Below are 60,948 nucleotides of genomic sequence, written 5' to 3'. Positions count from 1 at the left end.
TGTTACCAAGGTCCTGTGTGGTAAGGGAATTTATTTTATTATGAACAAGTTGCCCATAGAGGGTGATGTCCTTCAATCATGACTAACTCACTCTGGCAAGTCTCTTCAAAGCTTTAATCCAAAAGCTTTGTATCTCAAAGGCACGCTGCTGTGACCATATTTTGCAAGTCTATGTGGGAATTGACCAAGACAGCTATTGAGCAGCAGTTCTTCCATACCTCAGAACAGAAGAGACTGACTGAAAAGTGGTCACTGTTTCATAGAAGACATTAGGGAAGTGGATAATGTGACTCTTTTTGTTTGCTTGTTTGTTTGGGTTCTTTTCCCCCTCCTTTTTCCTCCAATACACTTCTGTGCTCTCCTGATTTGATGGATCACAGACCAGGACATGAGAGAGTAAAGCCAGCAGATACATTGCCATAAAGTTTTCAGCCCCTCAACTGGCTGTTACTCGCCTCTTCGAAGGAAGTAGCATAAAAAGGAAAGAGCAATAAAGCTACAGTCTTGAAATCCAGGAACCTTTACTGTGTTTGGACAATCCCATTAAGTTAGAATACTTGACCTTGAGTAAGCAATATCACAGTTGAATGTTAAAGTTGTGTGTCCATTGTCTTCGCTGTCATCATAATAGGCACTTCCTGTCTGCCAGGTAAAGCACGCAATGCAATATTCCTGAAGGTCTCACGATGGTCTTATAAGGTAGACACAGTTATTATACCCATATTCAATGAGTGAGCTGTGGCACAGGAATGTTGAGTAACTTTCCCAATGTCACAGAGTGGTAGAATAAGAAGAATTCTCACCATCCCAGTGGCTAGATTCCAACCCTGGCACTTTCTCAAAGTTTCTGATTGCCTCTGGCAGACAGCCATAGACACAATATGTGCCAGTAAATAAGAATCGCTTAAACAAATAATTTTCATGGATCTCCCTGACCCGTTTAAGCAGTCCTGTATTAATCAGCTGCTGTGATGGAAGCAGACCGAGGGACTGGGGCACACAGAGTGACTTCAAGGACAGTTGCGGGCTGGTGGGTCACAGACCACACAGGTGGAGCTGCGCCACCGACCTAACAAGATGCATGTGTTTAGGGGAGTAAGTTTCACTGTGAGGATACAAGTGTCTGACTGTGAAGTGTGTTGCTATTAAAAAGGAAAGGTGGGAAAACTACTAGCCTAAGCAATGACTCTTACCAATTTATCTCAGGGGCTAGAGTTCACAGATCTGCCCTCCTCTTGACGCCATGGAGTTCTTTCTTCTTCCTGAGCATTCCTCCTCTGCAAGCCAAGGACTGATAAGAAATGAGAACAGAAAAGCAGGAGCCTTAGTGTCTCAAGTGGCTTATTGGCATCCCTGAGATTTTCGCACAGGGTGGCACCCAGTTGAGCTGGTTTATGTCCTTCAAAGCAATAAAAAATTTCTTGTATCTCTCTTCCCTATTGGGTGGGGTGAGGCAGGGAACATGCCAGAAAGATTTTAAAATAAATATCCCCCTCTCTGTCCATCCGTCTGTCTGTCTGTCTGTCTGTCTCTCTCTCTCTCTCTCTCTCTCTCTCTCTCTCTCTCTCTCTCTCTCTCTCTCGTGCCATTTTCTCCTCCTTTAACTTCCTCTCCATTCTCTTTTCTCCCCCCACCTCTCCAGCCCATAAGGAGGCCCATTACTGGAGCTGATTAAATATGAGTACATCATTGGACTGGAAGACATAGTGGGAAGAAAGATAAGGGAGCTGAGGAGCTCACCTGGGCAGTTAACGCTGCTGTTACAAGCATCTGCCAAGGAGACACATCCCTGAGAGGGAAGTCAGGATCCAAACATTGCTCTTCCATCATCTTGGGCAAAGCTCCTTTGGGATTAGGGTCCCAGTGGGCCTGTTACAGGGTTAGAGCCCCAGGATGAACAGGAGGAATGGATGAGATCACACTCAGGAGACCTCCTGTCATGGCACTCTGGGGCTGTGGTAAAGCAGGCCGTGTGTTCTCTGAGGTTTGTTCTTGCCTCTTACTAACCGGGGAGCTGCCCTTGATCTTTGGACCTCTTCCCAGGCCCAGGAGAGGTAAAAATCTGATATTGCCTTGGGTGTGACACCAGCCAGCCTTGTTAATAAACATTCCTTCCTGTTTCTCCACAGTGACAAAGGAGGGGGAAGCAAGATCCGAGGACAACAGCAGAGGTCATGCCAGGAACAGACCTCAGCAGGGGAAGCAGCCCTGGCTAGAGCTGAGTCAGTCCCTGGTTTTTCCCTACTTGTGTGGTTCACTCTCTGAGGCCAATCAGCCCGAGGTGGGTTGGACTCTACTTGGAACTTGCAAATGGGTTGGCACGCTCCCATTTCCCTTCTCTCCCCATGGCACAAAGAAGTGAGTCTTCATTTTCAAGGTGCAGTCCCCACCCCCTTTTAATTCCCACATCAAAGGAGCACTGTGCTGGTACATTTGAGTTTGGGTCTAATTAAATGCCATTTTAATGGGCTGTTCAAACTCTGTTCAAACATACTTCCCTACGTTTTAGACTAAAGTAGATTAAAGTATAAATGAACAGAATGTCATTGTATATAACACCAGCAAAGTCTGAGCTCCACATGTGATTAACATGCATGATTTATATATGTTATACATAAATCGTATTCAATATATGTGCATAGATAAAAATCAGGCTCTGTGTGTGTCTAAAAGGGCTTACCATTATAATACACCCAAGACCCCTTTTCAATTCTTTTGACTGAAATTCCATTATATGTGTAACATTTTCCTCCTAATAAAATGTAGCCTCTTATTTAAATAAAAGACCTAGAGCCAGGCAGTGGTGGCACACACTTTTAATCCCAGCACTCAGGAGGCAGAGCCAGGCGGATCTCTGTGAGTTCGAGGCCAGCCTGGTCTACAGAGTGAGTTCCAGGAAAGGCACAAAGCTACACAGAGAAACCCTGTCTTGAAAATAAATAAATAAATAAATAAATAAATAAATAAATAAATAAATAGATAGATAGATAGATAGATAGATAGATAAATAGATAAATAATAAATTTTAAAAAGATCTTTCCTCATATACTTCAAATACCCCCAGCCCCAATTCTGCCTTCCCCTTCTTTAAATAAGATTAATTTTAATAGAACCCATTTGTCCGTGTTGTGCTTTATGTTTATGCATATCCATTGTCATTATATAGTTTTTAACTCAGTTGTTCAAGAAGAGGCAGTCTTGCTCTTCAGTATGGTTATGATACTCTAGTTTAAGACTCTCCAGGAACTTCCCTTGTTGCTGGAATAGTTCTTCCCAGGACCACTGGGCCGTCTATGGCCTCTCCTCTGCCTATCTCACCAACAAGGCTCCTCTCATCCATCCTGGGCCCACATTGCCTTTCTCTCTGTCCCTCTAAAAGCTTGAATTGTTTCATATTCTTTGGACTGGTTGCTGTTTTTCTTATTTTCAGGACAACTTCTTTCTCACAGATGGAATGTCCTCTTAGAGAGGCCACTGTTCCTTGTCACACCAAGCAGGCTGTCATCTTTTCATGCTCCACATCTATCCTAGCTGTCTGAATATCATACTATTTTGAAGGTTTTGCTTGTTTTCTTATTTATTAGTTTTGTCTATATTCTCTCTTCCTTCTTGTAACACTTTTTTTTCTGTTTCATACACATTTTAAAAAAGCATTGTGCTGGGCATGGTGGTGCACGCCTTTAAGCCTAGAATTCAGGAGTCAAAGACAGGTGGATCTCTGTGAGTGAGAGGCCATCCTGGCCTACACAGTGAGTTCCAGGCCAGCCAGTGCTACATAGTAAGACCCTATCTCAGAAAGGAAGAAATTAAAGAATACATTGTTTTCAAATTCTTCCTCTCTCTCACCCTCTTACCCTCTTCCATCTCCTGATGACCCAGAAGAGAATTTTCTCTTCACCACTACATTACAGCTTTCAGAACAACATCTACTACATAGCGGACACTCAATAAACAGTGTTCAAGAAGCAGTCTTGGCTCATCGCCACACCAAGTGAAGGTCTTCCACTTGAGGAACTCTGGTTATCTTGAGTTTTACTTTGCATTGGGTATTCTCATTAATACAATTATCTGGTTTCGTGATATCCTCAGACAGCTGTCAAAACATTCAGAAGTTGACAGTCTCCAATGTTGTCCTGTCCAGTTTTAGACCAAAAACGTAAGAGAATGTGATACACATTCTAACACTTTAGATAATCCTTTTCAAACTTTTTGCAGTAAGGCATAACTGAAAACTGAATGGAAGCATGTAGTGCGGACTCTGAACAGGAATCTAAAGTGCCTGTATCTTTGAAGTCTTGTCCTTTATTTTTAAAATTCAGATGAATTTTGCATTGCGGTGCATGAAGCATCTTGGTTTGGTTCCATTTACAAGAACTTTTCTTTCAGATTGTTGAAGAAATAAATGACCCCTCCAAGAAGATGTGCCCTGTTTACCTTGGAAAATCACCAAGAATTCTAAGTGCATGTGGCATGATGATAACCATCTAGAAATGGCTCTGGAGGGACCTTACAGAGGGCAGCCCCTCCCACTTCTGGATATGCTCATGTGCCTTCGCCCTCACCACAGAAAATAAGACCCTGCAATGTGGCAACCTAAGTAAGCTCAGGAGTCAGGGGTGTGAGGTTTTGAGGAAAAACCTAAAAGTTCTATCTTTCTGCACCATTCTCTCTTCAGACTACTCTCGCTTTTTAAGATTATTGCTTTTTTCTGTCAGTGTGCTTGATGTAAAAAAAAAAAAATTGTAAATCCCTCTCAACTGGCAAGATAACCCAGAGAGTGACTGCAGGATCCAGGCTTCCAGGGCCGTTCTATCTCTTGCTATATTGTAGCACAAATGTTTCAGAGTATTCTTCTCATCTGGACAATCTGTGGCTATTCTAAGGAATGTGTTCTCCATACCCCTCCCTTTAAATGGACTAGCAGGAACCAACCCAAACAAGTCACAAGCAATTAATATAAGTCTTCTAGCTTAGCTCCAAGCTGCCAGGGAAAAAGAATCCTTGTGACTCAGAATAGTTAGTGTCCAATTCATCTATTAGGAAATAACTAACTCCGAAGCATCCTAATGAGGTCATTTGTCCACTGTATTTCTACAGTCTGGAACTAGCAGTCACCATTTGTTGGGCATTGAGAATTAGAGGTTCAGGACCCAGATACATATTTATTTGTGTGTGTATGTATATATATGTGTGTGTGTGTGTGTGTATGTGTGTGTGTACATGTATGTATGTATATATAGATTCTGATTGCCATTCTGATTTCCTCTTCTGTTCTCTCCCTGTAAGCACCATTGCTATGTCAGTGTGTGTGTGAGTATGTGTGTGTATGTATGTATTGTATATAATGTAAATATATATAGCACAATGTGTTTGCTGGAAGAAGACAGAAGAGTCAATCAGAATGGCAAGGGTGAATTTGTTTAACTAAACATTTTAAATAAAGTGTGAGAAGTGAGAATCATCCCTTTAGGGATGCAGAAATTTGCATAATCATCTCTTTCAATAACCCACAACTTGAAGATCATTATTTCATGACTATCTGTGATAGCAAATATGGTCACCACTTCATGGAGTACAGTGGACTGATGCTCCCTTATCCTGTTCTCTGAAATCTAACAATGTTGGTTATAAGGCTACACTTTCCATGGATACAACCATCTAATGTAAACACCACAAAAAAAAAAAACTAAGGCAGGCCCACTCCTGAATGAAGGATTTTCTGGGAGGTCACTTTGTCTTAAAGAGTTCAGTCATCATTGCCAAACTTTCTTAGGATTTAAATATTAGGCTCTTCTTTTTTAGCTTTTCTCCCATCTCCTTCACAGGTCTCAGTCTTGCAGGAATATTTTAAGGGACAAGAAAAATTAGACTAAAAAATATTTAAAAAGAAGAATTAAACTATTTAATATACCTAAGATAATTGGCCCAAGAAGGAAATTCATGGTGATCATAAGGGAATGTTTGACCTAAGTATGAGGGAAATTTATTATAACAATTAGGTCATGTCAGAAATGGTGGTGATTGTGCAGATGAAGGGGACAGTAATCAGTGTCTGAAGTTGTTTATTTCATATCCAATGCTACATTCACTCCAAAGGTTGTTTAGAGAATGAAAGCATTCCTTCGGGGTGGCACAGCAGTGATATTCTTCCTTTCCAGTATTTATTTACCCAGAAGTATAGCAATAGTTAAGGTGCCCTTCATCCCATCCCAAGCCACAGTAAACATTTTTGAAGGTTGTAAGTTATTTAGAAACTCCCATTCGATGTGCAGATGGAATCAACCTCTTCCTCCATCCATCACCACCTACCTCCCTTTAGTACTGTGGGCCCTGCTCTATATTTTCTTAGGTTCCGGTGATGAAGGTATTTAACTAATTATACAACCTCCTGGTCTAGCAGAAGAATTTCAACAAATTGTATCCCATTCTGACAGACCTTCCAAGAAAGACTGTGTGGTATAGAGCAAAGGGCACTGAAGTGGAAGTACAGAAGGCAATGTGCTTGCTTGTCTTAGCGCATGTGCTGCCACATTGTCATGCATGGATGTCCTTCCTCATGAATTTTCAGGATCTTTTTCAGGGGACTTTATTTTTATTTGGACTAAACAGACCAAGTGAAAAAAAAAAATTGTATCAATGTTAATTTTTTTCAACCAATAGAAATGCACTCATTATAAAAAGCAATAATTTAGATTTGACTAGTCCTTCAGCATCCTCAAGTGTGTGAAATATTGTAACCCCAAAGAGATAAGTAATGTTTGTGTGAATGAATTGAATATTAGTATATTGTTACATTTCAATTTAAACATAGACCCAGTGAAGTAAGAATGGCAGATGCTACATACCACAGCTGACCTTTAAACAAACTATCCCCATGGATGTATCCTAGTCACATAATCTCTTTACAAACCTCTTTTACTGTGAGAAGTCAGAGACATATTTGGTACCAAGGAGAGTCAGAAGGGTTTGAAGGCTGCTTCTGTCTTATAGAGACAGTGGAGGCATGAGGAAGAAATGAAGAATGTTGCCAACCTGAAAGCTTTGAACAGGAACCAAGGTCAAGTTCAGAAAAACATCGACAGCTCCTAACTATACATACTCTGTGCCCAAACTTCTAGCCCAAAGATAGGACAGGTGGGTAAGGTAAGATAGGTAAGATAACAGGTGGGTAAGGTAAGATAGGTAAGATAACAGGTGGGTGGATATTTTAGGCCACTAAGTTTGTGATTGTTACACAGCACCAGAAAACAAACGCATCAATTTTCTGATTCTAACACTATTATCACCACAGCTTTGTTACTCAGACTTAATAGACAGAAATACACAGCAGCAAAATGACAAAGGAAAGTACTTACCTTCTGATTTTTCTTATGCATTTTTGATCAAAATTTTCATTTTCTTGAAGTGGTTACTCTAGGCTTAAACCAGATTTCTCATTTCCTGGTGTTTGCTGTTGATTCTAAAGGATTTCAGGTGAATTATAAAGTATTGTAAGGTTAATTTTGCTATAACAGTTAAGGAATGTTTTTAAAACATGTAAATTATGAGCTGACACTTCTTGGGGATTATTTAAGTGAGACAGAGAACAGCTGTTGTTTATCTAGCTCCTTTTCCATCTCTTGCAGACTGCATACTTTTTCTTTTGAGAATTCTTTTTTCCCTGGAAATTCAAATGCTTCCACGAAAACTGTCATGTCCCAGGATCCTTAGGGAATCTTAGATTGGTCCAGAGACTGGTGACTTATTCAGTCTGAGAGAATCCAATCCTCCACTGGAAAACTTTAACTCTTCTCCCAAGAAAGCATCAATTAACTCATCAGTCGTGTTCAAGGATACCGTAGGGTGTAGAATTCAGGAACTGTGAGGAGTAACATTCCTTGTCATTCATAAGGAGACAATCTACAATGAAAGAGAAAGGAGGTAAGCCAGGAGGAAACACAGGAATGAGAGTTGGAAGGAAAATGTTGTGCTTTGCCATGCAGCTGCCCCTTACCCAGTCTACAACTTCATTTCTTGTCCTTCCTGACATTCCATAGACCAGCATAGACCAGCATGTTTCTCCTTTGCCCTAGACAAGGGGGATTCAGTCTTTTGCAGAGACATGACTCACACAGTAGAATTTTTTTTTATTTTATTTTATCTTGAAAATATCATGTGGTGGGAAAATTTTCTAGCCAAGAAACTTATCCAAGATTTTCCAGGACACTGGTAATCCATCAGGCTTCCTTTTTTTTTTTTTTCAGGTCAAAACATGGGCTGTAAGAGCAAATGTGCTCAAGGACTGCTTTTTGCTCACAACCATACAAAACACTTTTCCCCATTTTGGACATAGACACATGAAGTCATTAAAGATATCTTGAATTTAGTAGCCTATAAAATTCCAGTTGTACGCACTATCTGTTTCACATCTAGTGTTCAATATTTAATTAGTACTGAAATTAAATGAGTCTACAGATGTTGCATATTACTAACCATATTTTGCAGGCTTAAAAAAAATAGCAAGACAGAGAAAGATCTACTCTTCTGTAAAATCCATTGTTTTTTCCATTTCTATTCATAGCCTTAGAGGAAAAAATACTACAAATTTAAATCAAGTATAGATGAAAAGCAAAAACTGAAACTTCAATTTTTACATTTTGACAGCTGATAACTTGTAAGAGTAGCATCAGGTATGAACTCACTCTTCTACGATTAATATTTCACAAATAGAACTCTAAGATATTTAGCTTGTAAAACTGAGTAAATAAATGGCATTAGTCAACCTGACCTTTGTTGAATCTTTGCTCTTTGGGCAAGTGACTTTAAAATTCTCTAAGACCCCATCTTTAAAATGAGGGTGCATTGAGTACTGTGGTTAAGAATGCCACCAGAGCCGGGCGTTGGTGGCACACGCCTTTAATCCCAGCATTCGGGAGGCAGAGCCAGGCAGATCTCTGTGAGTTTGAGGCCAGCCTGGGCTACCAAGTGAGCTCCAGGAAAGGCGCAAAGCTACACAGAGAAACCCTGTCTAGAAAAACCAAAAAAAAAAAAAAAAAAAAAAAAAGAAAGAAAAAGAAAAAGAAAGAAAGAATGCCACCAGATCACTCTGAGTTTAAACAAGTTGTTCATAAAATTGATCCTTAATTTTCTGGTGCATCCTAAGCTAGAAAGACAGACAGACATACACACACACACACACACACACACACACACACACACACACACCACAAACACACAGAAAGAGAAAGAGAGAGAGAGAGAGAGAGAGAGAGAGAGAGAGAGAGAGAGAGAGAGAGATACAAATGAACCTAGACCATGAATCATTGTTTAGGTAGGAAGGATGTTTCCAAAATCTCATGTGTTAAAGCCATGGTCCCCAGATGATGGATCCAATCATCAAAATGAGAATTCTAGCAAAAATCAGTGGCTAATCCACTGGTGGGTTTGAAAGGACCAAGCAGACGCCATAACAGGCTGTCAGTCTTCTCTCAGAGATTAGGCCTCAATTTCAGTTTCCTGAGACTTGAGAAGGCAGTTTTTGGGAGAGCCATGAACGAAAGACATAGTCCTTGGAGTAGCTCCCTTTCTGCACATACTTTGAGTGCTCAAGGTTCAGCCAGTTTTTACTGTCTGGAACCGCTCACCAACTTAGAGCTACGTGCATGGGTCAATGTGAACGTGCGAGGCCAGCCAGCCTCCATGGCAGCTCAAGGACAGAGCCTGGGCCATGAGTCAGCCCCCACAGTCAGTATGTGCAAGGCCAGCCAGCCCCCATGGCACCTCAAGGACAAAGCCTGAGACTTGTCCAGGCCTGCCCAAAAATGATAACTGTAACCCCCAACCAGTAAATTCAAAAGTTACATACCCTCACCCAATCATATGATTCCAAGGCTTGTACCAGCCTGCTTGCAGTTTTTCACTTTAAAAACCCTGGGCGTCCTCCTGCTGTGTGGAGTGTTAGACACAGACCAAGACTGGGCTTGCTTGTTATCAACAAACCCCTGTGTGTTTTGCATTGGCTATTGGCTCTGTGGTGGTCTTGCTCGGGGGTCTTGCGATGCGGGCACAACAGGTTCTAATTTGACGACAATATTTCAAGGTGGAGAAACTTTCAGAGATGGTGCCTACTTGGAGGTAGGTCATTGAGGACCTTGCCCAATGTGCTTTCTCCTTCTCCCTCAACCTCCCCTTCTTCTTCCCGCTCCCCCTCTCATTTCTCTTCCAATATCCTCTTTCCAGCAGGTAAGCTTCTCTGCTGGACCACTTTGTCCCTGCTATGACACTCTGCCTCACAGCTGCTACAGAAGCAGAGGTGCCAGGCTGTGCACCACCTGAACTTCTAAGATTGTAAACCAAAGACTAAATCTTCCCTTCTTTAAACCTTCGTTCTTGGGTCTTTGTCATTATGATGAGAAACCTGACTAACACACCACTATGCTCAGGGCTGTTTGGGTCACATGCCACATAACAGCAAAATACAAAATGCAATGGGAACAAACCCATTAGTACAATAAGCTGCTGTCTAATCACCCAACTTGATATTATTCAGTGATAACCATGGATAAACTGCAGTTGTACTTGTAAAAACTGGTGAGTCTCGGAATAAACTTTCAATACACTAAGTTCGAGAAGAATTTTCACTATAGAATTGCGCTTACATCAACTTCAAAAACAAGTACAGTTGAAGAGGTTGCCCTGGAACTCATACACAGATGGAAACCTAGGGCTAACAAGGTCACAGTCTGGACAAAATTCAAGGCAAAAGTTGGTTCCAGAGCTAGGAAGGGAAACAAGACCATGTGGAAAACACAGAGGCACTGAAGGACTGATAAAAATGTTTTCTTTAAATTAGAGCTATGAGTAAGGTGTTTATTTTCTGTTTTTCCTATTAGATAGATAGATAAATAGATAGATATAAAGTGACTTCAAAACAGAATTAATATTTATAGTAACTAAATGCCATATTTGAGAAAGTAAGGTTGACGACAGTATCTGGCATAATCTAAGTTCTTGATTAAATATGGGAGGCATAGCATGGGCCTGGGAGAGCTGACTTCACCCCTCACCTGAGAGGAGTAGTCCCAGTGCCCGGAGCTACCGACTCAGCTGCCACTCAGGCTCACAGACAGGACTTGAAGTCAGCACACCCCAACATCTACCCCATCTATGATTGCTGGGGTGTTTGAAGGGACTGATCCTATGGAATCATAGTCACAGGATTTCCATGATTCAGAACAACAGCAGGATATCTGAAAGGAATGTTGTTGGGGGGTCCAGTTTGGTGGTGTACCAAGAGTCCTTGAACCTGACCAAGAACTCATCATACATTGAATGTTTGCAAGTAAAGCTGCTTTGACAAATGGGTATACTGCACGATACACAGCAGCTCCCAGTGCCACTATGATGAAGGAAGGAAGGGCCGATGGAGATGCAGGAAAGACAGAGAAACAAAGTGTTTTTTTTTTCCTTGTTTTAAATTATTGGTTTTTTTTAACCTTATTGTTTTTTTAGCTTTCCTTTGTGGGGGACACTACAAGAATGAAGGGCAGATAAAGAGGGACTGGGAGATGAGTGGGATTGGGGTGCATGGTGTGAAATTCTAAAAGAATCAATAAAAATAGGTAATTAAATAAAATTTTAAAAAAAAGAGCTATGGAGATTAAAAAAAAAAAAAGCCACTGTATATACTGCAGCCTCCCGAGGATGACCAAAGCTCTCCTTTCTCTGATCACAGGAGGATCATTTCATTTCTTCCATTATAGTTAAGCTCCAATTTCTCCCTTCATTATTTATGGTTTTGGTTTTGGTTTTATTTTATTTTATTTTGAAACAGGGTTTCTCTGTATAACCTTGGTTGTCCTGGAACTCACTCTGCAGGCCAGGCTAGCTGGAACTCACAGAGATCTGCCTGCGTCTGCCTCACAAATGCTGGGATCAAAGGCGTGTGCCACCATCCCTGGATCTCCATTTGTTCTTCTCTGATCACTTGGGCTAGTACTTCTAGCAGTGTTTTGTTAAGTAGAGATGGCAAGTATGAACAACTTCACTATGTACAAGACCTTACTGAGAGAAAAACGAACAAACACTTGGGCTTTGTTTTGTTTTGCTTTGCTTTGCAAAAGAGATGGGAGACATAATGATAACATCATGGCATGCAGACATTAGAAAAAAATACAAAGCACATCTCCGTCTGTTTATACTGTTGTTTTCTGAGACTTCTGGGATCACGCATAAAATCCACACTTCTTTTACAGAATCCATCTTGGTAAGTATCAAGCTTCACTCATTCAAGGGATAGTACAAGAAAGGATACTTGGAATCCTCAGTCACTGCTAAGATTCTACTTGGTCAAACATCAGGCACCACTGGAGAGCTACACCAAAGACTATAATGTGTTCCACTGTATGATACCAGATGATTAAAACCACCCTCTAAGGAAAAGATTGGTCAATTTGCAGCTATATCTCAATAAATAAAGTAACAGAACAGATCAAATGCCTATTTCAACATTCCTGAAAATACAAGCATATAGAATTCATAGAGTACCTTAACATCCCCTCACTTGATGCTTTACTTAGAATGAAGGAAGCAAGATTTGTAGAAGTCAGTTTACTTATCATAAGAAAGGAGGGAGTTGGCAGAGTCCGCAGTGAATTGAAGGTTTAGATACAGAAGCTATCAACTATTCAGCAATTGACAATGACCAGATAGAGCAGAAGGGACGATGGACGGGAGTGGAAGGGAATGTGGGGGAGATAAGCCATGGGAACTCCCTCATTAGATTATCCTTCCAGGACAGCCACAGTTACAACCCAGTAGAGCTCTCCAGTAACAAAGGCCTAGCAGACCACTTCTGAGTAAGACATTAAATGGACACATTGGGGCCAAGCTCCTGGGAAGAATAGAAGCCTGGCTAATGCTGAAAAAAAAAATGATAATCCTACTCTCACCTCAACCTAATATATTTCATGGGCATATATTTCTTGCTCTTACTTAATTATTCTGTTCTTGTATCATATTATCCCTAGACAATCTAGGGCTGAGTATACAATATCTCTCAGTAAGTACTCAGAGAAAACTTGTTAGGCATAAAGGAGCTGGTAAATCAATGGAAATCATGTCAATAAATTCTATTTACCCTGCTGAACCAAGAGAGACAATTATTTATTCAAAAGAAAAATGGACCAACCAGAAACGTCTCTGTGCGTCCTAATCTCCACAAGCCTTATGTTACAAGGACAATTGAATAAAATCTTGGAAAGAACCTTCATTTCAGGCTCTTATCAGCTTGAGCCAGCTGATAGAGAAAGTGGGTCTCAGGGGTGAACTCTTGAACCAGGAAAGAATCCCTACAAAATTTCTGTCAGGTGATGTGACCTGAAAAAGTGTTTCCATTCCTTGGCTTATCTTTATGACTGACAAATGACTGCCTTTTATTTGCTCTGTATGCTTGCAAACTAGTTATATTGTTGAGACTGTAACAAATATGAGATTTCCTTCTGAAGAAAAAAAAAGTTGATCTCCTAGGTACAAGGTTTAATTAAAGGAAGAGAAAATGACATTATCCAGCTGTGGTTTTCCTGTTTCCCCCTTTTGCCTAACTTCCAAAGAGTTTAGGGTCCTCTTTAGCAAGTAGAAGGTCTTGTGAGGGCCACATGGTGGTGCACGCCTTTAATCCCAGCACTTGGGAGGCAGAGTCAGGTGGATCTCCGTGAGTTTAGCTCAAGCCTGATCTACAGCTCAGCCAGGGCTACATAGTGAGACCCTGTTAAAGAGAGTGAATGAGGAAGAGGAGGAAGAAAAGGAAAAGGAGAGGAAAAGGAGAGGAAGAGGACGAGGACGAGGAAGGAGGATGAAGAGAAAGAAGAGGAAGTGGGAGGAGGAGCAAACAGAGGAGGGAGGGGTTGTTCTGAATAAAATCTAGACTTTCCACTAACATTTGTATCCTAATCTGTTGCTTCTCCACAGTATCGATGGTAGCCATGACAAGAAGGTGTAACCTCATAAGTCAGCCTCTTGTCAACATTCACTTATTAAGTGGGTCTCATTAGAAATGTCCAGTTAAATATAATCCCTTTGTGAATTTCTAAATCTTAAATCTGTTCAGTATTTTTTCCCTTTGTACATGAAAGAGTTGAATTGTAATTGAGACACAGTGTATTATTTCTCTAAAAGAATAATTTAAGGTGCAAAGCCAAGTTCAAGTTTCTGAAGGTTTGAGTCCCACAGGCCTGTGACCAAGCTTTCTGGTATGCCTTGCTGTAGCTTGACTAGATTGTGGTTGCAGAGATTGTCACTGCAAAAGGCTGACTCAGTACCTGTAAATTAGAAAGCACTGTGCATGAACAAATGATCAAACAATTAGAATAAAGCTCCCTGCCCAAATGACTTATTATCTGAAATACTGGACTAGGCAAGGCACCCACTACACTTAGAGGAAATATTTAACAAGCAAAAACACACATCTCCACAGCATAATGGGGCAGGCAGGGATTTATTCAAAACACGGTATCAGAACAAAGCAAAGGTGTCTTTCAGATTAATCACAACTTAAAGAAAATGGGCTAAAGAGAAAGGGCAGAACCATATAACAGGGACCATGTCTCTCAGTTACAGCAGTTTTTTTTAACATTTGAAATTACCTTAGTTCAGGTAATTTGAAAATATAGATCATCATAGTCAGAAAAATCTAGATACTCCTGGGTTTGGGTTGGATTCTTTGCTTGTTTTAAACTTCCTCATGGATGGCTGTTTTGTTTCTTGGACCATTGATCTGCCAATAAATAAATTCCTCCATCTGAGATATGGAATGCCTTACTGAACAGCACACATTCCTGCTCTGTCCTACCAAGTGCATATTCTAGTCCAAAAGAAGTTCACCATGGAACTAAATGACATCTTCAACAAGGATTCCATGTGGAGCTCACCCCAGATGCCAGAAGCCCATTTCGAGGTTCCAATCTCCGGCAGTATTTGGAGACTAGAATCCCCAGTCAGTCATCTGCAGGTGCAGGAGGAGAACCGGGTGGAGGATGTCAGAGCGGGGGAAAGCGGTGTTAGGTCATCCTCCCAAGGCCCTTGATGTGGAAGGAACAATCATCTCACACACACACACACACACACACACACACACACACACACACACACACACACACACACACACGATCATTGTAATCCCCACCACAGGGACCTGGGGTGTGGGAAAGGAAGTCCAGCATGAATTTGAAGGCTAGATTTACAAGGTAAGAGATCTGAGAGCTTCAAGTGGGGAGGGTTTCCAGCATTTCAGAGAAATCTGTTTTGTTTGTTTTCAGTCTAGACTGAGAGTACAAATGCCTAGGAAATATGCTTGAGGCCAGAAGATATCCCGGAGTTGTTTTCTTCTTCCACGGGGAGCCCTGGGTTATGTGTCTATGGCAGTGCTTACACTCAAGAGTTTACCTGTGCCGGTGATGGCGCCTCTCATGCTCTCTATGTCCAATCAGCAGTCTAGGTGATTGCCACTACTCTCCGGGAATGTCCTTCTCATGCCCCACTCTATTGATTTCTTGCTATTTAGATGTTTATCATTTACATCAGCACGGTTGCTGCTCAGCTGCTGGCAGTCTCTGAGCTATATCCAGTATCACTTTCTGGAGAGCAAGTTTGACCACAGGCTTTCGCTGTTGAAATTTTTTAGCGGCTTCTGATAAATGTTCAGTTTAAATCCAGGCTCTTTCTTGTATGGGTTCTGACATTTTAAAAATCATTATCTTGATTCAGATCCTGCCTTTGAAGAACAAATCATGTAATTTACGGGGAAATAGGCAGAATTGGAAGCCATCATATTACTGAAATCATCCAGATACGGGAACACAAATATCACATTTTCTCTTGTATGTAGAACATAGATTTTGCACGCATTTTTAAACTATCCTGTCTTTGCTACCTATCGACTTGGGAAATTTTCTTAACCTCTTTGATCCTGAAGTTGCTCATCTAACAGAAAGAATAACAATAATCCTTCATTGTTATTCCTTCATTGTTAAGATTCTGTGACACTATTTAAATAATTGAGAACTATGGCTAGGTCACAGTAACTTTGGGGTATTATTGTTTGACCAATTTATTATCATTAGCTACAAAAGTATACCACAGTCTACCCTTCACCTTCTCCAGCTGTTTATCTTGCTTCTGGTTCATCAGTAACCTGAATCTTATATATGAGTTTAGATTTGTGCCAGCCCCATATAACAAGAGATTCTCATACTTTAATCTTTAACAACTCTAAAATATCAGTCCCGATATCCTCATTTTCTAGATGGGAAAACTGAGACTCAAAAAAAGTGTAGCAACCTGGTGTAAGTGACAGAGTACAGAGCTGAAATCAGTGCCCAATACTCCAAATATATTTTCATGACAATATGTTACCTTTACGCCAGCCAATTTCCTAAATATTTTCATTAAAGTATTTTTAGTCGCACATGCTTTTTCTGGACCTTGGAACCTCCACATTCAGAATCTATGCCCCTCATAAACCTAGAAATGACTTTACAACCACCTTAGCTAACTAATTCTAGCACAAGCAAGGCTGTACAACTTCCAGATCTAGGTCATAAGTGGTAATACAGCTCTGTCTGGCTCACTCTTTTTAAACTGCACTCTAGCTGGCCAAATTGCCATATAATAAGCAATGCTACCTAAAATTGCCATGCTTGGGGGGAGGGCAGTAAAAAAATCATATCAAGATAGGAAGGCATGAAGAGGCCCAGCTGCTCAGATGTCCTTTATGCAATCCCAACAGGCACTTCATGGAAGAGAGAGGCACTATCTCAACCAAACCCTGCCCACACTGTAAAATTCATGAGGTATGTATATGATCCCTGTTACTTAAGTCAGGAAATGTTAGACTGGTTTTTTTTCCTCAGTAGCGAAACCCAGAAAGGCTGTAGAAACCTCTAATATCAATGAATCACTTTCATTTCCCCTGAGACAGATCTTCCATAGTATTCATATGTACAGCCATCGCCAGCTAGCATACACAGACCCTCACTTAAAGAACTATGAGCTGACCTAAATCACTGGAGATGTCCCAGAGCCAATCATCTTCCCTTAAATATGTAACTAGGTACTTAAAAGCTCAGATATGAAGTCTGGTTTTCTAGGTTTATTCTTTGTTTCCTATTAAGTTCTGCTACTGTGTCTGACTAGACCTCTGTTTCCTCCAAACAGGAGTTACAGTGAAACTTCCATTTCAACCACAATGCAGAAATTTACATATAAATCCTATCAAAGCCCTTAGTTTTTGTACTAATTGCTTTCACATCAATGTGATGAAATAATAGGAGTAACATGAATGAGAAGAATTTGTTTCAGCTCAATGATTTCAGAGAATTTAGTCTATCATAGCAGCCACTCAGCTCATGTCTCAGCACACAGACAGAGAGCAACAGGAGACCACCAGGGAGAATCTCCCAAAGCCTACAGAAACTCCCAAAATAATGCCACCAGTTTGCTGTGGATATCACTCTATATAAATAAAACACTGATGGCCAGTGACCAGGCAGGAAGTATAGGCGGGACAAGGAGAGAGGAGAATTGGGGAAACAGGAAGAAGGAGGGAGAGACATGGCCAGCCACTGCCAGGATAAGCAACATGTAAAGACGCCGGTAAGCCACAAGCCACGTGGCAAGGTATAGATTTATAGAAATGGATTAATTTAAGATATAAGAACAGTTAGCAAGAAGCCTGCCACGGCCATACAGTTTATAAGTAATATAAGCATCTGAGTGATTATTTTATACGTGGATTGTGGGACTGCAGGGCTTGGTGGAACCTGGAGAGAAGCCCTCCAGCAACACCAGTTGGAGTTCAAAACATGAGCCTGAGGGTACATTCAAATTATAAGAGGATTTAACAGAGGTTTTTGGTTGTGTTGTGGTATATATTGGAAGACTACTTATATCACATAGCAAATATTTATTTCTGTTTCCTCATGGGAACTATTAGTCTATTTGAAGAAGAATAGCAACAGACCCCCCTAATGCTTCATGCTTTCAATGTGAAGAAATATTGTTTTGAATAAATAAACAAATAGGTGAGGGGTGCTGACTAAACAATTCATACTTGTAGGAGACATCAGATGGAAGAGATCTCAGGTTCATGAGGAACTTGGTGTTGGCTATATGCTGTTGTCCACATCCTATCCAATTCTTGTCTCCTTATCAATGTTGCTACCATACCACAGTAGCATAGTTTTGAAGCTGCTTCAACCACAAAGCCACACAGCCCAAGCTTCACTTGGGCAAATGACAGTCCAAATCAGATGGCAGAATTGTAAGGAAAGGCACTGCTAAAACTCTCATATAGATCCCTTTTCTCCGTCTAACCATTTTACAGCATGTCATCTAGATGCCTGACCTTGCCAAGCAAAATCTAGTTAATCTTTACAGTGCCATTCCCCTTTATGGACTGTATGATATGGACGTGCCATATGGTGAAAGTATTATTGAAAGGACTCTGCTCTTACCTGATGAGCTGGTTTGTGTTGCACTAAGCAAATAATTTGCCTCTTGCATCATCCATTATATTTCCCCAGTGATTTCTGCTCAAAGGAAAACACATCTAAAGAAATTACTAGATAGCAATATCACATCTATTAATGAGATGAGAAAAGAAGCTCTCCAATTAATTTTTACTTCAATGTAGAATGTAGACATGTGCACATGTATGCATGAATTCTCATGCTAAGAGCTGACAGTCTCTGGGTAGTCCTGAGGAGTTGCCAATAACCATCTCTGGAGACCACTGCTATTGCAGGACAGCAGCATCACTCGAGGACCTCTTGATCTCAACATACGGAAAATCCCAGGACACCAATCAATCCTTCAGTGTGCTCTCTTGCTTCGGCTGATCAAAATGCAGCAGGTTGACCTTAGAGGGAAATGTGGAAGTTATCTCATTGTTGCTGTGATTACAGGTTGTGTGTTTATTATAGCCTTAATCATGTCTACATTCTTTCTCAGAAGGAGCTGTTTGAAGCCTGCAGAATGCTGAGGTTTAGACACATTTCTGAGGTATGCCACCACAGCTTCTGATTGGGCAGCCACTCTCAGACCATGTAGGCCTGTTGCTGTTGACTCACCAGAGGGCAGCAACTTGGAAGCTTGATGTCAGCATGCAAGAATGTCAGGCTGCTCTCTCTGGCAACCACCCTCCAGCCCCCCTCAACTCCTTGCTCAACCCAAAGCTCTGCAAGGCTGCCTAGGTTTGCACCCTGGCCAGCCTCTGGCCTGGGGTTTTCACTGGTTATCATGCTCCAGAAAAACAGAAACAAAAGCAAGGGGACAAACAAAAGATCCAGAGGTTGTTGGCAGCACTAAACTCTGCTTGTGGTGGGGATATGTGTCACACACACACACACACACACACACACACACACACACACACACACACACTTTTTTTTTTTCCAATAGGAAACACTAGAATGCAGGATGTAATCTGTCAGCAGGAATAAGCAAGATTTCTAAATTATGGAGGCATTATATGCTACTGTACTCCTGGTTATCTGATTTGCCAAATTCCCCATAGCTCTGACTACTCCAACTGAAGCACTCAATTGGACTTAGGACTGTCGCCGAGGTGTTTTACAATCCCATGATCTGAAAGAACTGGGGACTTTTTCTTTTAAGGGAAGTGGCTTCCTGGTGCTCATGTGGCATGACAGAGCTGCCAGGCGGCTTGCAGCCCAGATCTGTGAGTGTCTACTTTTGAACACTACCTAGTTTCCAATCTCCTGACCTCAGTATCATCCTTCATTTAACAGAAAAGAGTCATGTGTCTGTGTTCATTAAAGTGCCAGTGTTCACAGAGTCTTTACCACGGTTGTTGTGGTTTTAGGCAACTGAAAGCAATAAACCTATTAAGAGATCCATGGGTCCAGGTAGATCCATGGCCAAGGTCAAGCAATCAATCATATGATACAGGAAACCAAGGTAGAGTTGGTGACTTGGAGGAACTAAGTATTCCCTAAAATGTGCGGAGGTCCAGAGACTAAGGTCATTTGATTCCCTTAGCAAACCAGGATTGAGATAAAACTGCCCTCTTGGGTCCGGTCTTCATTTTATTTCTTTAGCCTGATGAATGGCTACAACCTCAACTCCTCGTTCTGTCTCTGTGCCCTCCAAGATTATCCATTCTGGCTAATGCAGTGGGTAAATCCCTCCCCTCAAATATTCCTCCTAATCCTCCAAGCTTGAAAATGTGACCATGAAAAAAAAAAAGAAAAAGAAACCTTAAGGATTAGCTCAATATGAATTAACTCGTTGGTCCAGGTAGGCAAGAAATCCAGTAATAAGTGTCCTTGTAGAAGCACCCAGCGGAGAGGCTAAGGGACAATAGAAGATGGCAGACACTGTAGAGGTAACTTCCAGACAAAAACTTTTTATAGACACTGAGAGTTCAGCAAATCCTCCCATAGAGCTTCTGGGAGGGGCAAGGTCCTGCTGATGTCCCGACTGAATTTCTAACCCATAGAACTGTACATTGATTTCTGTTGTTTGAAAGCCATGGAGTTTGTAGCAACTGGATGATAGATAGAGATATTACCAGTTACAAATCCTATGTCATATGAGGAATAATACACACAATGCAGGTCTGGGTGGGAAATTCCTAGTTTTAATGTCCTTTATGAATGTTCATGAGTCAGCTAGGCATGGTACTTCATGCCTTCACTCCTAGCATCCCAGAGACTCAGGCAGGATAGCCATTAATTACAAGGCCAGTCTGAACTGACTAGTAAGTTCTGGCCATCCTGAGGACATAGCAAGTCCTTATATCTATCAAAAAAAAAACCCTAAATAAATAATTAATATTCAGTATGACAACTACCAGCTTGAAAGGCAAGCAAATACCAGAAAATACTAGCTCTTCACAAAAGAGAGACGCTACGTCCTATCAGAAGGGAGTGCCCATCATTTCTGTTCATCTCACTGATACTGTTGACAACATGGCTCAGTCTGGACAAATCTTGCCTGTTTTACTGAATTGTTACTTTAAATTTCCTGCATTTTAAGTGTTGGTTCAAAATCCAAAGAGGCAAAGGGCACTCTGCGGGCATGACCAAACATTTCTAAGTTCTGAGATGTGACCACAGTGGCCAGCTGTGGTTCATGAACTAACTGACCCTTTAGAAAATACTGAAGATGTGCATGACAGCCAAGAATCAAGGCCTGCTTTCCTCTTCTCCCCTCCCCCAGTCCCTTACAGTCACCGTCACTTACCCTGTGGGCAGACAGAAGGGCTCTGTTGAAGCCTGAAATAGTGATCTGCTGCATCTTTATTGGGATTTTCTCTTTCTTTTTCTGTGATGGTTTAATTTGTACTCTATCCATTTAAAAATATCCAGGAGTGGTGTGTGTGTGTGTGTGTGTGTGTGTGTGTGTGTGTGTGTGAGAGAGAGAGAGAGAGAGAGAGAGAGACAGAGAGAGAGAGAGAGACAGAGAGAGAGAGAGAGACAGACAGACAAGACAGACAGACAGACAGAGTGATACAGACAGAGACAGTGACAGATTTTTTTCAATCAGGGAGAACTGAAAATCCAAAGTCATTTTTTTCTAACCATTCATCATAAGCATTAACACACATTTACTCAAAGGGCAGGTATTTCAGGTAAAATATAAGCTATAAACCGAGAAAAAACTTTAAAACTGGCACTGCCTCCTCCAGCCTCCAATGTCAGTTTAAGTGTCCTGTGGTGATTTTAAAGTACGGCCTAACTCAATGAAATGACTTTTCCTATCTGTTTATGAAGGTGGCCAGGAAGAATATGCAGGACAATGAAAATGCTACAAAAGCTAAGATTCATATGTCAGCTGTTAGGGAAGACCACAATGAGGAGGGAACACATCCATTTTCATAATAGAATTTTTTTGTCATGGAAACAGTCTTCAAAAAGAGATACCCCTGAAGGCTCCCTCTGAAAGTGAGAGGGATTTAAAATAATTTCAGGAGTATAGGGAGAAATGCGTCCTCTTGCTAATGTACTCTAATCCACAAATGAAAATTAAGAATACCCAAAACTCTAATCAATAACAAAATGACAGGCAAACCAAATTTTTTAATTGGCAAAAGAGTTACGTAGACATTTCACCAAAGATGATGATGAATGGCTCATAAACACTGAAAACATACTAGACATCCATATTCATCAGAAAAATGCCAATGAAACCACTAGACTTATGTCTGTCAAAAGCAAAAAAAAACTGGACACAAGAATGAGAAGTGGGGACCCTCGGACATTTTTCACTGGATATAAAATGACATAGACACTTTGAAAATCGAGTTGAAAGTTCCATGAATAGTCAAATAGTGGTTATCCATATAACAGTCTACTACTCTATGAGGTACACCTAAGAGGGGAAAAATACATTCACGCAAAGACGTAAGCAGGAATATTTAACAGGAATTACTCATCGCAGGCAAGTGGGAGGGAAAGCTGAGATGTCCTTCAACCACTGAATGGAAAAACAAAATATGCCATATGGCTTTTCCACACACTACTCATTATCTGCAGAGAGACTAAAGTGATACCATTTATGGGTCTGAAAAACATACTAGAGGAATGATAACTCCTTCTATATAAGATATTCCATATAAAATTCCTTCTATATAAAATATAAAAATGTAAAGCTATTTACAAAACACATGTCAGTGGTTCCTTGAGGCTAGGGGTAAAAGCAGGCATGAAGAGCATTAGGACGGTGAAACTGTTCCCAAATGACTGTGATGTTGGATATATGTACTGAAACTCACTGCACTGTGCTCTTAGAGCAGTGGTAATCAGCCTTCCTAGTGCTATGACCTTTTAATACAGTTTCTCATGTTGTGGGGACCCCAGCCATAAAATTAACTTCATTGCTACTCCATAAATGTAATTTCCCTACTGTTATGAATTGTAACGTGAGTTCTAGGGCAGACTAGTCTACCTAGCAAGTTCCAGGACAGCTAGAGCTATGTAATAGAGACCCTGTCTCAAAAAACAAACACAAACAAATTTAAAAAAATGTGATATAACACTCTTTCAAACAATCTCCCAGCATCAAACACAGACCCTTTCATGCCTAGCCACCTATCCTGCCAATTTCCCCGAGTTCTCCATTTTCATTCCCTTTTCTTCATCTACTTAAACTCCTTCGCAGTCTTCCTTTGCTTCAGGGTAAAGTCTAACTCAATTTCACAAGCCCCTTTCCAGTTTCTTGCCTCGTTTCTCTCCACTCCTCTGGGCTCCAAGCATGCCAAACTCCTGGCTAGTCCTCAGAAATGGAGGGCTCTCTTAGAACTTTGTGCTTTTGTACATGCTGTTCCCACTGCTAGGAATGCACTTAAACCCCTCTTCTGCTGGCTAAATACCATTTGTCCTCAAAGACCCATCTCTGGGAAAGCTGCCACAAACTTCCCCAGTTTAAAGAAATGTCCTCTCTGAATGCCAGGCTGTCTGTGCTTAACTCTACCAAAAGTACTTCTCGCTAGTATTTGGCCTCTTTGCCTTCTTGCTTGCCTTCACTACTGTTGCTTTTCTCCCATGAGAAAGCATTGCCACAGTGCCTGGAGCATGGTAAGCGCACGACTCCGTGAAGCAAATAAATGTGTCCTTTGGTCTCTAGGTGTAATTACCACATCCTGGTATGGAAGGTGTGGTCAGCACAGTACAGGAGAAAGGACACTGGCTCAGAGGTGAGAAGATGCAGTCATGGGCTCTGACACACTGACTGCCTCTCTGATCTTAGATCAGGCAGTTTTCCAATACTTGGTTTTTCTCTTGTAAAAAGCTGTTCGCTGTTGCCCATTTGGAAGGGCTGCCGAAGGGACTAAAATGAAGAGAGCATCTAAAGTCATTGTCAAGGTTGGCACTGTAAGCGTGGCAGCTTTCAGTGTCTGGAACATCTCCTGAAGAAGGGATTGTATGTTCCCGAAAGCAAACACACTGTTGGCGGTGTTGCGACATCAAGTAGAGTTTGTTTTTCCATTTTTGCCTTATTTTTCAAAAGGAATGATACATTGTGTTTCAAACAAATCAGGTAACAAAAGATGCTTCACCTAATTGTTACAACCTTAGCCTTCCCCAACCTCTGTAGATAATCACCTTCAAGAAGATTCTTTCCCTCCTTCCAATGTTTTAGTTTTAAATAGTAACAGTTATAAAGACATTACCTTGTGCTCTTGTGTAACATAAAATGCACACTGCTATGTCTATATTGTTGAGAGTGTATTGTTATTGTTTTATCATAATATTTAAATAGACTGGAACCTTCTAAATTTGTGCAGGATCTTGATCAAGGACACCAGTTCGTGGGAAAGGAGGCATTATTCTCTGCTTCACATCTCAGCTTTGAACTGTGAGTGAGAGGTGAAGCTTGACTCACAGCCTCAGCTCTTTCTAAAGGGGAACCACAAAGAGACTACATGACTGAAATGGTGAAAGACATTCTGAACGTCACTGCAGGCCACAGTCAACGTGGCAAGCACGTGAAGAGGTCGGTTTCCTTGACTGAGATCAGAATGCTGCCCAGGGCACCCGCGCATGAACAGGGTGTGCTCAGCACTACCGCTTCCCTAGCTGGTTTTCATCTTAAGAATAGCATGTTCCTGAGGAATCTTCAGCTATAAAAGAACGATGCTTAGAATTATCATCAAGTTCCATTTGAGGGCTGCATTTCATTAATGCCCTCATTCATTCATTTCTAGTCAATGTCTACATGGAAATCTAGAATTGGTATCATAATAAGTTCATTTGGACTTAGTAAATAGTTATTTTCTTAATTGTGTAGCTGAAGTTTTCTCCAGTCCTGCCTGGCCCACAGTCAGGACAAATCTCTCTTACCCGCCAGTCCCACAGCCACTTAGACCCAACTGAGTAAACACACAGAGACTTATATTGCTTACAAAGTGTATGGCCGCAGCAGGCTTCTTGTTATCTAGTTCTTATATCTTAAATGAACCCGTTTCTATTCATCTATAAGTTGCCACATACCTTGTGGCTTAGTGGTATCTCAACATGTTGTTTCTCATCACCGCAGCTGGCAGTGTCTCCTGACTCAGCCTTCCTGTTCCCAGAATTCTCTTCTCTGCTTGTCCCGCCTATATATCCTGCCTGGCTACTGGCCAATCAGCATTTTATTTATACAGAGCGATATCCACAGCAAGTTTGTCTGTAACAGTTAGTGATAAAGTTACAAGCACCAAGTTATTAAAAGTTTGGCAATATGTGGACACTGGAATAACAGGCGTGTACTTTGTGAGCAAGTGTGACTGTGGCCCAGGTTGCTTTTATCCCCTCTCCTTGGCTTTGATTGTTTTTCCTCAGACAGCCCTGAGTCAGTTACCTGAAACCCTTGAACCTTTGAGTGTATAACTTCAGTTAACTGCCACACTCCACTCACAGATCTCTGCCATTGCTTTTATTAAAGATCTTCGTGTGAGCTGAGAACCAGAGAGCCTAAGGAGAAATCCAATGGACTGGCCAAGCAGAAGCAATAGATTCACCATCTGACACTGAGAAAATTACTGTCATGCCAACTCAATTTGCCATGCACACGTACGTCAGAAGGCAGACAGGTGTGTGATTCTGGACTTTGAGTTTCTCGAATAGAGACTATCCCATATTGCTTCCTTAAACATCTAGCCCAGGCCTAACTAACAAGGGGCACTCAAATATCCTTGCAAAGTCTATTTCTTGAAAGTATTTATATTTTATCACCTCTGGAGTTACTTCATTCTATGATTTCCTCTAAGCAGTTTTTCCTTCTGTATTCTGGTCATTTCAGGCTACTTTTAGCATGTACCCCAAAAGATGGTGGATAACTCTGTGTTTATAGAACCAATTGCCTTTGTGGTTTCTCTTCTGTTCCCTTCACTTTTGTGCATATGACTGAACAGTTCTGAGTCTAACAAGGTAGCTTCTAAGTCTTTTTCTTTAACTGCCTTCAGATCTTTATCCAAACTATCGTGTAGGGATCTTGCAGAGGTCAAAACCATACATATATACAGTTCCTATTTGTACAAATAAAAAGGTAACATATCTCCTAGTGATGATCATGATTTACATTTTAATGTAATGTAATTGTTTTAAGTCAGAATCTCTCCAGTGACCTCTTGGCCTTATTTTGGCAAACAAGAGCTCAATGGCAGTGCAATTCCTTCTTCTTCTTCAGGTTTCCTTCCCCCTCGGGTGTGATTATGAGCACTCTCCCTTATCTACAAGGATTTCTTCCAACCCTGGCTACCAGCATCCCATATTATAAGACAGTACACAATTCACTGCTTTCACTAAGAATGATATTAAAACTAGAAACTTATCTTTCAGTCCTCCCTAAAATTAATCCTTGAATGTTTTGCACCTAATTTCTACCCTCGAAGTTTAATGATATTTGCAGAGTGCTTAAGTCTTGGAAGCATTGTTTTAAGTAAATTATACTATTTGTAGCCATATAATCCTAAAAAAACCCTTTGACATCCACACTACATTGTTCTTATCTTACAAATTAGTCAACAGTGCCATAGTGCAGTTTATTAATTTGCCATAAGTCATAAAGTTTTATGACTAAAAGCTCTGCCTAAAACTTGGGTTTAATGGAGAAGGGAGAAAGACAACCTCCTTCGAAGTGACCCTAGCTAGAGCTAGGAGCCTACCCTACTCAGAGCTTTTTCCACCAACAGCAGTGTGGCTTTGAATGAATGTTCAAGCTCCTGAAGCCCAGAACTAAACAGCTATAATCTGAAGGCAAAAACATGGCTTCTTGCATGAAGCCAATACAGACATGGATGGGAAGTACTTGGCTGGCTGACAGCACATAACAAATGCTCTCTCTCCACCCAGCTAGTCCTCGACTTTCAGGTCACCACAGCCGTGAAAGAGTCATCCCTAAAAGCCATAAGGTTTGCTTTCCAGCTCGGTCCTGTGGCAGCTGTATGAACTGGAACCTGTTTTCTATCAATCCTAAAACCCACTGTTGGTGTTAAATGAGATCACATTTGAAAGGCAATTAGCACAGAGTCTGACATAGGATGAATGCTCAGTAAATGACAATTTGATGAGCAATATGACAATGCTGATGAAAAAGAAGAAGAGGGAGTCATGGAGGGATTACAGTATTTCAGTGCAATTCTCCCTTCCCCATTAAAAAATGAAAAGAAAAAACAGCAGCTTTCCAGAACCATAGATATAGGAAAGCTATTCACTACTTCCTCAAGTGAGATAGATGATTACGTCTCCAGACTTTACCTTTAGGACAATGGTTTCAGTCTCCTAATGTGTGAGCCAAGCTGGGATTGGTTGAACTTTCAAATGACAGTGAAAGGGATGTAGCTCAGGGATCCAGCAGCCTAGACCTTAAACTGGTTCTTGGGTAAGTTTAAGTTGGGAGCCCCAGGACCACACTAAGACACACTATGTTTACTGAATTTTTAAAAATCTAGATGGAATCATTAGTGAAATTTAAGGTTGGCTTTTGCTTTAAGGACATTATTTATGAGGGAATATCTGCCATTGTTCACCAACTCAAAGCATTTGTGTAAATGGCACACAGTTTAATCATTGAGAATAAAATCAACAATAAAAGACATTCCTTTGAATTACATATGTACATATATACAGAGATGTGTATATATTATATACCCTTAAGAATACTGATCTCAGTGATTTGGAGTTTTCTTAAAAAGAACTTTCAGTCTATTCTTATTACTTCATGTGGCTTATTCTTAACCTCCAGCCCTTGCAACATTATGTATGCATGGTCACATCAAATATTTTTGATCATTCAATGAGAGAAAATGATTTTGTGTTTTCCATAATCCAAAGGGGACTCATCTTGTTTTGTTAAAATTACATTCCCACATATTCATCAAGAATGCCTTAATGCATTTCACAAAGTTCAGCTAATATCTCCAACATTAGTAAAGAAAATGTATACACAGATGACCCACTCCTTAAATTAAGCAGCTGAAAGAGTTCACATCTTTATAGGCTACAGACAAAGGCAATATTATGATTTAATTAACATCAAATTAAATTATGTGCTCAAATCACTGTAACATACCCATCATTGACTAAATTTAGTTGATTTTTGTTTGTTTTTGAAAAAGCAACTTTCAAAGATAAAAATAATGAAATTTTCATATTTCATCTGTGGCTACTATGAATTCCTGGTATTACTAAGAGATTAACTCTAAAATCCTTCCAGAGACAAAATGAAGCTCAAAATCCAGTAAAGCACATAACTTCATTCTTACTGGCATTAGAAAACATTTTTGAGACATTTGGTAATTTTGAGATATCTTTGGCCAAGTCATGAGTAAACATGCAACTGAAGAAAAGTGGCGGGTGAATCTCAATATAAAACAAGGGGCTTCACTGAAGACGAACATTGGGACCTTCTGTGCGGTTTTTCTGGTATTTTTCTAAAATCTGCTATGTAAAAATTTATGTCCTGTTAAAACAATCAGTTTTTGATATTTTTTCAACCACTTTTTTCTTGTTTGAGAATTTCACGCATGCGTATAGTATGTTTGTCTATACCTTTAACTCACACATTTCTTTCAAGTTTGACTTCACCATCTATAATTGTTTAAAATTAACTACTGTCTCAATATAATAATAAAGTTAAATTAAAACTTGAGAAATGTATTAAGTTTATGATTTTTAGTTTTATAAGCTAACTGAAATTTGTTCTGAAAACTAGAGTGTGTCTCCTTAGATCTACAGCTGAATTTTAAAATATTATCTTTTGAAATTAGAGATTAAAATGGTCTACTTAATGTTGTGGTTCACCCCATGCCTTTTAAAGGGAGAATTATTTGACTAGAAAATGTGTGGGGTGGTTTTTTAAGAACAAATAGGCCACCACAAATTATAATCATGTGATATTTATATGCTCACTTGTAAGAAGTAAGTGCCTATTTGAGTTTCTCTTTAGTTTGACAAACAGGTATGTTGTGCACTACTGTTGCTGATCCATCCAGACACTCAAGTTCAGACAAAAGCAATCCAGTGTTCTCAGTCATTTTTGTTTATTTTAGCAAAACAACCCATGTGAACTCCACCCAAGCCTGGGAGTCTGCGTGCCCAGAGACAATTTTACTAGGTACATTCAGTGGTGTTTAAAGTTCACAAGGATGGCTTTAAGGGTTGGTCAATTTTCTTTTATAGGGTTTGACCTCATTTTTGGAACCTCTTTGGAAGGCAGTATCAGGGAAACTTATATCTGTTCAAAGCAGCCATGGAGGAGAAAGGAGTGCTCCAGTTCAGCACATTTAAATTAACACACTACTTAGTCATTGACAGATATATTAAAAAACAAAAAACATGTTTTACATTCAACCATGGTTTTCAGTGAACTGAATCAAACTGTATGAGTGTAGTAAGGCACATGTGAAATATACAGAATGCTATTTAGTGCCCTCAACTTCTGAACTGTGAAAACACTGTTGTACACACGTATGATCATATCTCTGTATAATGGTGCATGTGTGATCATATGTATATGAGTACAATCATGTTTTTGCCTGAGCAAAAGAACTATAGCTTATCAGAAATTCTCAGTGGATCACATGAGCCCACAGAATTCAACACTACTGAAGGGAATCAGAAATGGTTATTTTTTCTTTGTGTGTATATACATGATGTATATGTATAGTGTGGATATGTATATATATAAAGTAAAACTTTGCAATACTGCTTCCATGACCTTCCATAATCTGAGCAATTGAGGGCTGCTTCCTAGGCTGCTTCTTCTCCTGGCGGGGGAGGGAGTCCCTTTAAATTTACTCTAGCAGGTACTGCTTGGGACAAGAGGCTATACAGAGGAGTCTGCATAGGGCAGTTAGTACCACAGCAGGGGAGCACTGCTGGGCTACTGGGTGGCATAGGGGTGATGTTAGATACATCAAATAGTAAAGGACTCCACTTTGACAGTTTCTTGTAGTTCTTGGGATTATGGGAAACAAAGAGACCTAATTGGTAGTGAAATAATTTTACCACTTCCATCACACTTTTTTCAATAGGAAGAACAGCCTCCTACAGTCTTCACTGATAATTGTATCTGACAAGAGAGTAATAATTTGTCCATGGCATTTCTTTTGATGATAATCTTCCTTTAAAGACAAATGATCCTGGCTTTCAATTTATAGTAAAATAGAAAGTTCCTGTTTAAATAAATGGATCTAATTTATAAAAGAAAGGGGATAACAAATTATAGAAATGATCCTGAAAGTATAGGAGCTGTTGGTAGTTAGCAGCTGCCAGGAAAGGAAGAGTTAGCTTTCTTTAAGCGTCTGGCTCTTGGGAGGTCTAGCATGCTCCAGTCTAGCATGGCCACATACCTAACAGTAAACAGGTAGCCCTATTGGGACTAGATGAGTTCTTTATTTTTTTTAATGAGGTCATAAAGTTGAGTAAGTATGAAAAGAGGTAATAGATCTGGAAGGAGAAGGGGGGTTAATATGATCAAAATATAATGTATGCAGTCCTCAAAGGCTTAATAAATTTATTTAAATTTATGAAAATAAAGTGACATTTGCAGAAAAATAGATGAACCTAGAAATTATTATGATAACTGAAATAACAGATTCAAATGGAAAAATAATAAATGTTTCATCTTATTTTCATATCTTAAGTTTGGAGCTTTATGTATGAGCTAAAATTCACATGTACAAGCACACAGTTAAATTTTAGAAACTGCCGGGCGGTGGTGGCATACGCCTTTAATCCCAGCACTCGGGAGGCAGAGGCAGGCGGATCTCTGTGAGTTCGAGGCCAGCCTGGGCTACCAAGTGAGTTCCAGGAAAGGCGCAGAGCTACACAGAGAAACCCTGTCTCGAAAAAACCAAAAAAAAAAAAAAAAAAAATTTTAGAAATTATAACTACATTGCTAAAATCTTTGAAAACATGATGCAAATATAAGTGATATTTTTATTATTACAAAGTATCAAGATTTGTAATTATCAAATAAAAATGTAAATGTATGTATGTGAGGTTTGCTCATTTTTCTGTTTTATTACTATAAGATAGTATTCATTTCAAAATTTTGATAAAATTAATATTAGTAAAATAAAAAAGAATGGGAATACTTTTATTACAGATGATTCAAGAACATGATAAAGTCACAAAGTAGTAGGTAAATGACAAGTAGAATCCAGAAACAGTATGGGGCAGATGCACACAGGAGACAGTACTTTAACTGAAGTTTCCCGACAGGGTAAAATCTGAAAACAGGTAAACAAGTGCTCTCCGGGTTTACAAACACTGATTGATAATTGTTCTTTATTTTAAACTTTCAGATCCTGTGAGCCAGAGAAACACAATAGAGAAGAAAAGAAAGAGTTGTTCCATTTTCAGCATCCGATATCTTCTAATACTTACTCAGAGTAGTCACTTTTGGGGAAGTTAAGAAACAACATAAAATTTAGTATACATCTTCATCTTTTGATTTTAACTTACGAAAGAGATAAATGGAGTACTGTATCTTACCTGAAGTATAGGACTTATACATGCTCAATATGAGTAAATTTAGTTCCAAAAAAAAAAAAAAATTTGAAATGGGCTATAAGAATCTACCTCATGCTCCTCAGGTATTTGTGTTTTAAATGCTTTCAAAGGTTAAATTTTTGGCTGTATGCTCCATTCCACAATGAATAAAATCAAAGAAATGGTTAAGAAGGACCTGTTCTGAAGTCTGGAGTGACAGGAGTAACCATCCAACAGTTAGTGTTAGGCACCTAAACAGTGCCACATCCTCTGTATCTATTCTGATTTTTTTTGTCCTAGCAACAATGTTTTGATAGAAACATTTTAATACCAATTTCAAAGATGTAGACTATGATCAAAGTACAATGGTATGCATGTATAAAGGTGTCATGTGATGAAACCCATTATTTTGTACAGCAACTTAAGAAAGTATGTATGTATGAACAAGGTCCAAAGAAGAGTAACTTACTAGAGTCTATAATGGCTGTTAGTAGTCAAGTGGCAATTTGACTTCAGGTCTTTCTGATCCCAAGATCCAGGCTCTCTCCACTAGACAATCCTGCTTCTTGGGTATTTGTACAGACACTTTTGAAGGACAAAATCAGGAAGTTATGGGGTGGAATCCAAGGAATGGAGCTAAGAGGTATGGATAAACAGAAAAAGAGAAGTCAAATTCAAATCCAAAAAAAAGTAGGCATTAAGCATCTACTATGTGCCAGGAATTAAAAGACAGGAGACTGTGTACCTATCTCGACACACAAGGGAAGAGAAGGAGGTAAGGGATGGCTAGCAATTCCAAGACACCTGACAACTAAAGAGAAGGGCTGTCCGTGCGTTCTTTGGTGTGGAGCCAGAACAGGAGTAGGTGTGGTAGGGATAAACAGGCACACCCAAGGAACAAGAAACACACTGGCCGGGGCTGGGCTGGACTGGTGAGAAACACCTTTACAGTAAGAGTGCCTTTTCCCAGTTAGATGAGGTTCCCTTGCTCTCACTTGTATATGCTGGAGCCAAGCCAGGCACCCAACTCTTAACTGATACACATCTTTCTGCTTGAATATAAGTATAGCCCAAATATTTTAAACACTGGTAGAGAGTCTTACCGTGTTCCCTTTGGAAAAGCCATCTCCATGTCAGCATGTCTGTGGCCTCAGACCAGAAAGCTGAGGCAGTGGCAGCCAGAGCTGCCATCTGGGCCAGCGTTATCTTAGCTATCTGTCACTTACGGAGATCAAGTAGGATTGCCAGGGTTGTTGGTCCAGATGGTGCCACTCAGTTTCAACTGCATGGTTCATCATATGGAAAAGACTGCATTTTTTTTTTTTTTTTAGCATATCAGCTTAACCATCCAGGCTTTGTAATGACCTGACCTGTGTGTTTCTTACTAGTGCATCCCCACACTTGCCAGTGTTTCCAAGAAAAGATAACAGATAGATGTCTTTGTTTATCCAAAACTAAAGAGAGTCAGCATTGGCATTGAAACATCTTTTCTATCTGGGCTACCAAGAGCTCATGTTATAATCAGTGCCAAAATGAATATGCCTCCCGAGCATATTAGAAGGGACTGGGGGGACGGCTCCATGGGTAGAGCCTTGCTGCACAACCAAGAGGACCTGAATTTGGACTCCCCAGCACCCATTCAAAAGCTGATCTGGTAGCACACATCTGTAATCCCAGGACTGAGGAAGCAAAGACAGAGATCCCTAGACCTCCCTAGCCGGCCAGCCTAACTAAGTCAGTGAGTTCTGGTTCAGCCAGGGACCCTACCTCCATTGTTATTTCCTCGCTTATTGAAGAGTGGTTGAGGGAGATAACCAGCTTAGACCTCTGTTCTTCATATGCATACACATACACACATACACACACATGCCTGCACCCTGCACACAACTATGTGCACACTTATAAATGTGTACATATACATGCACACCACAGAGAGAGGGAGAGAGAGACACACACAGAGAGAGACAAGAGAGAGAAAGAGAAAGAAATGGAGAGAATATTTGGAGGCAAAGCATGCAGAGACAGAACACAGTGTCACATCCCTTTCCAACCTGTTTTGAGAGTACAAGAAAATGCAGATGATCCATATGGCCCTGGACAAAGGTGGTTAGGTACTTTGATCAGTCCAATCATACTGATCCTTGGGAAGCCACTTAAGCCCACTTTCTTAAAGAGTAAGATTAAGAAAGTAGCTCACTTCTCAAAAAATCCCTGAACTCATTTTTGAAATGAATTTTTCTATGTTTAGACAAAATCTGGAGTTACTCTGTCTGCAGAATATGTATTAGTCATAAGTCATGCCGATTCCTTTACAGTAGTATATAGAACTTCACTGTCTCACTCAAGAGACACTTACCATGAATGTCCAAACTCTGAGTCAGACACTTGGATCCAGTTTTGGCTCAAAGGCTGGTAATGTAGTTTAGTCGTAGACTTTTTTTCTGAGCATGTGTAACTTGATCAAAAAGAAAAAACAAAAACAAAATGTGGCTTAATGCTTTGACTCTGTACTACCTTGGGCAACTTATATAACCTCCCTAAATCTCTTCACCTAAAACTTTAGACTCTAAAGAATGAAGGTAATAAATTTTGCCTTAAAGGGTTGCTTGTTTAAACCTAGGAGCTGATCCAAATAAATATTGATAATAGTATGTGACTCATTTTTATTATTTGTGAATTTCATATATGCATATAAATATGCTTTGATCAAATGCCCTCCCCATTTCTTCCTTTCCAAATCCTCTCCTATACCCCCACCACTTTTCCCTCTCAACTTCATTTGTTCTGTTTTTTTTTTTTTAAACCCATTTAGATCTGCCAGTATGTGCATGAGAGTACTGGAGGTCTCTCAGCTGCATGCAACAGAGTTACTCTCCCCCAGGAGCCATTACTTGGCATTAGCATCTCACCTAGAGGGAGGGTTTTATGAGGCCTCTTCCCAATTCATACTGGGCTTTTTGCTGGCTTGCTATTGTGTGGGTCTTATGCCTGCAGTCACAGCCACTATGAGTTTATGTGTGCAACAACCCTGTCATGCCCAGCAAATATTGTTTCACCACAAACATCCACTAGCTCTGGCTCTTATGATCTCTCTGCTCCCATCCATCCTACTATGATGCCTGAGCCTTAGGGTGGAAAGGCTGTAATATAGACCTCTTATTTAGAACTGACCACTGAATAGTCTCTTACTCTCTGTCCATTGGCCAGTTGTGGGTCTTTCTACTAATTGTCATCTACTACAAAAAGAAGCTCTTCTGCTGCAAGTACAGTACTAATCTGAGTATGAAGAAAAAAACCTTAGCAGTAATTTAATATTATGTTCGTTTAGTGGAATAATAGTATTGTATTCTCCCCTAGGCCTATGACCTAGCCAGTTACATTTGGCCCAATTAACAGTACTAAGCATGAGTTCTGCCTTGTAGAGTGAGCTTTAATTCCAACCAGGAAGTTATTGGTGGCTCTCATTTGTGCCACTAATGTACAAGTGGGCATTCCTTGCCAGCCAGTCATTATTTTCTCTCACAGAGTTCATAGCTAGGTACAATTGATGAACGCTTTTCTCCCAGTGACATAAAGAGAAACTTCTAGCACTATGGAAGTTAGCCAGGTTGGTGCCAGATTGATTTATCCATGTTCTATGACTCAAGCATATGGTGTTTTTGGCAATAGCATCTTACTTTCAGGTTCTGGAGAATAACCAAGAGCAATGCCTTTCACGTTTCTAGGATCTAAAGGACTATACAGAAATGCAAATTTGTTTGTTGGATGGTTGGCTGATTTTTTTTTTTTAATAGTCCTGGCTGTCCTGGAGCTTGCTATGCAGACCAGGATGGCCTTGAACTCACAGAGATCCTCCTGCCATTGCCCCTGGATGTTGAGATTAAAAGTACGTGTTACCACATCCAGCTACAACTTAATTTTTAAAAGGAAATGGACTGAATAAAACATTATAAAGATAGTTACTTAAGAGTCATTATTTGATAATTGAGAGAAATTTGAAGAATTAGGTTCTTCAATCTGTATGTTGTGTGTGTTATTTCAAGGCTGACCATTTGGTATCAGACAACCAGTTGGAAGGCTATGTCTCCTGGTCTGAGCATTCTCTATCTTCCTGTAATTATTTGTGTAAGGTTGAGATTTCCCCCTTCCATGTTACCATGTCTAGTAACATTATACAAACCAGTAGGCTGTACTTATATATTTAGGAATATACATATATGTAACAACAATTAAGAAAAAGAGGATATGAATTTAGAAGAGAGAGACAGGGAGTACATGGAAGGAACTGGGAGCAGTCAGGGGAAGGTAGAAAATGCTATAATTTTATTTTAATTTCAGAAAATAAAAATTAAAATAATAAAATAAGCTATAGAGCAACTATCCCCCAAAACATCAACTTCCTCCATATTGGCAGTCTCAACACTCAATAAAAGCTTTAAATATTCGTATTCAACCACTAATAGGACCAGTTCATCTCAACATCCCAAAACTGAACTCAGTATCTTACCCTCTAAATCCATTTCTATTTCCTAGCTTATTGAAGGATGCCTAACATTCATTCAGTCACAACATTCAGAAAGCTGGATGCTATGTTAAACTTCTCCATCTCTGTCACGGTACACCTCTATCTGACAGAACTTCGGTATCACTAAGGATATCCTGTAAAACACTAAACCCCACACCAGATTCAGAAAGCCTGTAGTATGCCCTGAGAAGCTGAGTTAAAAATAAAATAGAGACCTTGTCTCAAGGGAGTAAGATGGAGAATAATAGAGCAGCCTACCTAACATCCTCCTGTGTCTTCCACGTGCACATGGATATTTACACTGGCACACATGTGGTATACATTATACACACACACACACACACACACACACACACACAATTAATTAAACAAAATCTCTTGGGAACTTGATTCTAACTGAAATTTGAGAGCTGCTACTGTACCTCTTTATTTATTGTACTTCACATGCCTGCCCTCCACCCACCATCTCTGCTACAGCACCCTCACCCCCAGGCCCTCCTAACTCATGTGAATACTGAAACGGCTCTCTATGTGCACGTCCTACATCCAGTACATTCATTCGTCTATTTATCTAAGGACTTGTAGATGCACTAAACTGAACCCAGACCTTAACAAATATTAGCATGCAATCACGTGATTCCTCTTGCTTCCTCCATTGAGGCAAGCAGGACCCACAGTTAGAGCTCATCGACCGATTCTACTGCCTTTCTCCAGCCTGGATCCCAGTGGTGAGACAACCTCTACCAACTGCACCTCTCAGTTCAGGTTCTTTTCCGAGGCTCACACCTAAGATCTGCCAAGATCATATGCCTTAGCCAAACGAGAATCTTTATTTTAACTTGGCTTATCCTCTGCCCCACTAGGATATACTCAAATGCCAATTAAATAGTCAAGTGCCCCATGTTTCACAAAAAAAATCGGTACTATCTCTGTGTTTCACACAGAGCCCAGTTTACCAGTTGTTTAATATTTGATACGCTCCTTTCTAAAGTGAAGATCTGAGTCTTGACTAAGCCAATATCTAATCTAAGATCAGGCATAAGTAAAGATAAAACGTTTGCTATCCACTTTTACATTATACACCGTAGTGCAGTCCTTGGAGATTCAGCTTCCATTGTGGTTCTGCCACTACCCACATAAGTGAGCCTGGGCCTGTCACTTGATACCTATGAGCCACACCATGGCGGCCTATAGGAGAAGAAAATCACACTCTGTGAGGCTGAGGGCCCTGGCATATTTGTGTGCCCGGCACTAAACAGGTGTTCAGTCAACAGTTGTCGTTGCTATTGTTAGAAAAAGAACAGTGATGTTGTTGTGTGCCTCCAGGCAAGGTCATGACTGTGGATCTCTGAGTCGTGTGGGAGCTGCAGTTTAATGAACACAGGCCTTTCTCGGGACTTCGTGACTCAGTTTGCAGAGTGCACTCATAGTGAGCCTGTTACGCATTTCTTCCCCACCTCCACTCTCAGCACTGCGAGCAAACTCCGGACCATGCCAGGTCAGCTTGGCTAGGCTGGAGCTGTGTCCCAGGCCTACTTGTAATTATGTCTTTAAACCCGATTCTTTTTCCTCAGTCCAGATCAAGACTGAGCTTGTAGGTTATATGTGGACCTTAAGCCAAGAAGAACTTAGATGCCTCGAGTGTCAGCTAAAGGCTGGCTACACCGTTTCAGATACTTAACTCTACCCTTTCAACTCACACAGGAGTTCTCCCACAAATCCACTAGGTTTTGAAGAACTTTCCAGAGAATCAGGTCTGAATAATTAATCCAAAGTCCCCAAGACATATTGCCACATTCTTTATAAGATTAAAACAAAACCAAAACAAAACAAAAAACCAAGATCTGGAACAACACATAATAACACAGGAGTGAGCAAATGCAGGCACAGCCCACACAAGTGGACCTGACAGCTCATATGGCAGTTTCACAAGGTCAGGGAGGTGGCAAATACCTGTCACTCCAGGCCTTAGGCAATGGAGGCCGAAGCATCCAAAACAAAGAAGGAGGAGGAAGAGGAAGAAAAAGAGGCAGAGAGGGAGCAGGAGGGAAAAAGAAAGAATGAAAGAAATTAAGAAAGGCCAGGCAGTGGTGGCGCACGCCTTTAATCCTAGCACTGGGGAGGCAGAGGCAGGAGGATCTCTATGAGTTCGAGGCCAGCCTGGTCTACAGAGCAAGATCCAGGACAGGCATCAAAACTACACAGAGAAACCCTGCCTCAAAAAAACAAATAATAATAATAATAATAATAATAATAATAATAATAATGATGATGATAAAATTTTAAAAATTAAAAAAAGAAATTAAGAAAGAAAAAGGAAATAAAAATATGGTTTTGGTTGAAATATAGAAGATTCCAAGCATGATGGCATATGCCTTTGATCCCATCACTCGGGAGGCAGAGGCAAGTGGATCTCTATGAATTCAAGACCAGCCTTGTCTACATAGTGCATTCCAAGCCATCCAAGGGATACACAGTGAGACTCTGTGGGAGGGGGGGGAGTCACATATACATACAAACATACAAACATACATACATACATACATACAAGGGGAAAGCTAAAAGGAAAAAGAATATACCACACTATGAACAGGGGTTGACTCTGAGTGGTGGGAACAGAGGTAATTTCTCTGTTGACATTTTAAATATTTGTTGTTGTTTTGTTCAGATTTACTAAGATATATTTATAGATAAAGATATATGTATATTACATATTATTATATATTATAATTATGATATATTAATTGTATGCAATTGTATATAATTATGTTGCATGTAATTATATAATATTTATTATAATATATAATATGATTCTATTATATAATATTAAGATATATAGGATATTTGTTAAGATATAAAAAAAAACAATTATTATTTTTATTGTTGGTATGTGTGTGTTTGTAGGTGCTTTTGGATGCCCTGGAGCTAGAATTATAGCAGTTGTGAACCACCCAACATGGGTTCTGGGAATAAAACTCATGTCCTCTCTAAGATCAGTATATACTCAACCACTGAACCTTCTCTCAACCCCCCACATTTTATATTTTAAAGAGGATTGGTTAAATATAAACAACATTTTTTTCTATTTTATAGTCATATATTGAATGTACAAATGTGGGCTTTATTAAAAACATTTTTATATTTACAGATAATGAAAACTTTACTTAAAATGAGTAAAAAGTGCTCGCTCCCTGGAAAATCATAGCACATTTTGGAACTGTTTCTGGGTTGGGCTTAGCCAAGTCTCCTATTTTCTCAGTCATGTAACTGTAATGCTATGGCCCAGAAGTATGGTTGCCTGTGGTCATCATAGCTGTTTAATAACTTCCTTGACATCATGAAGATTTTGTTACCTTCTTGACTACCTTATAGACAAGGTTATAACAGGTCTTTGGCTCTATCAGCTGTCAGGCTCTTCCCAGCTGTCCATTTCCACAAAGTAATATGGTAAAACACAGGACCACACAGGCAAGGGCTGGTTTTAATTGTTAAATGTTTCCCGTTGTGTTTGGTTTCCTCCTTCTCCCTGGTGGACTCCACGAGAACTCCTCTATAAAGAGCTGTTCCTTCAGGCCTTCCAATCCAAATAGGAGCCAACTCCCACAGCATATCCTCCAAAGAAACAGCAGGTCACAAGCCAGTATTAGCGTATGACATCTCAGAACCTATGAAGAAAACAGATGCCAGCTTGATCACAAAGAACATAGAAAATATCAAAGGACTCTTGTTACTGTCTTGCAGTGGCCAGAACATTCTTAAGTTTCTGTTCCAAAATACCTTGGCAGCCATTTTACTCTAGGGAGCCAGGGAGGGGAAAGTCTGTTCTTGCAACATTGCCACCAGGCAAGGGGGAAAAACCCCGTCTTACACACCCAAACAGGGCTCTGCCTCTGACCTCATACACCCAGGCAAACAGACATTCCTGACATCTCATGCATTCGGCCTAGCCTCTCAGGACCACTTCTGAGACACTGAGAGTACAAGGTACCCCAAACGGATCCTTTGGGGATATAATGTGAACACCTGGCTCTTCTTCCTCCTGTCTGCTTTGCTTAAGTGAGTAAGCAGATTCAGCCATTCATTTCTGTAAAGCAATGCTGCCCTAGATGACTGTACTGAAACCCCATCAAAGATGCTGGGTGAAGGGTGTCTGGATACTAGAAAGACACTTTGACACTTTTCTAGGAAGTCTGACAAATACAGTGTAAGGCTAGATGAACTCAAGATTAAGGAACAAGGTAGATAGATAGATAGATAGATAGATAGATAGATAGATAGATAGATAGATAGATAGAAATGATGTGACAATGAAGAAGGGTATCTAAGAGGAATATTGACATGGGCTTTGGAAAGAAGCAAAGAGTAAGAGAATCTGGAGCAAATTTCTATTCTATAAAAACAAAAGCACTTTGACCTCACTTTGGGTCAATGTCTGAAGATGTAAATTTTATGGAAGAGACCCAAGCCTTACAAAAGTTCCACAAATCCTCTCCTTGCCTAAACCAGGGACAACCCCACTCTCTTCCAGCTTCCCTGTGTGAAATTCAATGATCTGTAATATTTGTATTATTCACTGATTTCTTTTGAATTTTGGCAAAATGAATATATCAGTGCTAAAGAAAATTACAAAAAAAAAAAAAATCTGATTGAAAGCCAACTGGAAAGATTTTCTGGTGACTGTCCAGGGCTTTGGTATTTGTGTTGCTGCCTCCCCAAGAAGGCTTCCACACTGTGGTTTTCCCAAGCTCTCTCATAGGATCCAAACAATCTTAGGAAAAAATCTACTCCAATCATTAACACTTTTCATTTTACCAGACCATGGGAAAACCCCAAGAACATAGGTAACTCCTTCCCTGAAGGAAATGGGAGCCCTAAAACACAGACTAAGAAAGCCTCAGCTAAGATTTTAAAGGCTCTCAGGACAGGCTTACAGAGGAGGAGAATGCACATTCACCTCACAGGGAGAAAAAAAAATGTGCAAGAATTGATTACAAGAAAGAAAGTATGTGGAATACACTGAATCGGTAACTTAAAATATAGGGCAGCACAACTGAGAGAGAGCCAGCCCCAAAACTGTGACCATGGGAGAGCTGTCCCCATCACACATCTGTCTCATGGCAACATGGGTGGGGGAGAAATGCTCCATCCCTGCCCCACTCCCCACCCCTATCCCCACCCACCCATCAACACCCGAGGCAGGCAAAAGAGCTGGCCGTGTAGTCATAAGAATGGGAGAGCTGTCTCTGACCCCCCACCAGCTACAAAACTTGGGAGAGCATGCCCTGCACCTCAACAGAGTGGCACAGTAGAGCCAACCCTGTTAGTGCAAGTGTGGGTGAGCCAGCCCCGAAGACGTGAGCATGGGAGAGCTGCCCCCATTTCTCATCTTTCTTATGGCAGCATGGGCAAGGGAAAGAAACCCCTCCCCATTAATGCCTGGGGCAGGTGGGAGAGCTGTCCCTAATCCCCACCAGCTGCAACACTCGGGAGAGCAGGCCCTGCACCCTGCCAGGGCAACACAATTGAGCCAACACAATTATTGCAAGTGTAGGTGAGCCAGCCCCAGAATTGTGAATATGGGACAGCTGTCCCCATTAACCATCTGCCTTGTGACAGCATGGACAGAGGAAAGTTGCCTACTCCCTACCCCATCAACGCCTGAGGCAGATGGGAGAACTGACCTTGTGGTCGTAAGTGTGGGAGAGCCACCCCTGACCCCCACCAGTTGCAACAATCAGGAGAGCAGGTCCTGTGCCTCGCCTGGGCAATACAATTGAGCCAACACTATTAATGCAGGTGTGGGAGAGCCAAATTCCCTAAGGCCATGGGAGAGCTGCTGTCCCCATTTCCCATCTGGAGGACCAACCCTATAGCTGCCCAGGACCAAGACCTAGGGTTATGACTGGTAGATGCCCCAACATCCACCTCATCTATGATCTACTGGAGCATGTGAAAAGATCTGACTCACAGACCCAAAGATACAGGATCTCTACAATACAAGGCACCAGTGGGATGTCCAGGAACAGTCCTAGTAAGGGCCCAGCATTGAACATGTAGTGGAGACCAGGACCTCGAACTAGACCAATGACTCTTTGCAATGAACATTTGTAAAGAAGGATATATGGACAAAGAGGTATACGGCATGACTTATTGGGTCACACTAGCTTCCATGATAAGATTTTTCATTCCCTCCCTTTTTTCATTTTTCTCATTTTATTTTCTTCATTTTTTCTCTTGAATATTGTTTTATTTGGGGGGGATGCAGGGATGGAGGGTAGATGCAAAGGGATGGGGGATAAATGGGGAAAATATATATAATCTACCAGGGCTGGAGAGATGGCTCAGCAGTCAAAAGCACTGGCTACTCTTCCAGAGGACCTGGATTTGATGTCCAGCCCCTACATAACTGTTCACAGTTGTCTGTAACTCAAGTTCCAGGAGGTCCAGTGTCCTTTCCTGCCACCAGGCACAGATGTGATATACACACAGACACATAGGCAAAACATCCATACATGTAAAAAAAAATACAGTAATTAATAAAATAATTTTTAAACGTATATATAATCTACAAGGACTTACTAGAAATGGAAAGCCCTGGACTTCCTTCTGAACTGACTGAGTTTTCACAAGACCTGCTATTTGCTGGATTTTGAGGCACACCCCCAGATTCTTCAAGCCCCTTCATCTCCCCCGCCCCAGATGAATGTGATACGGCTTTAACTGCCATATCAGCTAAGGACAGGCTTAACTGCTTCAAATAGTATCAAGTGGGGAAGAGCTTTTTGATGTTATTTTTTTTTTTTTAAGTGAGGCGAAACTACTCACACATGTCCAGGAAGAGGCGAAATGGGGATTTTCAGTTACTGATAGGTGTGATATGAGTCAAATGACTGTAGTGGGTAGCCATTCCAGCTTTGATCTGGAAGTTCCAACCCCCATTAAGGCTTTGGTAACTGTCACGCCTACAAGGCAGGGCCAAGAGAGGACCCTGAAGACTCGAAATCCAGATACACCAGCTCTCTTGGTTCCTGGATCCTGGACGCTGGAGGTAGACCGAGCAGAATTCTCCAGAGAACACCGCCGAACTGCGCTACACCGTTCCCAGACCCTGTAAACTATCCCTTCACTTGTAAGTTACCCCGCAAAATAAACCTCACTTTTAACTACGTGGAGTGGCCTTAATAATTTCACCAATAAATGACTAACAGCTAACAAACACTGGGAAGAAAAAAAAGACACAAAACTTGAAAGCAAGAAAATTCCCTAAGTTAGTGGTAACATCAAGAGAAGCACCAGGTCAGTCAAGGGCTGTATCTAATAGCAATCTAAGATGCCACAATTAAGGGAAACGCGTACAAATAAGAACATGGCACATAAAGAGGGGCCAGAATATTGATTTGTAGGCAAACATTTAAGTCTCATTGAACAATCTGCTTGAGACCCATTCAAGGTCTAGAAATCCATTGTTTAGATGTTCTAGTGGATCTTCTACAAGACCCAACAGGGCAAGAAACAAAACATCAGTGGTGGGGCACGTAATAGGTTAAACCTGCTCTATACCTATTCCCAGAGCTTCACAACCCAGCTCCCTATGAAATCCCTGCCTCATAAACATCTCAGAGGAAAAGGGCCAAGAATGATCAAAAAATGATCTTGACTGTTTTCCTCTATTTTCGTAGACAAATTCAGTTGCAATGAAGGCGTCCTTCTGGAACCACAGCTAAGAGAAGTGAGAAATTGAAATTGTTTTCATTTAACCTAATTATTTATCCCTGGTAATGATTGATGTAGGTATGCTTTTATTACAGATGCCAGTTTTCTGGGAAACTATGTAGTTAGCAAAAATCCCCTCTCATTTTCACAGCAAGCCATGTGTATTTGATATACACCACCTCAAAGAACACTGGTCCCTCCACCCCAGCACGGTGCAGTGAGGAAAGAACATAGTGATTCTGAGAATATACTGGTGTAATTTTCTGTTAACTGAAAGTGACTGGCAGTTCTTAGAAAGCCTCCAGAATGACCTGCTTGTAACATCATTGGTTTTATTTGATGCAAAAAAGCCGTTTGCCCATTTAACTACCAGAAACTTTCTATTTATCATCTTAGATGCGTAAACACCAATGGATATATTAAACAAAAGTCTATGTCTACTTTAAATTGTTTTGAAGATCCATGTTCATGTGGCTGTTCTGTTTAAGAACTGGTTGAAATAAGACCATGCAAGTGAAAATGCAGTGTAGGATAGGACTACAGTCATTGCATTCAGCTGGGGGGATTTTAATAGTGGAGTCTTAGAATTTTAAGATCATACTTATAAAGGAAGATGTTTTGTTTCATTTTGTGTGCACGGTCAATGAGCACCTATATCACACTGCTAAATGGCAGTCCCAAATAAAACGAATTTAGAAGAAAAAGCCAAGTTTGATTTGTCTTATGTGAAGAAACTGACTTCAAAGAAAATTTCACAACTATTCCTAACCTAAGCCTTGAGGGGGAATAGGTATAGATGAGCATCGCAGGGTCACATGACCACCCTGGGGTTGTAGCACAGTTTGTTTCATTTGGCTCCCAGTTCACTGTGGCCTGCTTCTCCTTCTTCCTCTCCCTTTCTTTCCCCTCTCAACTCCCTCTTTTTTCTTCCTCTTTTTTTTCCTCCTCTCTTCCACCCCTCTCTTTTCAAGGTCTCCCTGTGTAGCCCAGGCTAGCCTCCAAACTGAGATCTTTCTGTCTTAGCTTCTCAGAGCTGGGAACCACCTGTTAAATATCTTTGTCCCTGCTAATGATTGATGTAGGTATGCTTTTATTACAGATGCCATTATGATGAGGTGGAAGCTGGCAGAACACTGGAGAGGCGAATGAGCTTTTTTGAACTATTCTGCTTTCCTGGAAATTTACTGGATAGGACAATGGTAGAGAAAGTGATCTTGAGGGTCAGCAGTGGGTCTTTAGGAAGGTTTCCTGTAAGGAGGAATTCCTAGCAGCGTTTGGGAGCACGAACAAGAGCTGGTCAATGTTGACATGCTCCAAACTTGTTTCTTAAAACCAGAAACCCAAGCTGTGAGCTTTGGGTCTTCATTAGGTAGGGAGAGAGGTGAGAAGAACCAGCTGTGATGCTGTTACTGAAATAGGCTTGCCAGTGCATGTAGCTTCTGGAAGGCAGGCAGGGAGGAACAGGCTGAGGAGGTTCTTCTGTGACCTGCCTTTTTCACTGACAGTCAGCAGCAGCAAAGGAGAAGGAACAGATGAGGAACCTCTACTCACCTGAAACAAAGGAGCAGAAAGAGATGGAAATTTCTCTTTGCAGAATACATTCTTGAAACGCTCCCATTGTATAGTTGGGAAGTGTTAAAGAGCAGGGTATTTATGTGTTTGTATGAATAGGGCTCTGCTCCACCTTTACAGTGCCTGGGGAATGAATGGGTAAGGTAGAGAGAAATAACAGTCTTGCTGTTTTCTGCGAGTTTGTGTCTTTCTTAATCTAGGTTGATAGAAAAGCCAAATACTAGTTTACCCCCTCCCCCTATTGAAGGACTATCTGTTCCTTTGTTTACGATAAGCAAAGAATATAAAATAATAGACTCTTTCAGAATAGCACAGAACAGGGCTGTGCTGTGGGATGGTCTGTATGTCAAATTGCTCTGATTGGTCAATAAATAAAACACTGATTGGCCAGTGGCTAGGCAGGAAGTATAGGCAGGACTAACAGAGAGGAGAAAAGAAAGAACAGGAAGGTGAAAGGAGTCACTGCCAGCCGCCACCATGACAAGCAGCATGTGAAGACGCCGGTAAGCCACAAGCCACGTGGCAAGGTATAGATTTATGGAAATGGATTAATTTAAGCTATAAGAACATTTAGCAAGAAGCCTGCCACAGCCATACAGTTTGTAAGCAAAATAAGTCTCTGTGTTTACTTGGTTGGGTCTGAGCAGCTGTGGGACTGGCAGGTGACAAAGATTTGTCCTGACTGTGGGCAAGGCAGGAAAACTCTAGCTACAGGGCTGTCTAAGGAAATATAACATAAGGCGCCTGCATTATTAAAAATACAGACATGCTACAAAGTTAAGAAGAAATAGATAAGCTCATTTAATTAAAAATGTTATTGTGCCTGGGTGGTGTTGGTGCATGCCTTTAATCCCAGCACTTGGGAAGCAGAGGCAGGAGGATCTCTGTGAGTTTGAGGTCAGCCTGGTTTACAAAGTGAGTTCCAGTACAGCCAGGGCTATGCAAAGGTACCCTGTCTCAAAAAAAAAAAACAAAACAAAAAAAAACAACAACAACAACAACAACAACAAAATGTTATTGTGGGCATGAAGGAATAGCTTACTTGGTACATACTTGTCTTGCAAGTGGTGTGACCTGAGTTTGGTCCCAGCACCCACATAACAGCCATGTGTGGTGTATATTTGTAGTTCCCACACTGGGGAGGCAAAGATAGGGGGGTCCCGAGGTTCACTGGCCAAGCAGTCTAGCCTAATTGATGAGTTACAGGCCAATGAGAGACCCTGTCTCAATGAAGGTCGATGATGTTCCTGAAGATGATACCTAAGGTTGCTCCCTGGCTTCCTTATGCACAGAAACACTCATGTTCATAAAAAGTTATTGTGCATATTTAAGATATATGCCATAATATTATGAGATTCATGGATGTAGTAAAAAGGGTTACAGAGTAAAACAAGTTAACATCTCACACAGCTACTTTTTTTTTTCTCCTGGTGGTGAGAACAATAATTAGCTCATTTAATAGAAACCCTGAATATGATACACTGCTGATGGCAGTTGCCCTCATACTATATGTTAGACTTTAGAGTTGTTGTTTTTAGATATACTGATTTGTTTCTTTTGACCCACATTGCTCCATTTCTGTCTCTCACTTTGCCTATAACCATTTTCTCTATCTATAGAAATATTTCCACTTTCGTAGAGAGGTCGAAATAAAATTTTTATATTTCCCCATATAAATGATACTATGAAATACCCCTTTTGTCAGGCTGATTTAATTTAGTCTACTTTTAATATATTTCACTTTTATCAATATCTCTAAATTACCAATTTAACACATAGTAAAGATAAAAATGTTGAAATGTTTTGCATCCTTTTAACATTCTTGTCCACTTATAGTTCATGTCAAAACATCAGATTGCTATTAGAGATAGCAAATTCTTTTAGGGTTTTGTAACTTTTACAAAAAGTTACAAAAAACTTAAAAAAAAAAAAAAAACCTTTTACCTGAAAAAGGGGGTTCATGTATGCAAATTATTTTCAACATACCTAAAGTTTTTCAATAACTGAACCTCAGTTTATAAATAATTAGGTTAAATGAAAACAAAATTTCAATTTCTCACTTCTCTTAGCTGTGGTTCCAGAAGGACGCCTTCATTGCAACTGAATTTGTCTACGAAAATAGAGGAAAACAGTCAAGATCATTTTTTGATCATTCTTAGTCTTCCTCTCTAATCAAATGATTGCTCATTTGATTTAGACCTTCCCACCTGTCTTGCCTGGATGCCCTGTCATATAATGTGGCATTAATTTGTTTATGTGCCTTCTCGCAGAGACTACTGGCATTTGCAGAGCAAGAACCTTGGCATCTTTGTATCTCCATGGCCAAATACAGCATCTGGAATGGAAGCCATGTAATAAACTTAAATGAATCAAACAATCAGCCAGCCCATGAATTCCAGTTATTCCTAACAAGAGCATTATTCTTCTAATCTTTAGCCTAAAGCACAACTAAAAATAATGTATCTCCTTCTTATATCCTACTCTACATGCCTGACAAGAATAGATTTATTTTCTTATATTTCCATAGACTAGAATGATCAAGCTTTCTAAATCATTGTCAGGACAAGTCAATTCTAGTTCTCACTATTTAGATGTGAGTATACAACCTACAGTAACTACAGATACAAATAAAAAGGGACTGTGTTGGGAGAGGGGCAGAAACTCTAGAGAAGGGTGGGAAGAAGGAACAAGGATAAGTAACACTAAGGATGTTTTTTAAAGCCATATGGAATTATATTACTTTATGTGTACTGGAAATTACCTACAATTTATATGAGTGTATGTGTATACACGCATATATAAAATTTAATTGAAGTTACACCAGTTGAGATGACACTCCCCGCAAAAACTATAGACTTCATAACAAAAATCCCAGCACCAGGCATGGGAAACCTCCTTTACAGTTGTTGGTCAGGGAAGTGTAAGAGCCTAACACCTCTAACTCCCAAAGCCATATAGGCTATTGCCATTTCCCTAGGGTGTATTCCAGAAAATGGAAGTAAAACCCTATTGCTGAAGAGACCACATGCTTTAGACACAGGACTTGGAGAAACAGAGATAGACCTGGCCTGGAAGCCTCCCCTACTAAAGACAAGCTTTCATAGGACCAGAAGGTACCATGAAAGTCCAAGGGGCAAAAAAGCAATCAATAGTCCTATCCAGCTGTAACAGCTACAAACCACAACAACGGCCACAATGACAAGCTATCCCAAAAGGTGCAATAGTAGCACTTAAATACTGTGGGTAGCAAATAGCCACCTAATTGGACTTAAGGCCTGCTCTATAAAAGGGACCTCATGCCTCGTACTATAAACTTATCCAACTATGTATGGCTAGTGAAACCATGGAACCTACAGAAACACCTACCACTGCCACCTTCGTCAACCAGAATAATTTCTAACCACGTTTGAAATATTTATCCTTATACGCACAGGTAAGTGCATTTCTCACCCATTGTCAAAAGAAGCTTCTTTTTGCAGCAGACATAAAGCAACAGCTGGTCAAAATGCAAAGAACAACTGACTGTGGGGTACCTATCCTGAACTGGTACATCTACAACACATCCCTTACACCTTAGGTTCAGGGAACATTGGGAAAGATGGGGTGGAAAGACTGCGAGGGCCAGAATATCAGGACATCTGCTGTGAGATAGTATCTTCTATACAAGACAGAGAAGCTGCACCCATGGAATCTCAACAACATGCCTGCCCAAACAAAACCTGAAAAAATGACAATACCAATGTTGATACAGGAAGCCTCACAACATCCCGTTCCTAGATTAAGAGCTACAGGCAATTAATCAATGGCTACTTAAAGAGGGAGAATTAGTTTTCCCAAGGGACAAGGCCCCCGACAGGTTATCCAATCCCAACGTGGTCAGCCCTAAACACATACACATATGAGCAACACTAAATGTATTCAGCTAGTTGTATTTATAAATATATGCATGTGTGTGTACCATTAATAAGTAATATGAGGCCATGAAGTTAAGAAGGAGTGAGGACGCAGGAGCTAGAGTAAAAAGGGGAAGAGAAACAAGGCCGACGCAGTATTCATATGTGGAATTCTCAAAAAAACAAAGTGTTTATTTGGTTTTCAGAAAGTAAATGAGAACCCATCAGCATTGAACCTGAGGCACCAGAACATTAGAGTGGTGCCTCCCATTATCCACATTAGCCACGTGCATCTCAGCCAATCACTGTCCTAGGAGTTCTCCGATGAGAAAACCAGGGTGGATTATATACAGTTAACGGGGTTTTTTGAGTGCGTGATTTGTACCACTAAAAGACAGTTCCCGCCTAGAAGGGGCAATTTGGCCAAAAAGAAAACGGTATGTGCTTTATGTGCTTCAAGAGTTAGATATGTAATTATAGTATTCCTTCTATTCCTCCACTACCCAGAGACTTCTCAGAGGCTGTTCTGCTGGGGGGGGGAGAACGGGGAAAGAACAGTGCTACAGGACAAGGGCTCCGCCGGGGGTGGGGGGTGGGAGGGTGGGAGGGTGGAGGGGTGGGAGGGTAGGTTACCACTTTATATGTCCCACATGTCTCTTACCTCATATCTTTTTTTTTCATTTTTCTTTATTAAGAAATTTTCTACTCACTCCACATGCTATCCACAGACACCCCCCTCCTCCTCCCTTCTCTTTAAACAAGGAAAACGGAATCTAAAAGAGCCTAAAAGGCCTAGAAAGGAAAAGAAAAGTAGTGAATGATGAGGAAAGAGAACCTTGCACTGCCCTTGCTTTGGTTTCAGTGGTAGGCATCTGATGACATCTACCACCCACAAGAAAGATCTCCTAACACACTGGTTCCTGGAATGAAGTCACTGTAGCCTAACCAACTGTTCTTCTAACCTAGCTGTGGCCACTACATACCAGAGTCAATCTTACAGGCCACTTAGTAACTTGCCCACCAGGTCCCTGCCAATCTTCACTGAGACCATCAATCTTAGTCGATGATACTTTCTACTGTGGTTTGGATGTGATTTGAATGTGTCCCCAAAGGTGCACGTATTATTAAAACTTAATCACCATCGTGACATATTTAGAAGGTAGAAACTTAATTCAGCTATGATGTTTAGAGGTTTGGCCTTTGGGAACATGACAGGACTACATAAGGTCATTAGGGTAAAGCCTTCATGATTGAAACCTGATGGTTTTATAAAAGGGAGAGAGACCAGAGGAAATACTCAATCTCTCTCTCTCTCACACACACACACACACACACACACACACACACACACTCCCTGACTCTTAACAAACGATGTCATGAACCACCTTCGAACTCTTGCAGCAGGAAGGCCATTGTTAGAGGAAGCCTCCTGATCTTGGACCTTCAGAAATGAGTCAAAGTAAATCTCTTTTCATTATAATACTACCTACTCATAGGTTTTTTGTTATTTAAAGTAATAAAAATTCCAAGCTTGATGATATTTTATTTGATCAACTATTTATGATTTGAGAAAAAAATCAGAACTGTGTCCTTATTTACTACAAAAGCCTATCCAGTACTATAATCTTGTTATTACCATTGCAAAACCACAAAGAGACCAGCGGTTATGCCTCTAGAGGAAAGCTCAGCACAGATCTCTACAGAACAATCCCTTTACTTTCCATCTATGGAAAAAGTACGCTTTAAGAGTGCTTTAGTGAACCATGCTCTCTGAAAACAAAGCTTTGTACATGTATTACTCAGAGTTCTCTAGAGAGAATATACATATACATGCAAAACAGGATTGAATAGCTTGGCTTCAATAGTCCATGGCTGGATACTCCTACTTGCTATTAGCATACCAAGGATCCAGTAGTTTATTCCAAGATGGGAGCCTTAAGAACAAGGAATAAGGGATAAAGCCACTGACCAAGAGAGGAGACCTGGAAATCCTGTAAAGTCATCATCATGGATCTACGTTGAAAAGCTTAGGAAACTAGTATCAGATGTCCAAGGGGGGTGAGAGCAGCATCAAAGGCCTACTCAGGAAAAATCAAGCCTCCACATCCTTGCTGGCTTCCTCTCCCTTTTACTTTTGTTCTGTTCCGCCTTCCCCTCTACCCTAGCTACTGTCCCTCAGGCCAGCTGTCTCTGGAAATGCCTTTACTGGCACATCCAGAAGTGTGCTCTCAGAACCTCCTAGGCAGGCTTTTCTCAGTCCAATCAAGTTGGCAGTCAAGATTAACCATCACAGTACACAATTGTCTTATCTGCCTAGGATAATATAAATAATGGTAATTATTTATGACTTGAGAAAATGGTGAATACTGTCTTGCTGATACCACAGCTGTACCTAGTCAAATGTTATTTTTCTATCAGATCACAGCTCCCCACAGACACATCTTATGATCATTAGTTACATCCCCTTGCATCACGTCGTTTTCCTTATTCTTTCAGGAGTTATTTGTTCAATGCTTCCCTTCCGTGGTCGATGACCAAGTCCATAAGGTTCAGGGTCCTTTCTGTCCTGTGTACTGCTGGAGCAGGAAGAGCAAGTATGGAACAGTCTGATTTTTTTTATTTTATGCAAGTGAAGAGAAAGGGAGAGATCTTAGAGGGAAGATGCAAGAATAAGATTCAATTAATATATTAAGTGATTCATGTGTCAGGCACTAGGCTAAGAAGATCGGCACTGAAAATCGTGGCAGGCCACAGCTCTTGTTTAAAAACTTACAGTTATTATCATATTTGAGTCAAAACGTAAATGGTTGGTAAAGCAAGAACATATCTGAATTCTGAAAACAGAAAAGAGAAAATGAAAGACAAATTGGAGACAAAAAAAAAAAAAAAACCTTAAAGATTCGACCTATCTCCTTGACTTTTGTACCTTGTTCATGACCCTAATGCAAAGTCTGCTTCTAGATATGATGTATACCTGAAGAGAGAATATAAAGACTAGGTTTTTGGAAATATTGAGATAACTGGGACTCTTTCTATTCCTTCCAAAAAGGGATGCAATCAATAGGTCCTGGTGGACCTGCTGCATTAGCTGTGAGCTGCATAAAGCAGCAGAGATCATCTATGCTACCTTCACATCTCAAGCTCTCCAAAAGTCACAGACACTTAGTTGATTGTATAAATACACCTTTTTTATTTTTCTTTTAAATCAGCCCTCAAAGTAATGACAGTAACACACTCTGGAGCTGGGTTTAGAAGGGGAAACCGAGGTAGTTGCTTCCATGACTCACTTTTGCTCACACTTTCTGAAGCTTTGCTGTTTTACATCCCACCCTCCTAACCACAGCATCCTGGCCATAGTACTGAGTCCTGAGATGACAATGATTAAGGCTCTTTAATAAGAAATGAAACAGTCTAGATTTGTTGTGGTTAAAAAAAAAAATGCTCGTCTCTGACTGCTAGAGTTTGTAAACTGAAAATAACACTCACTGACCAACAAAGATGAAAGCATTTTTAAAACATGTTCACTTTTTAAAATATTTTTTATGTTTTGGATTAAAATATAATTACAGCATGAACTCCTTCTCTTTTCTCTCTCTCTCAAACCCTTTCGTGTACTTCCCCATTCTCTCTTTCAAACTCATGCTCTTTTATTTTATTTTATTTTTTATTCTTACCACCCTTATCACTCAAACTGTTGCAGTTCATAACTCATTAACACAAAAACTAGCTTTGTAGGAGCCAGAGGGGTTGAGGATACCACAAGAACAGCCCACGCAATCAACTAACCAGAGATCATAGGAGCTCATGGGGACTGAAGCAGCAATCACGGAGCCTGTATGGGTCTGATCTAGGCCCTCTGCATATACCATGTGGTTGTGCAGCTTGGTGTTCTTGTGGGACTCCTAACAGTGGGAGTGGGGAGTGTCTCTGATTCTTTTGCCTGTGCTTGGGACCCTTTTTCCCCCTGCTGGGCTTCCATGTCCATCTGCCCAGCCGTGATAGGAGGACTGGTACCCAGTCTTATTGTATATTGTTAGGCCATGTATGCTCAGTGGATAACCCTGGGAGGGTTCCTTTTTTTTTTTAAGGGAAACAGAGGAGGAGGTGATCTGAGGAAGAGGGGAGGTGGAGGGAGGTACTGGGAGGAATGGAAGGAGGAGAAACTGTGGGGATGTAATGTATGAAAGAAGAATGAAGGTTAAAATAAAGCAAAAAAACTAGCTTTATAGAGACCCCTCCCCCTCCCCCTTGGAAGCAAAAGTAATGACTGATGCCTGGTAAGTAAGAACCAGTTCCATCTGGTTCTCCACCACTGAATAAAACGAAAGCTGCGCTTTTTCCAATCATGGTCTCAATATCTCTCACTCATACAATCCCTCCTCTCTCTCGCCGACTGGACTCCCAGAGCTCCACCTGGGGCTCGGCCATGGATCTCCGCATCGGCTTCCATCAGACACTAGATAAGAGTTCTATCATGACAGCCAGGGTGTTTGGTCATCCGATCACCAGAGCAGGTCAGCTCAGGCATTCTCTCAACCATTGCCAATAGTGTACAGTGGAGGTATCTTTGTGGATTTCTGGGGACCTCTCTAGTACTCTGCTTCTTCCTATTCCCGTGGTGCCTTCATTCATCATGGTATCTCTCTCCTTGTTCTCCCACTCTGCTCCTGATCCAGCTGGGACCTCCCGCTCCCCTAAGCTCTCTTTCCCCTGACCCTTGCCCTCCATTAACCCCCCACCCCCAGTTTGCTCATGTAGATCTCATCCATTTCTCTGTCGTTGGGCGATCCCTGTGTCTTTCTCAGGGTTCTCTTTACTAGGTAGCCTCCCTGGAGTTGTGAGTTGCAGTTTGGTTATCCTTTGCTTTACATCTAGTATCCACAAAGGAACAAATAGCCAAACTAGTGGAAACACATGAACTGTGAACCAATGGCTGAGGAGCACCCATGAAACTGGACCAGGCCCTCTGGATAAGTAAGACAGTTGATTAGCTTGAACTGTTTGGGAGGCCCCCAGGCAGTGGAGCCAGGACCTGTCCTTGGTACATGGGCTGGCTTTTTGGAGCCTGGGGCCTATGCTGGGACACTTTGCTCAGCCTTGATGTAGGGAAGAGGGGACTGGACCTGCGTTGGCTGAGTCTACCAGGCTGGGCTGACTCCCCAGAGGAGACCTTGCCTTGGAGGAGATGGGAATGGGGGGGGTGGACCTGGGGGGGTGAGGAGGGAGGACAGGGGAATCCGTGGCTGATACGTGAAATTAAGTTAATTATAAAATAAAAATATTTTTTAAAAAAAGAAAGAAAGCTGTTTGCCTTCTGCGATTCTTTCCTCAATGCCCTAAAGGTTTTATTATACAAGTCTTTTACTTGCTTGGTTAGAGCTATCCTAGGATATTTTTCATGGTTATTGTGAAACGTACTATTTCCCTGATTTCTTTCTCAGACTGTCACTTGTATGTAGGAAGGCTATTGATTTTTGTGTGTTAATTTTGTATCCTGCTATTTTTCTGAAAGTGTTTATCAGTTATAAAAGTTTCCTGGTGGAGTTTTTAGGGTCATACATGTATATTATCATATCATATCATCTGCTGATTAAGATACTTTGACTTTTTCCTTTCCTATATGTATCCCCTTGATCTCCTTCAGTTATCTTACTGCTCTAGCTAAGACTTCAAGTACTATATTAAATAGATATAGAGTGAGTGGACATCCTTTTTTTGTTCTTCATTTTAGTAGAAATGCTTTGAGTTTCTCTCTGTTTAGGTCGGCATTGACTGTGGGCTTACTGTAAATTGTTGAGGTATGTACCTATTTCCCTGGTGTCTCCAGGACTTTTATCATTAAGGGAGGTTGGATTTTTGTCTAAGGCCTTTTCTGTACCAAGTATTTGTGTGTGTGTGTGTGTGTGTGTGTGTGTGTGTGTGTGTGTGTTCCTAAATATATAAACAGTCTGCTCATCTGTATAATGTAGCATGTTATATATATATATATATATATATATATATATATATATATATATACATGTTTCCAGGGATGACCATTTAACATGATAACATGGAAAGAGGAAAGCTCACAAGGCCTCATTTCTAGACAAAAAAACTACAGGCAACTAAGTAAGGTAGAAAATGGAAAAATAGTCTTTCCTTGGCAAAAATTACATAAATTAGCTATCCAATACCAAATGGTCATTTCTATGTTTTTGATACAGGGTCTTACTATATAGCCACAAACTCTCTAAAACTCGTGCTCTAAAACTCACAATCCTGCTTCAACCTGTCAAGTGTTAGGATTGCAGTTGTGTGCCACTGCACCAGACTTAAGAGGGATTCCTCCAACAGAAGCTGGTCCTGGAGGGGGAGCATAATGGAGCCCCCCCCCCTTCCACATCGCTATGTTTTCATAAAGACGCCTTGTGGAGTCTAGAGTGACATGATAAAGGATAAGCAGGCAGCTTGGGAATTCTCAGGAGGCCACAGAAGTAGCATTACTAAGAGAAGTAAACATAAGTAGAACACGAATTCTAAAGCAGCTAATGTTTCCATGGTATGTGTCAGCTCTTCCTCTCCACATGGTAATAACTCTAGGCATGTGAAGGAACTTGAAGGGTATCCAAATGGAAGAAGTCAAAGAGTAGCACTAAATTGAAACGACTCGCTGGCGAAAGATGGTAGCGGGGACAATCCGTCTTCTAGGGTGATGTTTAGAGCCTCCAAACAAAGTCAATGATAGGTCAAAGAACTTCTATGCCCATGGCATACTCCTGAGGCAGTTTCTACCTGGCCAAAACGTGTTCCTTATGACCAGAATAAAAACACAGGGAGTAAAAACCCTGAGTAGAAGGTGTATGCATCATAGAGTGTTATAAATCAAGTGAGTGAAGAGAGCATGCCACATAGGTTTTTAACTCCCCATTAAATAAAAATGTTCTTGCCTTAACAGCTGATGAGGTGTGTTGTACTGAACAATTCGTATGGTATATACGCAATGACTCCAATGAGTATGTTTTCTGCAGAACAGACTCTAGGTCCCAAGCCTTGAAAGGAAAACACAAGCAACTGACAACAGCAGAGAAAGTGATGAAGCTTGTGAAACTGCTTGAGAAGGGCGAAGGAGGAGGAGTCACCACTTACACCACCTCTGAAGCTTTTCTCTTCCTAAGAAAATTTAACAGCTAAGAATCAAGCATGGTATGCTAAACTTCAAAGGGGCTACCACTAAAGGAATACTGCTTGGATAGGGTCATATTCGCCTCTCTTCAGGACAATCTAAAAATACCGTAGGCAATGTAGAATTGCAATTCCCAGAGTCCAGTGGATGCATCCCTGTTAACTCACCAGGGAAACCTAGAAAACTAGACCACACTGGTGAACTGCTTAGGGCTGTCACTCAGCTCAGTTATTCTAGAAAATAATCAGCAGGTAAATGTGTCCTTGGGGCTGGAGAGTGGAACCGGGTGGGTGGTCTGAATGGGAGTGTGGAATCTGTAGCAGACAGACAAAGACATGAAGTTCTGGCCGTGAGAAGCTTCTAAAGGAGGTGCCCAAACTCCAGGGAAAAATGCCAGTCCACATCAAGACTTCAAAATCAACAGAGCATCTACACAGGTGCTAGCTTTGGCTTTGTTAAAAGGAAGCCCTAATTGCTTTAGTGAACATGTTATGATACCCTGAACAACACAAAGAGAAATGCTTCAAAGGTGTGAGTAACAATAAAACCTGCATATGTAGTGAGTTAAGTTTGTTAAAAGTATTTTAACACAAATGATTGTGTTGGACCTTCATAGCTCCAAAGGTAGAAAAAAAGTAGATATCCTATTATAACTGCTGCGCCCAACTTTCAGGCTTATTATGAGGCTAGAAATGAGATATTAATGAAAATATTCTTCCCCATCAGGGAGAACTGACCTAGCCCCTCTGCTCTGCACACAGAGGTCCCTATCCACAAGTAGCCCATCCAGACATGATGGGAAGGTTCCTTCCTCAGACCCTCAGACATCTTTGTCACTAAATGACTCATTCCATCTCTGTAATATTTGTGGTCACCTAATCCAATTAAAGCTTGCATTTCTGGAATGCTCATTCACCAAAAGAAAGCCAATTTACTTCCCCTGTCCTTAGCTCTATCCTTCCTCTTTGATTGCTCTCTTAAAACAGCCACACCTTAGTCTAGCAGCTCGATCCTTTGGTATTTATGTGCCCTCACATTGTCAAGGAGATATCTCGGAGTTTTTCATTACCAAGAATGGCTTCACACTATCCGAATTGACACATCTACAACTACTATACCTAATGCTCAGAGGATGATTTCAAATGATGGAGCAGAAATGTTGTAAGAACCAGAGGAATAAGAAGTTTGCTGTAAGATTTTTGTCTTATAAAAATGTCAAAAGCTATATCCATGAAGTCTCACCAATATGGTTGCCTAACAACAATCAAAAAAAAAAAAAAAAAAAAACCAAGAGGCCATTAATTTCAAAGAAAGCAAGGCAGCAAAGAAAGCAAGGATGTGTGGGAAGATTGGGAGGGAGAAATGGGAGAGAGAAATGATGTAATTGTATTTACGATCTCAAAAAAGATTATTGAAAAAATTACAAAGATGGCTGGCTCTACACCCAAAATCACAAGTACAAATTATCCACCCTCTGACCCTTTTGTCCAGGGCTCTCTTGACTGCCAATGGCCACATCCACTCTTCAAACTCACTGAGTCCTTCAGCTTCCTGTTTTCATTTCCTGAGTCTATCAGCCTTTCCTATGCAAGATGACAAGCCATTGGATAGCTGATCTAGTCACTCCCCAGCACCCTCAAATCCACTTGTGTTTCTCAATGTGGCATTTACACAGCAAACTCTTACCACAAGATCAATGCTATTTTGGAATCTAGAAGGGTGAATGCAGAGTCAATGTTAACCATTCAGATTATTGTCAGAACAAACATACAGTGTCTGATCTCGGGACCTCACGAACTCCCCTCAATCTTGTTACTTGACTAACTCTGTTCCCTACTCCCCTAGGTAAGTGTTGGTTTCAATAGGCTAAAAATGCATTTCTGTATCTACTGAGGAACCTTACTGAGGTTTGTCCCCTTGTTTAACATAGACAACGTAATTTCTTCTTCATTTCAAAAGCTGATGTTTCAAGAAGAGGAAAATCAGAAGCTTATCATAACATAAAGTGATTTTTTTTTCAGATTTCCCCATTCCCCTGAGACCAGTAAATAAAGATGTTCCCAAGGTTCATCCAATGTTCTCTTAGTTGCAGAGGTTCTCTTTACTTATATTACTCTATTTATACAAGGACTTTGAAAGCTCTGTTACCAATCCAGATCTCTCATGAAAATATCAAGTCATCATTTCCACATTGTCCGAAAAGTACCTCAAAATCACATAGCTGGCTGAAGAGATAAGAAGAGTGCTTGGTATACAACCATAAGACCTAAGTTCAAATCCCCAGAAGCCATGAAAACTCTGGCATGGTAAAGGACATCTGTAATCTCAATGTTCCCACAGTGAGATGGAAGGCAAATATATAAAAATCCCTGAAAGCTCACAAGCCAGAAAGCCTGGTCTATACAGCAGTGAAATCCGAGGCTCTGTCTCAAGCAAGGTAGAAGGCAAGGACCAGTATTCAAGGTTGTTCTCTGGCTACATACATGCCATGACTCATTTGTACCCATATGCAAATAAAAAAACAGACACATGTATATACATACAACATTTTTTAAACCCAAGCCACAATTAGTCTTGCCCTTTCTATCTCTGCCTCTCTGTATCTTACACACACACACACACACACACACACACACACACACACACACACACACCTTTTTTTTTTTTTTATCTCCCCTGCACTAAAACACCACCCAAGTTCAAGTCCTTGAGACAGAAACCTGGTAGTCATCCTTGCCCCCTCCCTCTGCCTCACCCAATCCATCAACAATATCTACCCACATTATCTCCTAATCTTCTCTAAAGTCCAATCCCTTTTCCCTGTTCAAATAATGAACAACAACCTGTTCAAATAAGGAAATTAAAGCTGAGAGAGGTCAAGAGATTGCATAATATCATACAACTAGTAAGCGGCCAAACAAATTCAGACTCTCATGTACCTCCCAAACCTATATTTAAAATTAAAGAATTTTGCTCATTGGGGGAAGATTCTTTTAGGTCAAAGACACCACTAGGAAACACAGATGAGACTATGGCAGCTGAAAGAACAGGCAGGAAGGTCCCCTACAGCCAAGTAAGGAAGTGTCATCCTCATCTATTGCCAAGTCACACGTGATACAACCCACAGCCCAGGAGTTTAAAAAAAAAAAAAGCAGAAGAGGATGGCATCACATCCAGACCCAAGCGTGATGCCAGCCTAAATTTCCACCAAATAGATCACTAACTAGCTTCCACATGAACTGTGAGCAGCAGAAATGAGGTGTTGGGATCTGGCACCTACCTGCTGAGAGCAAAGAGAAAATGTTCAAGAATGTGATGTCTTCAATGGCATCCTAAGGAGCTTTCTTTTTAATCACCAGAAACAAAGAGAAACTCACCCTCTATGATAATACGGGTCCAGTGCCTTCATTGTCTGAGAATGATAGAGACAGTGACCTGACTGGCTTTAGCACTGAAGAAAGTGGAGACAAAACCACCAGGCCCTCCAGAGACATTCCTTCATAGGCCTGTTTAACTCGGTACCTGTGGGGCAAGTGTCTGAAGACTCCCAAGAGGGCTGGTGGGAGTGTGTAATGGGGAAAGGTGTCATTCCCAAGACTGACTATCTGAGCTTAACTCCTGCAGCCTCATCGGTAGAGGGAGGAAATGGACTCCTGGAAACTGTCCTCTGACCTTCACACATGTGTACCCACATGCATGCACCATGCACACACATAAAATAAATCAATATGATTAAAAATTTATAAAGACCCCAAAAACCTCCCCTGAAATTCATTCCCTAGTAAAGAGTTGATCTTCACTTATTTCAAAGTCTTTTTGTAGGGTATGTTAATTACTTTTTAGTTATCACTGTGACAAAAAAAAAAAAAAAAAAAAAAAAAAAAAAAAAAACACCTCACAGAAGCAATTCAAGGGAGAAGTAGTTTATTGTGGAATACAGTCCATCCTGGCAGGGAAGACACAGTGAACAACTTGGCCTGTGGCAATGGGGACTTGCATTGGTCACTTTTCACAACTTAGCATATCAGGGAGCATAAGTAGTTATCGACAAAGTGCTACCACCTCCCAAAACAGCACTGCTGGCTGAGCCCAGTGTTCAAACTCATGAGTCTGTGGGGGGCATTTCACATTCAAATCACCGCAAAGAGCTTTGCTGGAAATGCAGAGTCTACCTCAGGGATCAGAATAATGAAGATGATGCAATAAGAATAGCTAACATTTTTGAACAGTTGCTAAAGATCTACACAGGACTAAATGTTTTTCATACTTGAACAAACTTAGTCTTTACAACAGTGAAAGTGGGTGTCACTATTTCCCATTTTTACAGACATGAGAGGGAATGACCATAGTAATGAATCTTTGTAACTGATAGGCTTGATTAAGCATTATAAATGTAATTCCAGATGTGTCTAAAAAATAATCCAAGTTCGTGGCCAAAACGTCTACAAACTTTTTAAAGATCTTCATTTTTTAAATGTTTTTTTTTTTTTTTTTTCAGCCTGGACAATGTGAGACCCTGTCTCAATTTTGTTTTTTTCTTTTTCTTTATTCTTTGTGTCTTTCACATCAAGCATCTCCATCCCATTCATTTCTGGACCCTTC

The 60,948-nt window shown here is 40.7% G+C and overlaps 1 long non-coding RNA gene across 1 annotated transcript; it reads left to right on the top strand.

Moving 5' to 3' along the window:
* Window positions 1-9,928: 9,928 nt before the first annotated feature.
* On the top strand, window positions 9,929-28,586 carry LOC119087416. The gene is made up of 5 exons (XR_005090864.1): window positions 9,929-10,113; window positions 16,763-16,826; window positions 18,985-19,035; window positions 24,284-24,492; window positions 25,426-28,586. It is a non-coding gene; the product is annotated as an uncharacterized LOC119087416 (long non-coding RNA).
* The last annotated feature ends 32,362 nt before the right edge of the window (window positions 28,587-60,948 follow it).

This window comes from Peromyscus leucopus, chromosome 2 (assembly GCF_004664715.2).
Source record: "Peromyscus leucopus breed LL Stock chromosome 2, UCI_PerLeu_2.1, whole genome shotgun sequence".
Classification (NCBI taxonomy): Eukaryota; Metazoa; Chordata; class Mammalia; order Rodentia; family Cricetidae; genus Peromyscus; species Peromyscus leucopus.
Note: the sequence above shows the minus strand (reverse complement) of the source record. Positions and strands in the feature narration are given on the sequence as shown.